This window comes from Dama dama, chromosome 26, assembly GCF_033118175.1.
Source record: "Dama dama isolate Ldn47 chromosome 26, ASM3311817v1, whole genome shotgun sequence".
NCBI classification, from domain to species: domain Eukaryota; kingdom Metazoa; phylum Chordata; class Mammalia; order Artiodactyla; family Cervidae; genus Dama; species Dama dama.
In genome coordinates, this window is record NC_083706.1 from 53,706,676 (window position 1) to 53,778,764 (window position 72,089).

General features: G+C 37.1%; 1 pseudogene; it reads left to right on the plus strand.

The window, feature by feature from the left end:
• Positions 1-4,330: 4,330 nt before the first annotated feature.
• Positions 4,331-57,113, plus strand: LOC133047191 (regulator of microtubule dynamics protein 2-like; annotated as a pseudogene).
• Positions 57,114-72,089: the final 14,976 nt, after the last annotated feature.

Consider the following 72,089-nt stretch of genomic DNA (forward strand, 5'->3'; position numbering starts at 1 on the left):
CCTGAATCTGGGAAAGATTGAAGGCAGGAAGAGAAGGAAACAATAGAAAATGAGATGGTTGGATGACATCACAAATTTGATGGACATGAGTTTGAGCAAGCTCCAGGAGTTGGTGATGGACAGGGAATTCTGTCTTGCTGCAGTCTATGGGGTCACAAAGAGTTGGACATGACATAGTGACTGAGCTGAACTGATCTCAAATTTGGATATGTTATTACAGACTCACTGGTGTCTGAACTGTCATAAACAATTAGAAAACTTGACAAAATATATGAAACAACTTTTCCATATATTGCACTGCAGAAGGGAAATGATTCAACCCTGGGAAAAGGGAGACCAATGAGGTGTGTCCCGCCATCACTCTGATTTCCTGCTAGATGTCCTTTAGTACACCATATCTGGGAGCCCTTCTGAAAGTAGAGTCTGGAGTTTTGCTGACTTGACAAGATAGAAAGTTGTGTCTGGGGGATTGTTGATGGCTGGAATTCGAATTGCAGAGTTCCAGAGAGAAGGATGCAGTGCAGAGGAAGAGCTTCAGAGACCTACACAGTGATCCTGTGAATCCTTGCCTGGATACTAAGACAGGCACTTGTAGAATGGAATGCATGAGACCAGCAAGGAGAAACTAGCCTGCAGCCGTAAGTGAGCCAGATCAGGCACACACATGGGGGTCTGAGATGTCTGAGTTCCCCTCAACCAGGGTGGGTGATGAAAGACCATTCAACTCTCTGTGGAGATCCCAGGAGGGTCACACTTCAGTGTCAGATTCAACTAGAGATAACATACGGCCAGTCCAGAGTTGCCTTATCAGAACATGAAAAGAAGCTGCAAACGTTTTAGGCTTCAGTGTTTACTTCCTAGGATAAAGAGTATCTGCACCTGGACTTGTCCCTCCCATTACTATAGCTTCACATGGGATGAAAAACTGAAATAAGCAGATCCTTTTAACCAACTCATTGGAAAAGAACCTGATGCTGGGAAAGAAGAATGGGGTGACAGAGGATGAGATGGAGAGATAGGATCATCAAGTCAATGGACATGAATTTGAGCAAACTCTGGGAGAGAGTGGAGGACCGAGGAGCCTGGTGTGCTGAAATACATGGGGTAACGAAGAGTCAGACACGACTTAACAACCGAACAACAACAACCTACAAGCAACTTAATCCCCTGCCAACTGAAACTGCAGCCCGATTTGAAGAAAGACAACAAAAATGCGAACATTCAAAATTGTAATATCACAATATCCAGAATCTATTCAAAAAAATCACTTGATATGCAAAGAAACAGAAAAAGGTGAACCATGAATGGAAAATGTCAGGTAATAGGGACTCAGAAATTCCAGAGATAATATAATAAGAGACAAACTCTTTAAAATAGCAATTATAGCTATATTCAAGTATTTAAAGGAGATAAATAAATGCTATAAAAAGAAATTTATAGGACTTTTAGGGAAGGAAAAATGTAAGACTTGAAATGAAATTTTCAGTTAATTGACTTAATAGAGTATTAGAATCTGCAGGGGAAATAGATAATGAGTCTGAAGACATAGAAATCAAAGTTAACCAAAATAAAGGACACTGGGAAACGAGGCTGAAATAAGCAGATCCTCAGAGACTTGCATACAATATCAAGGAATGTAGCATGCTCTTTAGAGGAGAGGAGAAAGGGAGGAGTAGAAACAGTATTTGAAGGAATAATGACTGAAATTTTTCCAAGAGATGAGAACTCTTCCCAATCAGATGAGAACTATAAAACTGTAGATGCAAGAAGACGGACAAATCCAAGCAGGAAAGATAAAAATAATAAATGGCATCATAGTCACATTGCCTCAAGGGTAGGGCATGGCATTTCTCCATCTTGTCTTCTTCCAGAACCTGTTCCAAGCTGTGGGGTGTGATGCAGACAACAGGGATGACGGGTAGCATCTGGTGATTGGTAGGCGTCCTTGTTTGTGAAAATAAGATGCATTGGTCTTACTCTAGGTTCTATTGACCTTTTTATGGGTTACAAATGTATTTCTGTACCAAATAAATAAATAAATAAACAGAGCCTCTTTGACAAAAGCTGGGCCTCAGGCTTCAGGATCTGAAACACAAGACTGGAGGTTCCTCTGCTTCAAGTGGAGGCAGTGAAACATCTCTTTTTGGTGCCCCTTCCCTTCTGATTTTTATTTAAACCAGATCTTTTGTGCTATAGGCCTTTCCTTCTCTGCCCCACCACAAAATACCCTACACACAGCCACATTTTACTATCGGAATAATGCCATCAATCCTATAATATTGGTAAAATCTGAAGAAATTAGAACATCCCAGCCTTCATTCTCAGCCCTCTTGGTCAAGACCATTCCTGCTGTTATTCATGCAAAATGCCTGTACTACTGGTTTTGTTGCTATTGATCAGTCACGTAGTCGTGTCTGACTCTTTGGGATCCCATGGACTGCAGCACACGAGACTTCCCTATCCTTCAATGTATCCCAGAGCTTGCTCGACTCATGTCCATGGAGACAGCGATGCCACCCAACCATCTCATCCTCTGTCGCCTCCTTCTCCTCCTGCCCTCAATCCTTCCCAACCTCAGCGTCTTCTCCAATGAGTCAGATCTTCCCATCAGGTGGCCAAACTGTTGGAGCTTCAGCTTCAGCATCAGTTCTTCCAATGAAATTCAGGGTTGATTTCCTTTAGGATTGACTGATTTTTGTTTTTTGTGTTTTTTTATCTCCTTGCAGTTCAAGGGACTCTCAAGACTCTTCTCCAGCACCACAGTTTGAAAGCATCAGTTCTTCAGCACTCAGCCTTCTTTATGGTTCAACTCTCACATCTGCATATGACTACTGGAAAAACCATAGCTTTGACCATATGAACCGTTGTCGGCAAGGTGATGTCTCTGCTTTTTAATATGTAATCTAGGTTTGTCATAGCTTTTCTTTCAAAGAACAAGAGGTTTTGTTTGTTTGTTTGCTTGTTTGTTTTTTAATTTCATGGCTGTAGTCATTGTCCCCAGTGAGTTCGGAAGCCAAGAAAATAAAGTCTGTAGCTGTTTCCATTTGTTCTTTTTTGTTGCTGTTGTTTTTTCCTGGCATGGCACAGTTTGAGTCCAGTTCTAGAGGAAACAGAAATAGTGGATGACCTTTACATGGTAACTGAAGATGAAATGTGCTCAGATTATTCAATACTGCTGTGTAACCTCAAGGGACCTGTGTCAGTGGCCACACAATTTTCCAGTTGGGGGCGGACTAATGTAACTCCATGTTTATTGCTAGAAATCAAACTGAAATCTCAAATTAGTGGCAGGAAAGAGAAATAAAATAGTGAGTTATTTGTGTTTTATTTTAATTAAAGTTAGGATCTTTTCTAACGAGTTGTGATGGCTTTCCCATCATATAAGCCCTTCATTGCTTTGTATCTCCATCTTTTCATGCTGCTGTTTCCTTACATAATACCAGCCATTAGATCTGGGGGTGTAAAAGTCCTCTCTTGAGCACTCAAAGTCACCTAGCACAGTTTTCTTCTTTTGATTCAACTACTTTCATCCATTTTGAGCTTACTAGTATAAAAGAACCACCTGTTCTTTACAATTTCATAATTACCTTTTCTTTTTCCTCCTTGAAATCATACTAATTTGTCTTACCCCTGGGTTAGATTTCGAATTTAAAAGCTACATAAAATAAAGTGCCGTATTAATGTGGCATTTACTGTTCTTGATTTCTGCGTGACTTATATAAACTAGTGTCGAAGTTTTATTGTCAGCACTCAGAAAAGCTACACATTTTATACTACGAAATGTATTGCTGTGTACCTATTCAAGTATGTAGAAGTTATTTTTGGTTGTTCTCTGGTTTACAAAATAAAACCAGCTCTGATAGAATTTGTCACGATCAAGAAAGACAAAAAGAATAAAAATAGATAAACAATGATAGCTTTTAGCTTGGGATTCTGTGTTTACAATAAAGCCTAGTGCCAGGCTACTGAAAATTATAATTTTATTTCTGAGTGGTTGAGAAGTAGATAGTAAATATGCACACATGCTCAGCCTTATGTAAAACTGCAGAGGATACTACAAACAGAGGAGATGTATTGGAAGACTCAACGTAGCTTACAGTGAATTAATAACCCTTTATAATAAGCATGCAGTTCTACTAGAGCAAGGAACATGCATTCTTTCTCATTTAATTTATGAAATAATGAATAAAATAATTTGTTACCTGACACTACTTCTGCCCAGATTATATGGCTGGTCTATAATCAAAGCATAGCAAAAAGAAAAAAAAAAAAGGAGCGCTCTAAGAATTTTTTTTTTTTGCATAAACAATCTTTACTGGCACTGTTAAGGATGCAGAATAGACACACGTCCAGAGGGACCGTGAGGGAGGCAGGCATGGCTTTCCTCCCCGGCTTAGGACCTGCCACCAGGCCAGTGGAGTGGAAGTACTTGACTGTGGATACTCTGAATCCACAGCCTTCACAAAAACAAAATCTCAGGTAGGAGGAATCTTCCATGATTAATGATTACAGAATACTTCACTGGAGAAACACGGTGAGAACCTAGCTTCAACCATTTAAGAATACACTTTATATTAACTAGAACTTGACTCAGGAAAAGTTTCTAATTTTAAATTTGCAATGATAAATGATGTGGCTACCTATGATCTTGATTTTCTACTTTTCCAAACAACAACAACAAAACCAAACAAACAAACAAAAAAACCTCTCTTGGTTCAACTTTCTAATAACATACAGAAGATTGTACTTATAAAGGACTACTAGTGGTAAAGAATCTGCCTGTCAATGCAGGAGATACAAGAAACGTGGGTTTGATCCCTGGGTCAGGAAGATCCCCTAGAATAGAAAATGGCAACCCACTCCACTATTCTTGCCTGGAAAATTCCATGGACAGAAGAGCCTGGCAGGCTACAGCTCATGAAGTTGCAGAGCTGGACGTGACTGAGTACACACACACAGCCCATCAGACAATTCCTTACTGGAGAAGGAGAGATCCAGTTGTATTGAAGATTGCTTAACTCCTTGCAGGAGAAAGGGACATGGAGATGTAAATGTTCAACATCTTGCTGTTAGTATGATGGGTGGAATAAAAAAAAGAAAAAAACTGAGCAAAATCAGATTAGGCAGCCAGCCACTGATGCTTATCACCTTAAATAAAGTTGCTATTAAATCACCCCTAAAAAATGACATATAGAGCTCAGGGTGAGTCAGGAAGACTCTCTATAGCCTGAGTGGAGGCAGAGCCCTAGGCAGATAAATGATGGGAAAACTTTCAAAGAAAAAACTGACCAAAATCCAGACTGACTGTCTGACAGCTTAACCAACATGTACTCCAACTCTGCCTTTCTCCACACTATTTATTAAAAGCTGAGCCACACTTTGAAAATAACCCTTGAATTATGATATAACCAAGCAAAGTCAAACAGCAGAAATGAGGAAAAATAATTGGGTGATTTTCATCAGTCTTCAAAGTATGAAATCAATACATAATTTTTAAAAGTATAAGGAAAATGATCTATAATATATTAATGTTAATATAAAACAAAAATTCAATCTTTGATATTCTAATATTTCATAAAATTAACACAACACAACAAAGTATTGACCATATTATAAAGATAAAATACAAACAATCTATAAGAAAATAATCAAAACATTTCAAATAAATAAATATATTTATTTCTGTAATAAAAATATTAGTAACAAAAATAATAAACAGTGCAAAGATGCCTATTAAAAGGACAATTTGATCACGTCAGAAAAAAATTTTATTCAAAACCCATATTCCAAAGTATTTTTTAAAATTAGTAATGTAAAACTTACAGAAAGTTTCATAACCATGAATTCTTATTTTTTATTTTTATTAGTTGGAGGCTAATTACTTTACAATATTGTAGTGGTTTTTGTCATACATTGACATGAATCAGCCATGGATTTACATGTATTCCCCATCCCGACCCCCTCTCCCACCTCCCTCTCCACCCGATGCCTCTGGGTCTTCCCAGTGCACCAGCCCCAAGCACTTGTCTCATGCATCCAACCTGGGCTGGTGATCTGTTTCACCCTAGATAATATACATGTTTTGATGCTGTTCTCTTGAAACATCCCACCTTCGCCTTCTCCCACAGAGTCCAAAAGTCTGTTCTATATTTCTGTGTCTCTTTTTCTGTTTTGCATATAGGGTTATCGTTACCATCTTTCTAAATTCCATATATATGTGTTAGTATACTGTATTGGTCTTTATCTTTCTGGCTTACTTCATTCTGTATAATGGACTCCAGTTTCATCCATCTCATTAGAACTGATTCAAATGAATTCTTTTTAATGGCTGAGTAATATTCCATGGTGTATATGTACCACAGCTTCCTTATCCATTCGTCTGCTGATGGGCATCTAGGTTGCTTCCATGTCCTGGCTATTATAAACAGTGCTGCGATGAACACTGGGGTGCACGTGTCTCTTTCAGATCTGGTTTCCTCAGTGTGTATGCCCAGAAGTGGGATTGCTGGGTCATATGGCTGTTCTATTTCCAGTTTTCTAAGAAATCTCCACACTGTTCTCCATAGCGGCTATACTAGTTTGCATTCCCACCAACAGTGTAAGAGGGTTCCCTTTTCTCCACACCCTCTCCAGCATTTATTGCTTATAGACTTTTGGATAGCAGCCATCCTGACTGGCGTATAATGGTACCTCATTGTGGTTTTGATTTGCATTTCTCTAATAATGAGTGATGTTGAGCATCTTTTCATGAGTTTGTTAGCCATCTGTACGTCTTCTTTGGAGAAATGTCTGTTTAGTTCTATGGCCCATTTTTTGATTGGGTCATTTATTTTTCTGAAATTGAGCTGCAGGAGTTGCTTGTATATTTTTTCACAGAACTAGAACAAATAATTTCACAATTTGTATGGAAATACAAAAAACCTCGAATAGCCAAAGCAATCTTGAGAAAGAAGAATGGAACTGGAGGAATCAACCTGCCTGACTTCAGACTCTACTACAAAGCCACAGTCATCAAGACAGTATGGTACTGGCACAAAGACAGAAATATAGATCAATGGAACAGAATAGAAAGCCCAGAGATAAATCCACGAACCTATGGACACCTTATCTTTGACAAAGGAGGCAAGGATATACAATGGAATAAAGACAACCTCTTTAACAAGTGGTGCTGGGAAAACTGGTCAACCACTTGTAAAAGAATGAAACTAGAACACTTTCTAACACCATACACAAGAATAAACTCAAAATGGATTAAAGATCTAAATGTAAGACCAGAAACTATAAAACTCCTAGAGGAGAACATAGGCAAACACTCTCTGACATAAACCACAGCAGGATCCTCTATGACCCACCTCCCAGAATTTTGGAAATAAAAGCAAAAATAAACAAACGGGACCTAATTAAACTTAAAAGCTTTTGCACAACAAAGGAAACTATAAGCAAGGTGAGAAGACAGCCCTCAGATTGGAAGAAAATAATAGCAAATGAAGCAACAAAGATTAATCTCAAAAATACACCACGAATTCTTAAATGATTAAAATATTAGAAATATTTCAAAAGAAGTTAGACATTCAATTTAAAGAGTTGGAAAAACTTAAAGAACTAAATGAAATGAGAAATAATAATAATAGCAAAGCAGAATTAAGTTATTAATAATTAGAAATTGGATGTAATAATTAAAAAATAAATTTCTGCTTCTAAAAATAAATTGCTTATAAAATCAATTTCTGCTTCTCTGTAGAAAAATAATACTGAGATAGAGAAGGCACTAGCTATCTTAATCAAAAATAATTTCATAAATTTATAACTGAGAATGAGCTAGTAATCACAGAATTGGAGGTAATTCAAACATAGACATTAAGGAGTTTGATCAATTTTCTCCACATTTTTTTGAAAACCTGGGAGAAATGGACAATTTCCTAGAAACATATAACCTAACAAAAGTAACTGTTGATTAAGTCTAAAGTGACCAATTACTATTTAAGACATTGATAAAGTGTGAAACAATACCCAGGTATATTCAGTTTCTCAAGTAGATGCTATTAAAACTTTATTCATCTAATTGGAATAATAGAAAGACTGGAGATAGAAAATGACTCAGGGAAGCAATTGAGATGATAACAAATTCAGAAAATTTCAGAACTGATGAAATACTTTAATTCCAAAAAATATATACAATGCAGCACACATCAAAACATCTCATGATGTTAAAAATTAAATAGTGTTTTAAAATATTTGAGAAAAGAGCACGTGATCCTATAGGGCATGACTGGGACAATAAGTCCCAACTCGGCACTTACCGGGCAGCACAATGACTTTGACAGTGTTAGACCTCGTAGAATGACCAGCACAGGAATAGCAGTAAAAAGTGTAGTTTGAGAATTAACAAATTAAAAACTTGGCAGTAACTAAAATTCTAAATTCAAAAGGAAAAAAGATGGTTTTAAAAAAAACATCTTATAGGAAAAAAACACAAAGACGACAGTAAAGACATACGTAATTAGACTAAATAATGCAGCTAAAAGACAAAATTTTGTCAAGAATTTGGTAAAGAAATTTCCATGAATAATGGAAAAAATCATCTATATGTTATTTACAAAAACATATCTAAATTATAATGTTATCAAAATGTTGAAAGAAAAAAGCTAGGAAAAAATCTACCAAGAAAATACTAAGCAAAAAGGAAGCTGTTATAACTTTCTTCCTGGACAAAAAATAGAGTTTAAGGGTAAAAATTGCTGCATATTTCATAATGGCAAATTTTAATATAGCTGAAAGATGTAATTGCAATTAAGATAATTATAATACATGAATATAATCAATGAATAATTATAATTATAGTGTGCATTTAATAACACATCTTAGAGATATACAAGAAAATCTGACAGATTGAGAACTCATTCAGTAACTAATAGATTAAGAAAACAAAAATCGGTAAAGGTATAAAATGTTCAGATTTTATGGCAAGGAACTTAATCATACTACATATATAACTGAACCCTAAAACTATGAACTCTAAAATTATGAACGTTTTTCAGTTCAGTTCCATTCTGTTGCTCAGTCGTGTCCGACTCTTTGCGACCCCACAGACTGCAGCATGCCAGGCTTCCCTGTCCATCACCAACTCCCGGAGCTTGCTCAAACTCATGTCCATCGAGTTGGTGATGCCATCCAACCATCTCATCCTCTGTTGTGCCCTTCTCCTCCCGCCTTCAATCTTGCCCAGCATCGGGGTCTTTTCAAATGAGTCAGTTCTTCGCATCAGGTGACCCAAGTATTGGAGTTTCAGCTTCAGCATCAGTCCTTCCAATGAATATTCAGGACTGATCTCCTTTAGGATGGACTGGTTGGATCTCCTTGCAGTCCAAGGGACTCTCAAGAGTCTTCTACAACACCACAGTTCAAAAGCATCAATTCTTTAGGGCTCAGCTTTCCTTATAGTCCAACTCTCACATCCATACATGACTACTGGAAATGAAAGTGCTTATCAACCATAAATGGTGTAGTACATACAATTTGCTCTATTTTGGATTATCTAGTAAATTCAGTACATATCAACTTATTTCAAAGAATTAGTATCATGTAGAAAGTGAAGAAGAACTAAAAAGCCTCTTGATGAAAGTAAAGAGGAGAGTGGAAAAGTTAGCTTAAAGCTCAACATTCAGAAAACTAAGATCATGGCCTCTGGTCCCATCACTTCATGGCAAATAGATGGGGAAACAGTGGAAACAGTGGCTGACTTTATTTTGGGGGGCTCCAAAATCACTGTAGATGGTGATTGCAGCCATGAAATTAAAAGACACTTACTCCTTGGAAGGAAAGTTATAACCAACCTAGATAGCATATTAAAAAGCAGAGACATTACTTGGCCAACAAAGGTCCGTCTAGTCAAGGCTATGGTTTTTCCAGTGGTCATGTATGAATGTGAGAGTTGGACTGTGAAGAAAGCTGAGCACCAAAGAATTGATGCTTTTGAACTGTGGTTTTGGAGAAGACTCTTGAGAGTCCCTTGGACTGCAAGGCGATCCAACAAGTCCATCCTCAGGGAGATCGGTCCTGAGTGTTCATTGGAAGGACTGATGTTGAAGCTGAAACTCCAATACTTTGGCCACCTCATGCGAAGAGCTGACTCATTGGAAAAGACCCTGATGCTGGGAGGGATTGAGGGCAGGAGGAGAAGGGGACGACAGAGGATGAGATGGCTGGATGGCATCACCAATTCGATGGACATGAGTTTGAGTAATCTCTGGGAGTTGGTGATGGACAGGGAAGCCTGGCGTGCTGCAATTCATGGGGTCACAAAGAGTCAGACACAACTGAGCGACTGAACTGAACTGAACTGAGATATCTTTTATCTCGCTTCCCATATCCAAGATTCATATACATTGTGAAACTAAGAAATTCTTCTAAATAACTGACAAATTAAAGGAGAAAAAATAATGAAAATCAGAAATATCAAAAACAGGGCATTAGCAAAAATACTGCAAAGAAAAACACAGATGATTTTTTTTTAATCTATTGGCAAAATTGCTTTCTTAAGCCTTAAATGAGAAAATAATAAGATGTAACAAATTAAGCAACAGACATGAAGAGATATTATGGAAATGCAAAGCCAATCCAAAGGAAAGAGGCGATTTGGCACTTTTATAGAAACTTTTCACATAATATCCAATAAAAACTTATAAAAGAACATTTTCTTAAAACTGAGAACAACACTCAGTGCTCACACCACCACTTCTGTTTCTCATCAGCCTCTATTTCTAGCTAGTTTGTAAGTAAAGTGGATGGGAAACTATAAAAGTAGAAAGGAAAGTGACATTACTCTTACCTTTTGTCTCTACAAAAAACCCTAAAGAATCTACAAATAAATTAGTAAAATTAAAAAGGGAAATTAGCACAATTCCTGGATATAGTACCAAGATTCAAAATACATGTATACATGTATTTCTATGTATCAAAAAATAGGAAAATATTTAAGTAAAATATTTTAGTAGCCTTTCTATTAATATCAACTGTGCTTAGTCACCCAGATGTGTCTGACTCTTCGTGACCCCACGGACTATAACCCACCAGGTTCTTTTGTCCATGGACTTCTCCAGACAAGAATACTGGAGTGGGTTGCCATGCCCTCCTCCAGGGGATCTTCCCAATCCAGGGATCGAACCCAGGTCTCCAGCACTGCAGGCAGACTCTTTATCGTCTGAGCCACTAGGGAAGCCATTTATCTGGAAATAAATCTTCAGCAGAAGAGGAGATGCAATGGTTAATCAACATTGGAAAGTATGTTCAAATCCAGTAATACTCAGAAGAGTACAAATCAACAAGATAATGGATTTCTAGTCCACAACATCCTGATTGGCAAAAAGTTTAAGCTGTTAAATATATCAAATGTTAGTGAAACTGTGGAACCCTAGAGCTCACAGACATTGCTAATTGGAGTGTCAATGGTACAAGCAAAGTGGAAAATATTTGGCATAACATGTAAACATGAACTTATGCTTATACTACTACTCAGAAGTAAACTAGAGAAAGATGATCTCACTTAGATACCAAGAGGGGATAGAATAATGTTCATAGCTGCACTGTCTATAAGAGCTAAATGTGGGACATCCTACATTTCCTATCTAATGAATACATGACTGCAAAGAATCCATTCAATAGAATTCTATCATCAATGAAAATAAAATTAGCTTGAAGAATTAGATTGACTCCCTATAAAATGACCTAATCTCAAACATGAAATGCTGAGTGAAAAGGCAAAAATCCATGAGCGCCGTTGCATTCCTATGTAGCTCAAAATCAAAACTAAACTACATATCTTTCAATCTCTCTCACGCACTCACACATACACACACACTTAGCTATTAGAACTGTGGAGAACAGTAAGGGGATAACTAACACAAGAATCAGAATTGCAGTTACTTCTGGGGAGAACTATCAGCTGGCATTTACAAGTGCCAAAGAGGAGGAGTGACTAACAATATTCCAATTTTATTATTTCATTACTCTTCAATCATTCAGACCATTCCTCAACATTTTGAATTCTGTTCTGTTTCTATCACAGACTTTGTAAAAAAAAAAAAATGGAAAGAATATTTAGGAAGAATGAAGTTTATTATAAAATAATTTATATAAAAATAAAACAACTGTGATAATTTAAGTGAGTAAGTGTGCAATTCTGTGAACCACATTTGAGTGGCAAAAAAAAAAATCTAGTTTTGAGCCAAGAAAAAGAATTCAAATGGAAAATATTAATATTTAAATACATAAATTGATATTAACATGCTTATACAATATGTATATCAATGATTATTAAATAATTTAAGAGTAATAACTACTCACAATAAAACATTTATCAAATGCTTTCCCTGTAAAGTGCAATGGAGCTTCATAATTTACATGCAACCTCTTAGTTAATGTAAAATCTCCATTAAAGTCAGTAGTATTTTGTTGTTAGTATTATAGGTTATACTATGCATATAGTCCTATTTTTAAGAGCTTTAATAAACCTTTAAGAATAAATAACACTTTTTTTAGTATTGCTTACTCTTTTTTCATTAATGTATGTTTTAGAGCTTTATTGAGAGAAAAATTACATAGCATATAATTCATCCATTTTCTATGTAGAATTCAATGATTTTAGTAAAATCATAAAGTGTGCAAACATTACCACAATAGTTTTAGAATATTTCAAAACTTCCTTGAATCTATTTTCAATTACCTGCTATCAGCTTAAGCTCAAGGCAACCATTGATCAGTTGTCTGTCTCTAGAAATTTGCATTTTCTATATACTTCATATAAAGTGATTCATATAATCCATTCCCATATATTTATTTTATTTTTGGTATATATCACTTTCATTTATCATAATAGTTGTGAGGTTAATCCATGTTGTAGTATTTATCAATAGTTCTATTTTTTGTGCGTGTGGCTGAATAGCATATCATTTTATGAACACACCATACACTGATTTGTGTTTAACTTTTTAAGAAACTGCCACACTGCTTCCAATGCAGCTGTAACATTCTTTATTTCTGCCTGGAATATGTTGAAGTTTTCAATTTTCCTCCTCCTCAGCAGCCAGAGGCATTTGTTTTTTTTTTTTGGTCTTTTATATTACGGTCCTTTTCATGGATAGACATGAAGTGGTATCTCATTTAATTTGCATTTCCCTGCAAACACATTTGAACACATTTGCATGCATTAATAGCTATCACTGTAACTTCTCTTGTGAAATATCCATTCAAATGTTTTCCCCATTTTAACTGAATTATTGTCTTTCTTTTCGTTGTTAAGTGCATTCATTATATAGTCTGGATGCAAGTTATTTATCAGAGAAACACCTTGTAAATGTTTTCTTTCTGTGTGTGACTTGTCTTTTCATTTTCTCCATAGGGTCTTTTGAAGTGCAAAGGTTTTAAATCTTCATGAAATCCAATTTGCCTTTTGTTTTTCTTTTATGGATCATACTTTTGGCATTATGTCTAGTTCTTGACGAATGCATAGTCTTGAAATTTTTCTTATAGAAATCTTTGCTCTTCTATTTACTTTCCTAGTGGATACTATTATTATCCTCATTTACCAGAGAGGCTTAAAGATAACAGTGTGACAGCCCCCAGTCACACAGTGATGGAGCCAGGATTTGAAACTTGCCTGCTGGCACGAGCTTCTAAACTTTTCAAAACTGCACAGTGCTGCTTAATGCTTATTTTAGATCAGCTCTATACATGCTTATGACATCTGTGAGGCTCAAAAACAGCAGTAATCATGAACATCATGAAGATGTGCAGTTTAGAGATCGGCAGCAAGAGCAACCGCAGTCTTCCTGAGTTTGGAAATAGAGCTAGTTTAAAATTTTAAAATTAAATAATCTTGAGCCTGCATTGAAGATCTACCGCTGCCTTTATGCAAAATGAACTCTCCTTCTCTGACTGTCAGTTCACTCTTTCGTATGCTGCCTCACCTGTGCGTCCGCAGACTCTTGCCTCTCTCCCTCAATAGCCTCTTTACCCATTTCAGAGCCGGAAATGCTGCTCACCATTGTGCATCTCTCTGTTCTTCTCCTGATCTCACCTGGACCATTTCATTCATTAATATTCTGTGATGTGAAGTGCAGTTTACAGACATAGTTGGGAGGACCAGGTTTAACGTCCAGTAGCTATATTCTGCTGGTGGAGGCAGATTTCTAAAACAAGGTCCCTGTCCCTCTAATGAGCTTTGTGTCATGAGTTGTCACTTTAATGCCTTCACAGGGTTACTACTCTCTGAATTTAATCTATGACCTATAATAGAGGCACAATATGTAGAATGGAGCAATCGATTATACCTGTGAAGATCCCAGAAACCTTTACAGAGGTGATATTTGAACTGTGACAAGTATTTGCAGCCTCTTTATTGCTTTTAAGGCCCATTTTCTTATAAAGACCTTGGAAAATGTTTAAAGTTTATTGTTAAGTAGATCCTGTGATGCTTCATCCTGGTCTGTCTTCCTGATTTACAGGTGTCTAATGAGATTAAGGCTTGATGGATCACTGTGCTTTAATGATAAATAATAATAAAGTCCAGGGATGTGACAAGCCCTGTGTTATACTTCACTCATGGAGACACCTTTGTTTTATTCCTCCTTTCTCTCCCACTCAACGTAAAGGCCACATCAGTAAAAGGTCAAGCTGACTGGTATGGATTATTATAATATTGTTCTCAACCTGTCCAGAGATCAATAGTGAATGTCATCATCCATTTTCCAGAAACATAGACACTAACTTCATTATCCTAATACATTAAAGAAAGCAGAGCCTGAAGCTATACCAAATTTATACTTCTATTTCCACAACTTTCAAACAAACAAAAAAATCTGAGTGTTAAATGTTTTACAGTAAAATGCTTTTCATCACAGCTGCTTTAGCATCGATCTGTATCAAGCCCTCCCAGTTTACTTTGATAAGTTTGTGAATTTCAGATGTATGTCTTTAAGAAAACTATACTCCAATAAAAATCTTTTTAAAAAATAAAAAGCCTAATGATTATGCTCTCACCATAAACTTCAGTGAATGAGGAACGTCCATTCCGTGTGCCTTCTCGAAGGGTCTTAGCTGTAAATACAGATGCTGACTACCATAGTCGCCATGGTCATGAGTACCAGGATCAGGCAGAACCTGAAAACAGTCCCTTCTCTGCTCACATATCCTACAGTCCCCTAGTAATTCTGGCAAGGTGAGCGATTTTAGTAAGAATGAAAATATTATCCGAAAAGCAGTCTTAACATAAAAGAATAAAATTGACTCCCACCTAAAAACAACCTTTCAGCATATGAATTATCATTATAGTCAAATTTAAGGGAGTGAGGTTGTACAAAGTGCAATCTATACCAGATTTCTTATTTCCACAATGCACCTTATGTGTCTTAATGGCTTGACCTCTAAAACATTTAACCCGTGTCTATCTGAAGTTAGATCTGAAAATTCACTAGTTATATGTCAGCAGCCATGATTCAAGCATCTAAAATTTGATTACTTTTTCTGTAATGTTGGGACTAACACTATCTGCTTTGTAAGCTTTTTGAGAAGAATAAATGTAAATCTGTTCACTTCTATCGGGCTTCCCTGGTAGCTCACAGTGAAGAATCCACCTGCCAGTACGGAAGAAGCAGATTCCATCCTTGAGTCGGGAAGATCCTCTGGAGAAGAAAGTGGCAACTCACTGCCTGGGAAACCCCATGGACAGAGGAGCCTGGCGGGCTACCGACCATGGGTTGCAAAGAGTCAGACATGATTTAGCGACTAAGCAACCACAACAAAAAACTCATCTCAATGCCTGGATACACAGATATTTTCTCAGCACAGTTTGATTTTGTTTGCTTGGATTGTAGAACATAAATCTCAAGAGTCTGTAAGGACCAGTACAAGCATCAGCATTGATAACACCTCATTAATGATGAAGTGAAAGTATTATACAAAGTATAAATTAATGTCATTTTATAAATTTTCTATATTTAGATTTCTACATATTTGGAGACTGTGATTATAAAAATGCCAATACACAATATACTACAATACACTTTAAAATGTTTTCAGCTTTACAACAAAATTTCTATCTTTAATAATTTACTACCAAAGCAAAAAGAGCTTAAAAATATATAGAGAGGGTTATATATAATGGTTCAAATATTAAATTGGATAATAGTCTAAACATAAAAGAATAAAATCGACTCCCACCTAAAAGCAATCTTTCAATATATGAATTATAGTCAACATTAAGGAGTAAGGTTACACAAGTTACAATCTATACCACATTTCTTATTTCCATAATGCACCTTATGTTTCTTAATGACTATGATCTCTTGGTACCAGGATCGATGACTGAGTCTTTTTTATATATCATATAAAACTAGCATATAGCCTTGTACATCTCTAATGAATTAATAAATCGACGAGTGAATAAACTTATAAAGGTGTGAATGAATCATAGCAATGTTACATACACCAAAGGAATGCAATATCTTATTCTGTAGAATAACATCTTTATCTCAGTTCTTTCTGATATTTCAATATAGGAATGCAGTCTAGGAGATAAACTATCAATTATCAGATCACTGAGATTTAAAACAAAACGCAAATATTTTTCTAGAAATTCTGGCATCGCCAATGACTGTTGTTAGAGAATACATTTGAAGATGAAGATAGGAAAATTGGAACATGTTTTAAATACCAACACCAGCATGATGAAGCAACACATTTTTCCTATAAGAAGCTGTTGAGATAAGTTTTGTTTGCAAAAAAAGATCATGTTGGGGGAATACGAAAGGCTGCCCCATACAAGGGAATTAACCTTTTGCATTGTCCTAAGAGGCAGGGCTGTTATCTGCAGGTTAGAATTTACATATAGGGAGATGCCTATTCACCCTTTGAGTGAATTTAAGAACTTCCTATAGACATAGCTACCTCGTGAGAAAATACCTTGTTCCAGTACTCCTGGGGTTAAATGTAGACAAGATACTCATGATGGATGAAATCCAAGCTTAACAAGTGTAGCTTTAGGATTATTTCCAACCCAATCCCTGGGCAGGGAAGATCTCCTGGAGAAGGAAATGGCTACCCACTCTGGTATTTTTGCCTGGGAAATCCCATGGCAGAAGAGCCTGGTGTACCACAGTCCATGGAGTCACAAAGAGTCAGACATGCCTGAGTGACTAATACTTTCACATGATTCATGATAAGGTTTTTTTTCTTTTCTTTTCTTTTTTTAATTCCAGCACTGACTCCAAGAAATTGAGCATTAATGAAGTACACTCATCAAGGAAAAAGTTGGTAAGGAAAGGAGATGAGAAGACCTCCGTCTGCAGCTAACCTCTAAGACCACATGCTTCTCCCAAGGTCCTGGTTAGGGAACTCTCCTGTGTGTGTGTGAGAGTGGGTATGTGTTGGGGGCTGCCTATGTGGGTATGAGTGTGATGTGAGTTTGATGTCCTCTTGTTTTGCACTTGAAAGGAGGGGTATAATGGGAGAAAAATTCTTGTGTTGTTTCTGAATTGTGTCAAGAGTGCAACTCTGAGACGTTCACTCAGAAAAACCTGATGAAATGAGGTAGCATGTATTATTTTAGCAGGTAGATTTTATGCTCCATATTCTAGGAGTGGTTACACTTCCTCCATCCCCCCAGTAAATGGTGGCCATTAGAAAGATATCAGAGGAAACAGTGTCAGTCACAGTGTCGCCCACGATCATCCTGATCATCTTTAGACAGCTGTGTCTAGAGGAGCCTGGCAGGCGACCACGGGGTTGCAAACGAGCTGGACACGATTTAGAGACTAAACAACAACAACATGGATTTGTCAGTTTCTGCTGTGTGAATACTGTAAGAAGCTAAGTAATTAAAGGCATTATTTGTGATTAAAAAAAAAACTCTATTCCAGCAGTACATCTTAGAGAGATATCAGATCAGCCTTGTCTAAGCATTGATAGTAACCAGCTAAGATGCTATCTGAGAGCCAAAGACCATTTAAAGTGGATTTTTAAAAATTTTTCTGAGGTTGTAAGTGACACACGTAAATAAAATAAGTAAAAACACAAGTCCAGGATTCAGTTAGCAATTATACTGTAGACAGAAAGCTAAGTCAGTGTACAATACTTCTGCTCCTGCAATAGGCAATATAGATGCTCATTTACTGTTGAACAAAATTAAGTGCCAATCCAATTTTCTCCAACGAGATATTCTATAAAATGTCCATTAGAGCATTTCAGTATTTTAATCAGTTGAGTGCAGGGCAGTTTACAAAGACACTATTTGAGAATGATTTTTTTTTCTTTTAACAATGTAAAGCATTGATTGGTTTTAATAGATTTTTGTGTTTAAAAAAAACTACTAATGTTGATGTTTGACAGGGAACAACAAAATTATGAAAGCAATTATCCTTCATTTAAAAAATAAATTAATCTAAAAAATGAAAAAAAATTACTAAAAAAACTCTGCCTAAATGACAAAGTCTGACCATGTCTCTCCAGCTGGTCAAGGTCATTAGTGTGGACACTCACCCCCTCCACATATGGCTTGGATTTTAAAACCTAAGTTTGTACATTATACTTGGGAAGATAATCTGAGGGAAAAAAAAAAAAAAAAAAACTGGATACTGGAAAAAGATAAATTCTGAGATAAGATTAAGAAAACAATAGAAATGAATAACGTAAATTCTACTGTGTGTTAAGTGTAAATGCCATCAAGTTATTAGGGAACTATTTTGGTGGTATTTTCACTTATATGGATTCCTCCTTCCATCCTTAAAAGAATAAAATATAAGGAGTATTTAAGAACATCTCATATATTTGTTAATTGTTATATTGGTATATATATTCTTATATATGCAAATATATAAGAGATGCTTTCAAATACTCCTTATTTATTTGTATGGCATAGAGACACAAACATAGAGGACAAATTTTGGACACAGTGGAAGAAGGAGAGGGTGCGACAAGTTGAGAGAGGAACACTGACATATATACAACGCCAGGCGTAAAACAGATAGCCAGTGGGAAGCTGCTCCGTAACACAGGGAGCTCAACTCGGTGCTCTGTGATGACCTAGACGGGTGGGATGAGGTGGTGGTTGGCGGGGGAGGTTCAAGTGGGAGGGGACATATGTATACTTATGGCTGATTCATGTTGCTGTATAGCAGAAGCCAAAACAGTATTTTGGATCAATTATACTCCAATTAAAAAAAATTAAAAGCTGTTATTCATGAAGCATTATAAAATACTTCAAAATATTTTGTGAAATAAAATATTTAGGATATGATGCATTCATAATTATCCTTCTAGGAAGAAAATATCTTTCCAACATTCTGCAAGCAATTAACTATACCTTTATTGGTATCTTTAAAAATTAGATAAAATTGGAATTATGGCATAAATTATGCTAAGCCATTCATGCAAAGGTATCATTTTGCAATCAACTAAACAAGGAAAATTTAAAGTGTAAAAGTTTTGCTCCACTAATGGATAAAGAGAAACACTTTCCTTACTAAGCGGTCGGTTTTCATTCCAATCCCAAAGAAGGGCAATGCCAAAGAATGTTCAAACTACAGCACAGCTGTGCTTATTTTGCATGCCCATAAAGTTATGCTCAAAATCTTTCAAACTAGGCTTCAACAGTACAAGAACCAAGAACATCTAGATGTACATGTTGGATTTAGAAAAGGCAGAAAAACCAGAGATCAAATTGCCAACTTTCCTTGAATCATAGCAAGGGAATTCCAGAAAAATGTCTACTTCTGCTTCATTGACTGTGTTAAAACCTTTGACTGTGTGGATCACAACAAACTATGGAAAATTCGTAAAGAGATGGTAATACCAGATCACCTTACCTGCCTCCTGAGAAATCTGTATGCAGGTCAAGAAGCAACAGTGAGAACCTTACATAGAACAATGGACTGGTTCAAAACTGAGAAAGGAGTAGAACAAGGCTGTATGTTGTCATCCTGCTTACTTAACTTATATGCAGAGCACATCATGCGAAATGCTGGGCTGGATGAATCACAACCTGGAATCAAGATTGCCGGGAAAAATATCAGCAACCTCAGACAGATGATACCACTCAAATGGCAGAGAGTGAAGATGAACTACATAGCATCCTGTTGAGGGTGAAAGGAGAGAAAGAAAAAGTTGGCTTAAAACTTAGCATTCAGAAAAATTAAGATCATGGCATCTGGTCCAATCATTTCATGGCAAATAGATGCAGAAACAATGGAAACAGTGAGAGACTTTATTTTTTTGGTCTCCAAAATCACTGCAGATGATGACTGCAGCCATGAAATTAAAAGACACTTACTCCTTGGAAGAAAAGCTATGACCAACCTAGACAGCATATTAAAAAGCAAAGGCATTACTTTGCCTATAAAGGTCCGTCTAGTAAAAGCTATGGTTTTTCCAGTAGTCGTGTACGGATGTGAGAGTTGGACTATAAAGAAAGCTGAGCACCAAAGAATTGATGCTTTTGAACTATGGTGTTGGAGAAGACTCTTGAGAGTTGCTTGGACTGCAAGGAGATCCAACCAGTCCATCCTAAAGAAAATCAGTCCTGGGTGTTCATTGGAAGGACTGATGCTGAAGCTGAAACTCCAATCCTTTCACCACCTGATGTGAAGAACTGACTCATTGGAAAAAGACCCTGAAGCTGGAAAATATTGAAGGTGGTAGGAGAAGGGGACGACAGAGGAAAAGATGGTTGCATGGCATCATGGACATGAGTTTGAGTAAGCTCCCAGATTTGGTGATGGACAGGGAAGCCTGGCATGCTGCAGTCCATGGGGTCACAAAAAGTCAGACACAACTAAGCAACTGAACTGAACTGATATCATTTTGCATCCCACACAATAAGAAATGAGCCCTCATTGTTCCACATCTCCAGGCGCGGGCATTGTCAGATTTCTAAACTATTATGTAAAATGCAATCTTAAATTTGCATTCTCTTAAACACTAAGGGTGTATGCTTCAGGTTCTACTTTGCCATTTGTTTCTCTTAATTCATGAAGTGATTGTTCAATTCTTTGATAATTTTAATATCTATCCCTCCTTCCCTTTAATATTTAGTCATGAAAGTTCTTTACACCTAATTGTTTCATCGGTATGCTCTTGTTGTTGTTGCTATTCGGTAGCGTCTGACACTTTTGAGACCCTGTGGACTCCATCTAGCCCACCAGGCTCCTCTGTCCACAGAATTTCCCAGGCAACCACACTGGAGAGGGCTGCCATTTCCTTCTCCAGGGAGTCTTCCCCACCCAGGGATCGTACCTGCATTTCCTGCATACGCAGGCAGATTCTTTACCCCAGAACTCCCTGGGGAGTCCCAGGTATGCTCTTACATACAGGTGTTTACTGTGTAAAGAAGTCTAGAATACAAAGCATGTCTGTCACGCTGCTGTTGTAACCTGAGCGAGGTGGAACTTCCTCCCATCCACACACCCGTGCACTTTCTATCTCTTACCCAATGTATTCATCTTTCTTCCTGCTTGGCTTGCTCGTTAAAAGCAATCAGTGGACACAAGCAAACACGCATAAACATCACAGAACATATTGCTTCCCTTCAAATTCACTTTGTGTGAGTTGGCATGATGTGCAGATGTTGCGGAATCATGGCAGCAACTTGTAAATGATGCATGAAAAGGAAACAAAATATCCCAGCTCAGCATGTGCAGGGCAGTCAGAGGTTTAGGGTGTGTGTGTGTGTGTGTGTGTGTGTGTGTGTACACACAAAACTGAGAGCAAGCACGGCCTCCCATAGTTTCCCCTCGAGTTAAGAAAATCCTCAGCTATAACTTGAAAAGACATGCTCCAGATCCTCACTTCCTCACTGGCAGTGCTTTAGAAGCCAAATGAAATCCTAAAACACGGACAGTAAACCGTGCAGCTGAAGTGAGTCATAAAATATGTGAAGTGTTTCTCCACATTTTAAAGGACACTTTCTAATCTGGAAGGAAGGATTGGTGAAAGTGTCTCACTTTTATGATCATCCGGCACTTAAAAATTTCCTTGCAAACTAGTCCTGACATATTTCATGATTAAGGTGGTGCTGTGTAACCCGTTACTCTGAGATGTAGGCTAAGGCTCATGTTTATAATAACAGGCTCACAGTCCACTTTAGGTTAAGGAGAGACATTCTCACGTTTCTTGAAAATATGGAAATTAACAAAAAAAAGAAAATATGGAAATTAAAAGAGTAGACTCCATACAGCAATATTACAGGGAAAGAGTCTCAAGATGACTGTCTGATTTTGCATTTTTAAGAAGAAGCCGTTGTTTTTTGTTATATGATAGAACTAGAAGCTTAAATTGACAAAACTGCTAACAGATATAACCTTTGAGATATATTATGTGTGAATTTTCTCAATGTCTGTAATAAAAATAAAAAGCAGTCTTTTATAAATGAAATTATTTAAAATTTTCCAAGCTGGTTAGTCTCTGTATCTTACAGAAGAAATAATTATGATTTCTTTCTTTTTAGCAAGCTCTCTGAAGAGAGGTGGACTATTTCCTTGGATTCTGCTTTTGCCCTGGAATAGAGGTATCCTCAGGTTAAACACATTTTCCTTCTTTACCAGGCTATTCAGAGTTTAATTGAACACCAGACTGTGTCATGCAGGCCACTTTACACATCACACCCAGCTTGCATTTTGCCTTATTTTTAATCTATTGGTTATCTACATAGTCAGTGCCTTAATCAGGAAACATTGTTGTGATTTTTTTACCTATGATATTGAGGAAGATCACTGAACAGATGACTTATCAACCAAGATTAATCAAGAATATGGTTTTATACTTCATATTTAAATGTACTGGTGAAATGGAAAAACAAAAATGTGATATTTTTACCATAGTGGAGAAGAGAAAGGCAGAAAACTCTATTTTCATTGTCTCTTTCTTAAAAAAGAAAAATCAGAGAATGAGATAGAATAGGCATTTAATTTGTTGAGGTATCTCTCTGTGTTATTATTGGGTTTTCAGAGCCCTGTAGCAGCAGATTATTAACAGACACTGGAGTCATAAAATCATGATGTGAAGGAACAGATGAGGATTGAATTAAATGGGAAGTCAAAACTCAGCTAGAGCTCTCCCGGAGGGTCAGTGGTAAATAATTCCCCTGCCAATGCAGGAGACACAGGAGATCCGGATTCGATTCCTGGGTCAAGAAGATCCCCAGGAGGAGGAAATGGCAACCCACTTCAAATTCTTGCCTGGAAAATCCCATGGACAGAGGAGCCTGGCAGGCCACAGTTCACGGGGCCACAAAGAGTCGGACACGACTTGGTGACTGAGCTCGCATGCATGCGAAACTCAGCTACACTGTGTTATCCTTCAAAAGTGCTAGAGGAATGTTTGGGATGTTTTTCTGTGTATTACTTTTCATTTATCATAGACAATCTTTTATAGCTTAAAAATCTTGAGAATTTTTTAAAAAAATCTTTGAATTCTATATCTTGAAATTATTTTAAGAAAAATCTGTTACGTTCAGAAAAGTAGTTTTCCAGTCACCCAAAAACTCATCAGACATCATGACTACTGATAGGAAGCCATTAGGGAAATTTAGCTTTCTTACAAATGAGCTTCTAATAATCATGTTTAGCTTCTGACAACTTCACATACTTTTACATTATTTGTAATATATTCATATCTTGAACCTGACTTGGTTTAGAACTCCAGCACACAGAAAGCCAGATTTCCCCTGGGACTCTGTGCTATCCTTAAAGAGATGTCATGCACACACCCTTCTCTGTCATTTCTATCTCAAAAACTCAACTAAAGAATATCTACTTAAATATATTGCTCATTAAATATACAGATTCTTAGTTTGGTATATAGGTTCTCCTGAGAAACTCGTTGCCTTTTAGTTATAGAATTTTTGATAGAAATTTACTTACCTGTGTCAGAAACACAGTCTCAGAACCTCATGTTACTTCCTTGGGGGATAAATTTTCCATGGCAATATTTTACATAATTAGAAAGCTTCTCTCCAGTGAGAGATTAAGTGTTTCTCTCTTGTTCCCATCTCCTCCTCCTGGATTTAACATATTTCCAGGTCAATTCCCATATAGATCCAATTATTTCTACTCCACTTACTTAGGAAATTTAGCCAATACAACTCTCTCAGCCTACACTCTCTGGAATACAGCTTAGATTTTATCCTCATGTAAATGGTATATTTCATGGTTAATATATCAGACATTTGTTGATCCACTAAAATGACCCTGATCATTCCCAAATATTATTCTTAGGACAATTTTCAGAAACCAAAAATAGCATTTGGTATAAATCTCAGTGTTTCAACTAGCTTCTTTTTAAAAAAATATTGTTTCAATTTTCTGAATTAAAAATATTGCTGTCCTTAGTGACAACTTTGACTAATGACTTAATGAAACTTTTATAAATCAGGAAAAGAACACAATGCAAAATTGGAAGATTTTTTTAAAAAATCAGTTTTGGAAAGATCATTTGGATTTCCTTAGAAATGTGAGCTTATAGTTCTGAGAGGATTTTTATCACTTTTAAAATTCTTACTTATCTATTTTCTTACCTGTGTTGTGTCTTGCTACAATATGTAGCTAATAACAGTATGTCAATATGTCTACTTAACAGTGGAATGAAAATGAATGAATAATGCTAAAAGGTGTTCTATTCTTAGAACAGATTTCATTATAATAGGAAATTTGGGGAGAAACAGCAAAGAATGTACTCAGAGAATGTAAAAACTAGTTTTGAGGATAAATTATGAGTAAGACAGTCTTCCTCCCTGTCTTATGCAAAATCTAAACTGTACATTTACCCTATTCTTAGGGATTTTAGGATCTACAGGACTTGGATAACATCAAAGGGAAACTTGACATGTGGTATGCAAAACCAGTGACTCTGGGAAAAATTTCTTCTACAGAAATAGGCAAAGCCCTGTGCAGAGTCTATATTGGTACTACCTGAATCTGACCAAACAACTTTACTCTTGGAAGACTAAGGAATTCCAGGTCAGCTGAGCTGGACATTGTAAGACCAATAGAAAAAAAGTGTGTTAGTTGCTCAGCCGTGTCTGGCTCTTTGCAACCCATGGACCATAGCCCACCAGGCCCCTCCATCCATGGGATTCTCCAGGCAGGAATGCTGGAGTGGGTTGCCATTTTCTTCTCCAGGGGATCTTCCCAACCAGGGATTGGACCCGGGCCGCCCACGTTGCAGGCAGGCTCTTTACCATCTGAGCCACCAGGAAGCCCAGCAGGAGAAAGGAAGAGGGGAATGAGTGGCACTTTTCAGCTGTGTTGTCATCCCGCCCGTTTCACTCTTTCAAGCTAGAGGAGTCTCCCTCTGCCTTTCCCCGCTTATGAGACTTCCAGTCTTGGATGAGTTGGTTATTCCTATAAACAAATGTGAGCCCCAGTGAGTCACCTGGGAAAAACATCATGTCCCAGAGGTTCTAATAGCAACAAGGGAGAAAAAGATTGGCACAAACCCAAGAACTGGCAAAACATGGCAGCTATAGGAAATCACATAAGTTAGGGTTCTCCAGAGAAGCAGAACCCATAGCTGGAGACCCAAGGAGAGCCTGTTTTGGTTCTAGTTTAAAGGCCATTAGCCTGACACAATCCCCTCTTTCTTGGGGGATATCCATCTTTTTGTGGAGCCAAGGCTTCAAGTTATTGTATGAGACCATGCATTATAAAGAACAGTCTGCCTTACTAGAATCCCACCAATTAAAATGTTAACCTCATCCAAAATATCATCACAGAAACATTCAGAATGTTTGACTGCATATCTGGGCACCATGGTTCAGCCAAGTGTTGACACATAAAATAAACAAAAGCAGAAACAATGCATTCAGCAGATAAAAAAAGAAAAAGGAGGTTCAAGAGAATCATTAAAAAGATATGATGGAGATAAAAAATAAATATGATTTATCAGATAGAAATTCAACTGAAGAAATAAAGATAGGGAATCATCATTATTCATACCTGTGTAACCTCAAGAATCACATGGAATTGGTATTTCATTGAACAAAGAGAAAGCATAAAGTGATGAAAATAATAAAATTCTTAGAAGATGTAAAAAATTGTGAGTAGTTGAAGTTCCAGTAAAAAAAGAACACACACGTGGAAGATTAAGAATTATACAAAGAACAGCGGAAAATGCCCATGAGTTGAGGAAATAGCTACACCTATTTCTTCAATAGCTATTTAAAGGATCCACCTGAATCTAAACTGAAATGATGAGACAATCGCAAATGCAGGCTCAACTTGGTTAAAAAATGTGCAATTTTCCAGATAAAAGTTCATGTTTTCTATAAAGGATGCAGTATCAGACTCTGCATGAGGAATCAATCTACTGAAGGATGAGGATCAGAAAAGCAAAGTGAATGAAGAATCATCGACATAAGGGCTTATGGATAGCATTAAATACAGAATTGCTTACAGAACTAAGATTAAATGGGAAGGAAATGGGAGATGATAGTATGTAAAAAACCATATGATCTGAAAATATAGGACAGAAATGTAAAAATAGAGAGAATGTGAAGAAACAGTATATAAACTACCCTACTTCAGCTTTCAAGATTAGTGAGATAGAATTGGTATAGCTATTCTGAGAGATTTATATGTGCAATGATGAGATATTCCAGTTCTGTCATCTCCTGTGACCCTGATAACTAGGATTCTCAGTCTAAGTGAAGAGACACAGATGTAATGTTGAAGATATAGAACAGAAACTGTGCTGTCCTGAGAATTAGAAAAGCAAGCATAAACTGACAAGGTATGGGGTAACTATTAGGTAAATACATCTTTGTATTTTACATATATATAATGTATTTTTTATATATCATAATATAATATATAATGTATTTTATTATATATATATGTATTTTACATATATAATATATAATGTATATATATATAATACATGTACATTATAATTTATGCTATATACATAATATATACATTATACATTATGTACATATGTGCTTATTATACATTATATGTTATATACATACTGTATATGTTATATACAACACTTTTATATATATATATATATAAATTAAAATATGTGATGATTAGACACTAGCATACTTCTGATGATCCCCACCTCCTGGAGATACTCTCCCACTTGAGTCTACAGATAAGAGTGCAGCCCATAGGCCCTTCAACTTTACCTTGTAAGATCCTAAATAAAAGACCCAGATTAGCTTTGCCCTGAAGCTCAGTCCAGTGAAGACCCTAGAATTCATGAGAGTCCAAAGACAAAAACTATGTCATGCCCATAGACTTTAGATCTGAATACTGAAATGCCATTTTCTATGTAAAGAGACTGGAACTTCTTGAAGAAACTGATGAACTTAAATCTTGAGAAGGAAATGTGCAAGAAGAACATGAGACAAGGAAATGATCAGAGTACTAGGTTTATGTCAAAAGGAGTAAGAAGCCAGCTTGAAAAAGCCCTCACTGTCAAAGATATGGAACTATCATAAATGTAATAACAATATGTGTAAAGGGTTTGGCTTTCCTTATGTGTAAAGGATTTTATCTCATTAAATATATTTAAACCATAAGTTACATTAAATAAGATGAACTAGCTGCCTCTGAAGATGCTAGAAAAGCAATTCATTTGCCTTAAAATTGGGCATTCATTTTGACTTTCCTATATGAACTGCATGAATGAGCAAACAAATAGATGAAGGAAAGAATCTTATTAGAAAATTACTCTGCCTAACAAGTATTAATAAAAATATTATGAGTATTATAAAAATTATTACTTTGCAATTCCCCAATAAACTGAGGATACAGAAATTAAGGACTTCCCTGGTGGCTCAGGTGGTAAAGAAACTGCCTCAAATGCAGGAGACTTGGGTTTGATCCCTGGATCAGGAAGGTCTCCTGGAGAAGGAAATGGCAACCCACTCCAGTATTCTTGCCTGGAGAATTCCATGAACAGAGGAGCCTGGTGGGCTACAGTCCATGGGGTTGTAAAGAGTCCAAAACGACTGAGCGACTTCACACACACACACACACACAGAAATTAAGGAGGAACACTACTAAGGTCAAAAAAGCATGAAAACCAGAAATCCTGCATTGATATACTGGATGTCATAATAGTATTTTCTTTGTAAGGCTGTTATGTGCTTTAGTTAATGCATAGAATTTCTGGCACAGAGAAACCACTGTACACATCTCTAGACTCAGGGAGACACACATTTACAAAGAAATATTTTTACACACCTGTGCTCAATGTGTCTAACCCTGTGTGACCCCTTGGACTGTAACCTGCCAGGCTACTCTGTTCATGGGATTCTGCAGGCAAGAATATTGGAGTGGGTTGCCATCTCCTTCTCCAGGGAATCTTCCCAACCCAGGGATTGAACCCGTGTCTCTTGCATTGGCAGACAGATTCTTTACCACTGAGCCACCTGGGAAGCCCTTACAAAGAATTATAATCACCTTTTTATCAATATAAAATGTATTATTTAAAATACATGCATATATGTCCTTATGTTTTCCTCCACTCTTGAAAAATAAAAAAACTTTACTTGTTATTCAATTTGTAGTAGTTGGATATCTACCAAGAATTTAGTGTATATGTAAATGTCCACGTCTATTTGGAAGAGTGTGCCTTTGTGTTCACACATAAACATTTGAAAAGGGAAGATTTTACTTTAACCTTCAGAAAAGCTGCTGTAATCAAGCTTTTACAAACCATATGGAATTCCTCAAAGGGCTCTCCTTTAGTGGGGCATTGGTGCTTTGAATACAAGGTAATGTACTGTTTATGTTGGCTTCTGCCAGGAATATCAGAAGCAAGTCTTAACTTTTAATGATTTTTTTTTTTTTCCCAACTGTAGCTTTTGTTTAAGGTTAAGACAAGGCAAAGAAAAATAATGAATATATCAGGACATCTTTACAAGTGCTGTTAAACCTGAAAGTCTGGCTCCAACTTCCCCCGCTGAATCCTCAGGACCCCCTTTCTCAGCAGGATCCACTCACACCAGTGTTCTTTAATGTTCTGGATGTGGCTTTTGCCTGTCTCTTGACTTTTCACTTGCTGTTTCTGGTACCTGAAATGCTCAGCCCTCAACATTTTACTATCACTGTAATATTAAAATGCAGAAATGGATAACTTGTTAAATAAACTGATTATGACCAGAGAGATGGGCTTCCCTGGTGGTTCAGCAGTAAAGCATCTGTCTCAATGCAGGAGACACAGGTTTGATTCCTGGTTTGGGAAGAGTCCCTGGAGAAGGAAATGGCAACCCACTCCGGTACTGTTGCCTGTAGAATCCTACGGACAGAGGAGTCCGGCAGACTATTTTAAGACTTTAATCTAAAGATTCAATCCACCACATACTACATGGACAGGTGTAGTGTATATAAATTTTAGGACTATAAATGGAGATTGTAATACCTGCCACCTAGTCATGCGTTGGGGGCTTCCCAGGTGGCCAGGTGGTAAAGATTCCGCCTGCCAAAACAGGAGATGCAGGACAGGCAATTTTAATCTCTGGGTTCAGGAAGATTCCCTGGAGAAGGAAATGGCAACCCACTTCAGTACTGTTGCCAGGAATATCCTATGGACAGAGGAGGCTGGAGGCGTACAATCCATGGGGTCACAAAGAGTTGGACATGACTGAGTGGCTGAGCGCGCATGCACCAGAGATATAAAAAACATCCAAATAAATATATAGAAACAGTAATTCTTCAATTTGTATTTTTTTTTTAATTTAAAGTTTACAGATAGTGCAATGCACATGTCTTAAGTGTACAATTCAACTTTGACAAATACACATTTTAGCATCACCCAAACAAGATAGAGAATATGTCCATCTCCTCAGATTTCCTTGTATTTCTCTTCTTTAATTTTATACTCACTGTTCAGATTTTTATTACTATAAACTAATCTTGTTCATTCTACAACTTCATATAAATATTTAACTTTTTTATTTAACCTTTTTTTAGATTCCTCCAAGTTATTGCTTATGCCAGTGGTTCATTTAAAAAAGAATTACTGAGTAAGTCTTCTATTGTATGTTTGGTGCTTTAAAAATAATGTTCTTGTTGATGAAAACTTGTCTTTTTCTCATTTTGGGGATTGTTACAAATAGAAATGTTATGAATAATTTTACATGAGTCCTTAGGTAAGCATTTTTCATTTCTCTTAAACAGATTCCTAAAAGTAAAATGGTTGACTCATAACCTCAGTGTGGGCTTTCCCGGTGGCTCAGAATCCGCCTGCCAATACAGGAGACACAGAGATGTGGGTTCTATCTCTGAATTGGGAAGATCCCCTGCAGGAGGCATGGCAACCCACTCTAGTATATTTGCCTGGGAAATCCCATGAACAGGGGAGCCTGGCAGACTACAGTCCACGGGGTCACTAAGAGTTGGAAAGGGATGAGCAATTGAGCACAACCTCTGTATACTTAGCTTGGTAAGAATTTTGCAGATTACTGCCCCATTTGCACTCCCATTTATTCTATATTTCAGGAAACATTTATCTGAACTTAAATATTTCCAAGCTTTTAGTATGCTTGTCTAATCTATAGTTCTTATAGTTTTTTAAACATTAATTAGATTAGCATGGCTAAAATAAATATTGGATTGTTACCTAAAGTAATGCAGGCTGTTTATTATTAGTACATTGTCATTTTAATTATGTCTTTAAATAACTGGAGTGATATTTCTCAATATTGCATGCAAGTAAAAATGGGAATGTATACAGGTTGTAATTGCTCCACATTCTTCCTAACATTTGATTTAGTCATTAACTTGAATTTTGACATTGTTTTTCATGTAAAATGGCATCTCAAAATAATTTTATTTTCTCTTTCTCAGATGACCAATGATCCTGAGTACCTGTTAATATGATTATTGGTCATTTCTGCATTATCTTTGTAAACTTTCTCTGTGTTCCCATTTTTAATCAAGTTTTTATCTCTGTTATTGAGCACTGGGGTTATCTGCGTTGGTCACTCAGTCACGTCCAACTCTGCAATCTCATGGACTGTGGCCTGCCAGGCTCCTCTGTCCATGGAATTCTCCAGACAAGAATAATGGAGTGAGTGGCCATTTCCTTCTCCAGGGGATTGTTTATGGATTCTAAATGTAAGTTCTCTGAAAGATATATGTATTTCTCTCCCCAATCTCTGGAGTCAGCTTTGCTTTTAAAAATTCTCTGATAAGTTAAAAATGGAGAATAAAGGCTCATTTAATTTAGTAATATTTCATTAAATTCATTGCAATGAATATTTTAGCTAATTTAAAACATCACCAAATTAAAATTTATTCTATATTTCAGGAAACATTTATCTGAAGTTAAAAATTTCCAGACTTTGGTATGCTTATCAAACCTATGGTTTGTACAGTTTCTTAAAAACAATAATTAGGTTGAAAGTGAAAGTGAAGTCGCTCAGTCGTACCCGACTCTCTGTGATGCAATGGACAGTAGCCTGCACAAAGCTCCTCCGTCCATGGGATTTTTCTAGGCAAGAGTACTGGAGTGGGTTGGTTAGTATAGTTAAAATAAATATTGGATTATTACTTAAAGTAGTGCATGCTGTTTATTAGTACATTGTTATTCTTATTATGTCTTTAAATAACTAAAGCAATATTTCTCAATATAGCATGCAAGTAAAAATGGGAATGTATTGCTTTCTTCTACTAGAACTATTTTTCTTTATCACATTAATAGTTCTAGAAAGTAAGTAAGGTTTCTATAAGTTCTTAAATAATCAGGATAAGCATCTTCTGTGCTACTGAATATTTTATGACATTCAGCTAAGAGGATATGTCTCTTAATTCTAACCTAATCCTAAAAACTTATACAAATTTTATTCTATGAAGAATCATATTAGTCATTGTAAGTTTAGCTATGAATAGTATATTAAAATAAATAACCTATAAGGCAAAATAATTTGAGAAAGAATATATATAATTGAATTGCCAGGCAGTGCACCTAAACCTAACATTATATTGTACATCAACTATATTTTTAAAATATCATATTAATATTAATATATCAGTTAAGTCCATAGTAAAAAATTAATAAGTTTGATATTTAATTTCTTAATTTCAGGCATTTCGCTTTATAACAAATTTCTCAAGATCTTTGTAAAATATTATTTTGGGGGGAAACCTTAGTTACTCCTGGTATAGCAAGGTCCATTTCAGAAGATTAAAATGACTGCTGAGTAAATAAGAGGATGTGGTTTTCTCATGTTACGTGCTTTGCTGGTAGATGTCAGGGTTGCTCAGCAGTGCTTTCTGTTCCTCTCCTTTCGAGCCCAGGGTTGTGGATGCTCTGCACCATCTCAATATCAGGTATGGCCCTGTGAACGGACCTCATTGGATTGCTAGTTCTGGACTCCCTGGCCTTCTCTTATCTTTGCCTTTTGGGAGCAGGCATCTATCCCTAGGTACCATAACATTAAAGCTGTCTGCAATGCTGAGCTAACAAAGAGACGGAGAGCGCTGACTTGCATAGACAGTGGAGGCAAGAAGTGCATTTTCCCATCTTTGATACCCCTTGACATTACATGGGTGTTGTTACTGTAGCTTAACCTGGTCTACCCTTACGATTAGGAATCCCATTATTTTAATAACAACCCATAATGATAAAATAATTATAAGTGTTTAAAAAGTCATGCCACAATTATCTGTGTCAAAATATAGGTTTTGATCAGCATGAGGGTCTCACAAGAAGTGTTCTTGTGATAGGTTGAGAGGTCCACAATGTCCATAAATGCATCTCTCTCTTTTTTTTTTAACTGAAAGAAAATTCTATGGATTTTATTTCCTCCCTTCAAATAGAAAATTTGAAAAGGAAATGTTCCTTTGTTCAGTCGCTAAGTTGTGTCCAACTTTTTGTGACCCTGTGAACTGCAGCATGCCAGGCTCCTCTGTCCTCTACTATATCCCAGAGTTTGTTCAAATTCATGTCCCTTGAGTTGGTGACACTGTCTAACCATCTCATTCTCTGCCGCCTCCTTCTCCTCCTGCCCTCAATCTTTCCCAGCATCACAGTCTTTTCCAGTGAATCAGCTGGCTCCTTACATCAGGTACCAAAGTATTGGAGCTTCAGCTTCAGCACCAGTCCTTCCAGTAAATATTCAGGGTTGATTTCCTTTAGGACTGACTGGTTTGATCTTGTAGTCCAATGACCTGTCAAGAGTCTTCTCCAGCACCACAATTCAAAAACATCAATTTTTCCATGCATAGCCTTCATTGTGGTCCAACTCTCACATCCATACATGACTAGTGGGAAAACCATAGCTTTGACTATATGGACCTTTGTCGGCAAAATGATGTCTCTGCTTTTTAATATGCCGTCTAGGTGTGTCATAGCTTTTCTTCCAAGGACCAAGTGTCTTTTAATTTCATGTCTGCAGTCACCATCTGCAGTGATTTCAGAACCCAAGAAAATAAATCCTGTCACTGTTTCCATGGTTTCCGCATCTATCTGCCATGAGTTGAGGGACCGGATGCTGTCATCTTAGTTCTTTAATGTTGTGTCAAGTCAGCTTTTCACTCTCCCCTGTCACCCTCATCAAGAGGCTCTTTCATTCCTCAATTTCTGCCATTAGAGTGGTATCATCTATCTGAGGTTGTTGATATTTCTCCCGGCACTCCTGGTTCCAGCTTGTGCTTGATCCAGCCAGACATTTTGCCTGATATACTCTGCATGTGATTTAAATATGAAGGGGACAATATACAGCCTTGCCACAAATGTAAAAAAAAAAAGCCATATTAATCCTATAGATGTGTACTTATTTTGATATCATTTCTTACAGAGTTTGCTTTTCATTTTCTACATATAGCTTAAAATTGTTATTATCTACTACGTTGGAAGTAATTGCATATTTCTAAAGTGCATTTCATTGTTCCCCAATTGATTAAACAGTAAATATTATTTTATCTGTTCATTTGATATTTTTAGGAGCATCACTGTGAACAACAATTATTGTGCTGTGATATTCAGGACCCCAGCAGAGCTGGAGGGAGCTATTGTCTCACACTTAAGTTGCTGCTGTGTCATTGGAAGCACTTTTGATCTCAGCTCCTTCTTTTACTGTCAGGATCATACAGCTATTAGCATTTATCCTCATTTAGGCTCATCTAGGCTTTAGTTTTGCATTTTCAAATATTCCTACTTCATAAACTACAGGAGAGACTTAGATGACAGTAATATAAGTGCTGAGTAGGTACAGTAGGTGCACAGTAATTAGCATCTCTTATTACAAGTTTTGCTATGGGCATTATCTACATTTAAATTGTAACTTCAGTTGTACTGTGAGCTTTCAAAAAGATGCAAATCCAGTAGAATTGCATGAAAAAAAAAAAAAAAAACTGAAGAAAAATACAAGCAAATTCCCCAGGGAATGAACACTGTGAAATTTATTTTGTGGCTCAGTGGTCATGGTTCAGATGAATACTGTGTTTTGAATACGCAAGACTAATGATTGTTTCCTTTTAATAAATGCAGGAGCTGTTGTGAAACATAAAATTTACCAAAATTTAAACTTTTGGGTAAGTTATCTTTCAGGAAATCCATGACCGAATTCCACTTTTCCTTTCTTCCCCTGAATTATATATTGCTTTATATCAAAACATAATATGCAATTATTAAACATAACAATTAAACAGAATACTAGCATTTATATTGTATTAGCATAATAGTATTTGATGATTGGAAGAATGGAGTGAAAGATTCAAAGCTAAAAGATCCCCAAAGACATCATTTATCTCAAAGGGACTTTATCTGAAGGATGAGGCTATCAAGTCTGAATGGCTGGGCCAGAAACTCAGAGCACACTTCCTACTTCTGCTGGTACTGAAGAGCCAGAGGCACGCGAGATGACTCCTATACTGTAGACAGTTCCCCCTTCTAACACAACCCCAAGATTTTGAACTTGTGTGGTGCAGGAAGCAAAAGCAAACTTCAAGAACTCTGAAGGAAAGAGCTTTCAGTATCTAACAGGCAGTGTTAAGTTGCTGTGGTCGTGTCCGACTCTTTGTGACCCTGTGGACTATAACCCACCAGGCTCCTCTGTCCATGGGATTCTCCAGGCAAGAATACTGGAGTGGATCGCTGTGCCTTCCTCCAGCGGATCTTCCCAACCCAGAACTCCAACCCTTGTCTCTCGGGTCTTCTGCATTGGCAGGTGGGTTCTTTACCACTAATGCCATGTGGGAAGCCTAGAGTCCCTGGCATTCCCTAGCAGTCCAGTGGTTAGAAAGCAGAACAGAGAAGCAAAGTTAATCTCTCATCATCTCTGGGTGCTTAGAAGATGAAAACTCTGCAATGTGATGTACAGTGGTTTGCCATAAACTTACAGTTCTTCCCCACAGACCATTTGGAATTAGAACTAGATGAAATTTAAATGAACCTTCACCCCAATTGTGGACAAGATGTATTACTAACTGACTGACTGGTTCAGCTCCTCATCTTACCTGTGTAACAGGTAAAACAATATACACTGTCTGGGGAAGAACAATAACAATTTTGACTACTAGATATTATGATACAAAGGAAGAATTTTCTTCAAGGCCAAGAAAACAGCAAGAAAATAAAAATTGTGATCAAGAGGAAAAATATAAATAAAAGTGGATGCATAGACAGTCTATCTGCTGAAGTTAATAGGTACAATCTTTACTTCAAATACATATTTTTTAATAGGAAAAAAGACAAGGAAATCAGGATCTTAAAAAGGAGAGAATGTTAACAGATAATTGCAATCTCTTAAGCAAAAAGCAGGCATTCTATAATTAATACAATGTCAGAAAGTTAATGATCATGAAATACACTTAATTAATGCCAAGAAGATAGGATTAGTAAATTTGAAGACAAGTAAATGGAAATTATCAAAATCGAATCCTATAGGTAACATTCAAAAAACCTAATCAGGGTACAGAAGTATATAAAAATATCAGATTATTGATCATATATATAATTAAAGGACAAGTAAAAGAGGAGAGAATGATTGGGATAGAATTAGAAATATAAATGGAAATATATTTCCTAATGTTCATTGTTAGTATACTAAAATACATTAGATTTTTATATAGTGAACTTGGAACATCTGATTCTGCTAGATAAACATTTTTAGTTCTGCTAGCTGTTTGATGGACTTGTTAAGATATTCTGCACATATGTATGTATCACCAGTGAATAAAGAAACTTTGATTTCTTTCTTTCTATGTGGTATGTTTTAGATATTTTTCTTCTCCTGTTGCTCTAAGAACTCCAGTACAAAGTTAAATAAAAGTAGTGAAGAGAGACATCTTGTCTTGTCTTAATATAGAAGAAAACATTCACTCATAAATACAATGTAGCTTGTAGGTTTTGTAGAGAGCTTGTATCAGGTTAAGCACATTTCTTCATATTATTACTTCATTGAGAAATTGTGTGATTAATTCATTTTAAATTTTGTCAGATGTGTTTTTTTTAATCTATTAATTCATTGTATTTTTCTCCTAAATGCCCTTAATTTGGTGAATTGCATTTATTGAGTTTTTTTTAATGTTGAACAAATGTTGCATTTCTATGATAAACTTCTTTAAGTATAACGTATAATTCATTTTATGTATCACTGATTTTAATTTCTTAGCATTTTGTTAAAGGTTTTTGGTTTTATATTATGAGTGATGCTGACCTGAATTATTTTTGCAATACTTTTTTCTGGTTTTAGAAGCAAGACTATACTTGTTTCACAAAATATGTCTAGAAGTGTCCCTTCCGCATCCATTTTCTGAATATAAAAAAGAAAAAAATTGCATAGACTGACACTTTTTTCTTCCCTAAGTGTTTGATATATTTCATGAGCACTCACACCTTAGTGAGATTTATTTTGTATGAAAAAAAATTTACTTATGCAATTTTAATAGGATTGAAATAAGGCTACTTCTTTATTAATAGATAACAAGCTTTAATAGGCTATTGAAGAGCTTATGTTTATGAAGCTAATTGTCTATTTTTATCTAAGCTGATGAGTGTACTGTAATAAATTCTTTCATGCTCTTCTCTATTTCTTTAAAAAATATTTTTATTGTCTATGCTGGTGTCCAACCCTTAATATTGGTCATTTTTATCCTTGTTCTTACTCTCCCAATCAGTCTAGATAGAAATTTCTTGATTTTATTGGGAAATCTTGACATCCAACACTTCATTTTTTTTTTAATTTTTTACTTTTATATTTTTACTTCACTGTTTCTGTTCTCTTAATTTAATTATCTCTTCATTTTTCTATTCATAAGATGGAAAGTTAAATTTTGCTTCTGAAATCTTTATAGATTTACATAGCTATGATCAATATTGTTTGTTTTATTTTGTGTGATAAAAGCCAAATATTCTTTTTCATCTTTTTATATCAATATATAGTTTTCCAAGAACTATATGTTTAGAGACTATTGCTCATTAAATTATTTTGGCTCTTGAGGAAAAAAAAAAAAAGACCATATTTGTTTGGTCAATTACACTTCCAATGACATCCAATCTCTTCTAAAATTTTGTGTTTTCATCTAGGATCATTCTTCAGTCTGAAAATTGTCTTTGATTATTTCTGGTAGTGTAATTCCCCCATTGACTGATTTTCTCAGTTTCTGCCTGAGAAGTCCTAATTTCACTGGCTTTAGAATTTTAGGTTGACTATTACATTTTCTCTTAATTGAGCACAACACTAATTAATTCTCTTTATTAAGCACAAACTGTTTCTGGCCCTTTTAGTCTAATGTAATTGTAGAGTTTTCTTTTATATATCCTTCTTAAATCCCTTCTGGGCTTCCTATGCATATACTAGGAACTTACACAGTGCTCCAAAAGGGCCATGCATAAATCTTTTTGAGGCACATTCTCTTATATGTGGTCTTTGTGTGAGACAGTTGTAGTGCAAGGCACTGATGATGCTTAGAAGGCCTTTTGTCGATTTTAGCTTAATTCTACTATCCACTGCCTTACATCTCTCTGAATCCTTGAAAGTAGATTTGATAGCCTCATCCTGATGTCATCTCTCCTCTGATGCCTTTCATTGCATACAGATTCTTCTAAGAATAAAACTCCCATTAAAAACAAAACAAAAAAACTCCTTCAACCATATACCTTGTCCTCTACATTACCACTAAATCGTGCTTACAGACGGAACACAACTGAAGAAAGGAATTTTCAAACAAACAGATGAGAATTTCAGAGAGGTTTTGAAAATGGAAGTGTGAATCCCCCAGGAAAAGGTAAACAGAAACTTGATTGTACAACCACCCTGCTTTTGCCATCCCATTGTTGCCTTCACTGTAACTCTTTAAACAACAGAGATAGCACTTAAATTCTTAAATAGAGGGAACTTTGGGATTCCAAGGTGGCTCAGACAGTAAAGAATCTTCCTGCAATGCAGGAGACACCAATTCGATCTCTGGGTTGGGAAGATCCCTTGAAGAAGCTAATGGCAACCCACTCCAACATTCTTGCCTGGAGAGTTCCTTGGACAGACGAGCCTGTAGGGCTACAGTCCATGGGGTCACAAAGAGTCAGACACAACTGAGTGACCGACACTTTCACTTTTCAGAGGACATAGTTCTTCTCTGTGAAAAATCTGCTTCTATAAAGGAGAATGACCTAGAACAGTTCAAACAGAGAAGATGAAGAGAACAAAAACATTTTGAAATAAGCACATTCTAGACTGTATCCTGAAAGTTCTATGAACTGCTTTGGGACATTTGGGTTTCTTAATTCTATCTCCATTTTTTGACATCACTAACACTTCATTTCTCCTTTGTCCTGTAATTTCTCATCCATCAAAAATGCAGGAATAAGGGATTATTTCACCAAAGCAAGGAGTTCCTGGCTAAATGGAAAATAGCATAAGGCTGGAGTTTCTTAGTGAAAGAGTGCTGACAACATTTTATATCTTCTACATGCATGGTTTAGAATTTACATCAAACTAGAGCAACTCTTCAGCATCTCTATTCTTCAAATTAGTAAATTCTAAAGAATATGACACAAATACCCATTATTAAGCTATACCAAGTCAAATCACATAATTAAGACAGAGAAAAAAGTAAAGACTAGTTATTAACCTGGTTCTGATATGAGTAAAATATGTGGTGAAGGAAAATGACATGATCATAAAGGTACTTGAAAGAAGGAGGGATAAGCAAGTAAAGAAGCATTTTAATTTTACTTTTTCTCTGTCCCTCTCTTTTGCTCTTCCTTTCCTTCTTTCTAGGGAGAGGTCACTATGATGAGATAGATGAGCAGAAATCAATGGCGCTGGCTCCTTGGTGGCCTGAGTTAATCCATCTGACAGACGGGGAGGGGCGGGGGCAGTCACTCAGCCTCCACACTCAGCTCCCCTCGTGCTGGCCCAGGTCCCATTTGGAATTCATTTGCATAGCTGGGTAGCGCTCCCTGCGGAGTCGCATTGAACAATTTTGCAGCTGTGACAGCTCGAAATAGAAAAGCTAATGCAACCAACCATTGACTTCCTCTTTTCCTAAGCCCTAACTGGGAATTCTTTACATAGAAAGGGTGAGGATCCCTTAAAATTCTGAATAAAGCTCTCAGGTAAAATATCGTCAGGTATTTTGCATTTGTAATTTAACATTCCTTAGCTCTGGTTTCCGCATTCACCTCTGATTATACTTGCCTACTTTGCTTTATTGGTTGAAAGGAGAATAGTACTGTTGGGTTCCTTAATAGATATCTTCCCTTTGCCTTTTGGGAAACAAAGACTTGAGTAGTTTTCCTAAAGTCGGAAAATTCAGGAAAGCTTTTTTTCACTTCTCTTTTTTATGTTTCCTTCGATTTTTATTGGCTTCCTTATCTTTCACTCTATCTCTAGCCATATCTCTCTATGCAAACACAAACATGGACATACACATGCATATGGCACAATACATTTTAAAACAGGAGACTTTGATTGATTCTCCTGAATTAATTGAATTTTAATGTTTTAAGAATGTTATGTGGAAAAAGTAAAATATTTTGTGCACACAGACCTCTGTACATTTGTCTATTATATTTAACATTACATTGCAATTTAAGCAATTATTCTTCTAAAATGTGAAAAATAGTATACTCAATTATCTTTCATTGAAATTTCTCTTCACATAAACCAAATAACAGATTACATGTTAACCATATTTATTTTAAAATAAGTGAGCCATGGCAATATAGCCTCATTATTTTAGAATGCATTATCATGAGATAGGTACTTGGTGGGAGGAGTCAGTTTTTCTAACTAAAAGGAATCAAGATAAAAAGTATATTGGTTGGAGAAAGCTCGGTTGGTGAATTTTAAAATTTTTGTTAAAGTTTATTCCTTTACTATTTGTATCCAGAAAGGTCTTCATAAAAATGTATTGGCTTATCTAAATAGGTTTATATCAGATGTATTGACTTTTCCAAAATCTAATATAATGCTTTAAATTAACATTGCAAAACCCAGTAATTACTTTATTTCATGCCAAATGTCAGTTAAAACATCCATATCTGAGTGGTTGCCATGAATCAGATTTTGCTAGACTTTCTAGACCTTTCCAGAGGATATATTGCTTATTGATACATATGTACATTTGTGATGCTGTTGGGAGCGTGGGGTGAGTACAGCACAGAAGTGGTGGTTGAATGAAGCTGCTGTAAAAATGATCAGAGTTTCACATGGTTCTACACACACATATATAGGGAACCACGACTGGACGTGAGAGGCATTCAGGACTCACTTAAGGAGAATATTTCACTCTGCTGATGACTCCTGTTAAATTTCAAAATCCCACCATGACTCCTGTTTTATCAGGATCCAGGCAGCTTTCAAATTACACACACATAGAGTTTCTTCTCCAATTACATCCCCAGGCCAACTTTTCTGAACAAAGCCATCTGCTTATGCTGGCCAGGGGAAATCAGAACATCTGAGGACTGGCATCAACCATAAAGCTCCCTGACACATATTATTGGGGATTATGTGATAAGTCTTTGGTGAGTTTTCCAGATTGGGTGTGTATATTATCAGGTTTGGCTAAAACTAAGGCAAGAATTAATTTCTAGGTCAACTAATGGAAACATTTTTGCAGGAAAGGGTAAATATCAAGATGATCCTACCAGAAACTCCCATGTAGTTTACAAATTCCACTTATGCTTTCCCAAGTGGAAACTTTCTTCTCCAGTTCAGTGCCTCTTCTATTGACTATTGTGTGCTGCTTGCTATGTCACTTCAACCTTGTCTGACTCTTTGCAACCCCATGAACTATAGCCAGCCAGGCTCCTCTGTCTGCGGAATTATCCAGTCAAGGATACTGCGATAGGTTGCCACGCCCTATCATATATACCACTTACAGATCTCTTGCTTCATTATCACATATTATATGATGTATGTGTTATGTCAGTCCTGAGAATCAAGCACAAATATTAGTCTTATTACAAAAATGAGTACTCTGGGAGAAATTAAGGTAACAATGAAGAGAGGAAAAGAGAAAGATAATTCATTATGTATCAGGCAATATATTGATATAATATTTTTTCTTTGATCTTTGATTTTCTTTAACTCTCATAATTCAATGAGATGAATGGCATCTCCATTCTACACTGAGGATAACAAAGCGTTATACAGGTAATTGGTGGAAGTAGTCATGTCCTTGGACACAAACAGAAACCTGTAGTTCAGAAGCCTCCACGATGACCCTTCCCTGACCCTGTTTCTGTCCTGGCAGGGAGTCTTGAGCAGCAAAGGGACATGCCCATAGAGTGTCTATGCACATCTGTAAGCCAGGTTCAGGTTCAAGAATCCTGGATTCTTGAAACCTTGGCCAAATCCTAAGCTCAGTTCCATCATCAGTATGGATCTTTTCTCCTCCCAAGGGTAATCCATACCACTCAGGGCTTTTAACACTGAGCCCAAGGGGACTCAGCTTGGGTGTGCAGGTGGGCGTCCATGTCCATGCACATCACACTCCTTGTGATGTTGCGTGAAGTCAGAAGCAAGAGCAAGGGGTCTTAGGCCAGAAACTTGGGAGAAATCTAAGGAGTCTCAATGCGGTCCCAGCCTTTCAGAGTGTTATAAAAGTGTATTTGTCAAGCTGAGAAGATAGAACCTTTTTTATTTAACATCCTACTAGCTTGGTTTGCAATCTTCCAACCCTGAATATACATTGGAAGGACTGATAACTGACGCTGAAGCTCCAATACTGGGGCCACCTGAAGCGAAGAGCTGACTCGCTGGAAAATACCCTGATGCTGGGAAAGATGGAGTGCAAGAGAAGGGACAGAAGATGAGATGGTTGGATGGCATCACCGACTCGATGTACATGAGTTTGAGCAAACTCCTAGAGATAGTGAAGGACAGGGGAGCCTGGCAGGCTGGAGTCAGTGGAGTCACAAAGATCAGACCTGACAGAGCGATAGAACAACAACGACACTTGGATATATAGCACACGAACTTTTGGGGCCTCAGAACTAGTATGATTGACAGCTGGTGCAGGAACCAGGCTTTAAACCAAAATCTCTTACTCTGAGTTCTAAGTCCTTTGCAGGTAAACCAGACCTGTCTCTCACCCTTTGTGGGAGAAGTAATGTAAAAGCCCTATCAACCTCGTTCTTCTTTTCATCTTTTTATGTACTTTAAGGACAGGAATTCTTTCAAACCTGCTGCAGACTGAATATTTCTCACCCCCATGTGGCAATTTTTGGAGGCGGGGCCTTTGGGAGATGTTTAAGTCATGAATTCAGAGCCCTCATGACTGGGATCAGCGGGCTTATACAAGAGCCCTCAGAGAGATCACCCAGCCTTCTGCTTCGTGAGGACACAGCAAGAAGATAGCTGCCTAAGCCAGGAAGCCGGCTCTCACCAGACACTGATTCTACCAGCGTATTGATCTCCGACTGCCCAGGCTGTAAAACTGAGAAATCCTGGCTGGCTAAAAGCTTGCTTCAGATTTTCTGTAAGATGTTCCAGACTTTTGGACAGTCCAATATATTTCTGCTGTTTATAACTTGAGAAACACATTTCTGTTGTTTATAATGTCCTAGATGGGCTCTGATATCATCTCTTCTTGTTTCTGGATAGAAGGAAAGCTTTCAAGAATTTACCATTAAGCATAATGTGAGTTTTGTTTTATTTTTACATATTCTATCATTAAGTTCAGAAAGATTCCTTCTATTCCTAGGGGGATTATTCAGTTTTTTTTTTTTTTTCATAGAAAAGTGATGGATTTTATCAAATAGATTTTTCTGTGTCTATTACAATGTGTGTTTGCTTCCCTTTTATTAATATGGTATATTATATTGATTGATTTTTGTATGTTAAGCCATACTTAGAATTGTGTGGCAAATTCCATTTGGTCATGCTGTATAATCATTTTGATATGTTAGATTCACTTTTCTAGAAATTTGTTGATGTATTTTATGTCAATATTTTTGTAATATTTTGCTATCAGATGAGACTGATCTCAATAAAATTGAATCAGAAAGTGTTTTCTTTTTTTTTTCTTTTAGATTAATGTTAATTCTTTAAATCATCATTATAGTTTACCAGCAAAGCAACATAGGTTTGGACTTTTCTTTGTGAGAAAATGGTTTCAAATACTCAGTCTGTATACTTGTTATCTATCTATTCAGGTTTATGTCTTCTGAGGCATTTTTTAAAATTAATTAATTTATTTATTTATTGGCCATGCAGTGTGGTATGTGAGATCTTAATGCCCCAACCAGGGATTGAACCCAAGTCCCCTGCTTTGGAAGCAGAGTCTTAGCCATTGGCCAGCCAGGGAAGTCCCCCGAGTCAGTTTTGGGAGTTTGCATCTTTTTAGGAATTTGATCATGTCATCTGCATTATATAATCTGTTGCCATACAATTGCTCAGAGTATTTCCTTACAATCTTTATATTGTAAATCCAGCTCTGATTTTCCCTTTATCGTCCCTGATTTTAATAATTTAAATCTCTTATCTTGGTCAGTCTTGCTAAAGTCTCAATTTTATTGGTATTTTAAATGTTTAGTTTTCTTCATTTTCTCTATTACTTTTTCTGCTTTGTGTGTGTGGTTTATATCTACAATCACTTGGTCTTCAGGAAAAGAGATCATCCTTAATAATGTGGGTGGGTTTCATCCAATCAGTTAGAGGCCCTGAGAGCAACAAATGAAGTTTAAAGTGAAAAACAATTCTGTCTCAAGACTGAAGTGCCAGCTTCTGCCTATTTCCAGCCTATGGTTTGCCTTGCAGATTACAGACCTGCCAGCTCTCATAATCATGTGAGTGAAGCTTTTAAAAATTATATTTATATAGATATATGTATGTATACATATCATACACACACACACATATGTATACATACATATGTATGTATGGTGTGTATGATACACATACATGGTGTGTATGCACACACCATTATTCTGGTTGGGATTCAGTGAATTTCCTAAATATGTAAATTGTATATAACAGATTTGGAAAGTTGTGAATCACATCTTCCAATTTGCCCTTCTTTTCTGTCCTCTATTATTTCTAACTGAAGTCTTGATATGGTGCTAGAACGTCTTACACAATCTTATGCATCTTTTTAAGTCTCTGTAAGATATACCCCCTCTCTTCTACAGAGCATTTCCTGTAAAATTTCTTCAAACCATCTGTTTAAGTTTTTCAAATCTCTCTCTAATTCTCTCTTAAGTGATGTTTATTTTGGTGCATAGCCACTTAATTTCTATTTTAATTTTCATGCTACAATTTGTTTATTTCAGGTTTAAATTTGCTGTCACATATTATATCCTCCTTTCCTTCATCATATTTTGTCAACTTTATTTCTTAAGTATATCAAACATTTATTTTATATATTGTATATGATAGTTCTGATATCAATTGTCACTGTGTATCTGTATCTGTGATTTTTTTCTGATAAATCAAATTAGTTGGGCCTTCTTTCATTTTGTATTTAGAAGACTTGGTTTCAGAGCTTTGTGTTTTATCCTTGTCAGTATAAAGGATCCGCTGGTTGAACTCTGAGCCTCAGACGTAGAATGCATGTCCTCTGAAAGTGTCTCTCTCTCCTTGTAACATACATGCACACAGTTTCTTTCACCTTTTCCTTTCTTCTTCAGGGAAGTAGGAGGCACTACCAATTCCAAATTGATGTAAACTAAATGTTTAGCTCTCATGTAAATTCTAGATTTTTCCTATTTTATCTACTGAACATGCTACTGATCAGATGTCCTCACGTTAGCAAGGTCTTCCTCAATAAATTTGTGTTTTAAACCACCAGAAACTGACATGCACAGTAAGAGAAATATTGACTCCAGAGATTTTTGCTGAGTAGATTCATGACTTATTTTTGTTTCTGACCAGAACCTTATGTAAGAATCTTTAAATTTTGCTTTAAATTTTAATTCATTAGAAATAAATTTAATCTACCATACACTGACAGCTAATATGTTTTTAATATTTATGGAATAAAAATCAGTTTTATCTCTTATAAGAGTATATTTAATATATTTAACAAAATGCATTTAAATATTTCATGTATTTAATATTCGTATATATGTGCACACGTGACTATTGCAAGAGAAAGTTATATTAACATTACTAGTTAGCATATATTTCATATTGACTTTAAATGTTTTAAAAGTTGAAATGTGGAATGTGTATTTAAAATTATGTTACTGTACCCCTGGGCGTAGTGACATAGAGTGTAACTCATAAACTGTATAATATGAATATTTATATACACACAGAATGATACATATTTAAATATGGTGCTTCCTCTGATTATTCTAACTCTGAGTGAATAAGAATACCTTACCATAATAAGGAACTTGGCTTTTTATGGAAACTATAGTGAGAATTCATTATATTACTTGTGAAACACTCATGAGAAAACTTTTTTGTCAAGAATTTCACATCCATTCTAGTTACGCGTTCACCATGTTCAACCCAGAAACATTATTTCTTTGGAACAACATTCAAGAAGATGCCCCTGGGATATACGAAAGGCAAGTGGTAAATTTTAAAGAATTGCTTTAAAAAGCTGCTCAAGTGAAGGCTTCTCTCAGTTTCCTGATGTTTGTGGAGGCTCCACGCCTTTCCTGTCAGAGGCACAGGTTAAATTTGGTTACCTTCTGAGCAAAGTCTGGGGATAACTTGAGTGTAGAAGAAGGGAGCGAATACAATATCCACAGTCCAAATGCAGGATTGGTTCTAAGGTCTCTCCGTGGGTCTTTAGAACATGTCTGGGTTGAGGGCCTGACTCGGCCGCTCCCCAGCCACTGGCAGCCTGCCAGTCACTGCACCCCTGTCTCAGCCATCACCCCCAAGCCACATCCCACCTGAGCCCAAGAGCAGGGGAGGAAGAGAACTGTAAACACTTGGGACAAGGATGGAGGGGGGAGGGAAGCACTTTGGTTTTTAGGAAGGTGAGGGGTAGTCTACTGCTGCAAAGATCTTTAAAAGTGTTATATCTGATATATGATTAAAGCTAAGATAGTATATTTAAAAAAAGAAAAACTTCTACTGTAGCATAGTTGCCTTACAAGGTAGTGTGAGTTTCTGCTAATGCGAGTCAGCCATATGTATATGTATATCCCCTCTGTTAGGGATTTCCTCCCCACTGAGGTCACCTCAGAGCACTGCATATGGCTCCCTCCACTATAGAGCGTCTGCTCAGTTGCAACCATCTCTTTTCAACCCTACACCAGACTCCTCTGTCCATGGGATTCTCCAGGCTAGAATACTGAAGCGGATTGCCATTTCCTACTGCAGGGGATCTTCCTGGCCCAGGGATAGAACCTGTGTCTCTTGCATTGGAGGCAGATTCTTTACCTACTGTGCCACCAGGAAGCCCATGCTTTAGTGGGTTAGTATATTTTTAACTGTAATTGGCCTTTCTTTGAAATGCCATGAATTCAACATATGAACACATTCTGAGCCTTAGAGGACTTCTGCATTTGCTTTTGCTGTTCCACTTGGGATTTTCCCTTCTGTGGTTGGGGAATTACATTGCAGGAAACAAAACTTCATCTCCCCCCAATAAAAACCACAAATGCCAGGTTTCGTTTCCCTGCCTCTCTTGCAGGCAAGCAGGGAATGTGACATAGCAACCCAAACTGGACATGCTGACCCTACACTTTGAGTCACAAGCAATGTGAACTAAGGAGGACCCATTCTTGCTATGGGTGGAAAACGCCAACAGCAGTTACCTCCAAGTCCCTGGTGGCTCAGACAGTAAAGAATCCACCTGCAATGTGGGAGACCTGGGTTCGATCCCTGGGTTGGGAAGATCCCCCGGAGGAGGGAAACGCAACCCACTCCAGTGGAGAATCCCCATAGACAGAAGAGCCTGGCAGGCTACAGCCCATGGGTTGCAAAGAGTCGGACATGACCAAACGACTACGTACACACACTAGAGGTTAGATGTATATTGTGTTGTCCACTGTTGGTGAGATGCATTTAGTAGAAAAAGTTACGTCTCCAGCCAGTATTTCACTGACTTAATTTTTTCTTTCAGTATGTTTTGTTCATGCCCCATCCATGCGGGGTCTCCGTCCCTTGACCAGGGATCTAACCCCTGACCCTTGCATTGGATGCTCGGAGTCTTAACCACTGGCCAACCAGGGAAGTCTTTTACTGACTTGATTTAGATTATTATTTCTCTCTATGTAGCCTCCAAATTCTGTTCATTAGATTTCCTAGGGTTTGTGAATCACTTAATATCCTTTTAATACATTCCTCTTCAGGTTAAATTATTCATACTTTATTTGTTGCTTTCAATTAAGTATCTCCTATAAAATGTGATAGGTAATATAGTTTATTTTGTTCCTTAGAATTTCATTTCAGAAAATCATGTTGAAACAATGTCAACATTCATTAGCTATTAGATTATGATCTTGCAGGATGATTGTGATTTTGGCTAACTTTTTCTGAAGGCAAGCTATGTTAGACACTGTGTTAAGAGTTTCATATGCAATGTTGCCTATAACATTCAACATGGCATACAAGGTAGGTACGATTATTACTTTTCTCACACAAGTTTAAAAGTCTAGTCAGAGATACGCAGTACTGTGCAAACACTATGGTAAAGTCATAGCAAACACGGCCTTTTATGCAGCTTCATGTTCTGGTGTGTGCCGTTTATATATCAGTTAATGTGCTCAGAGCTCAAAATACAAAAATTAACTATGAATATTCCTATCCTTGATCCATCTTCTAGGTAAAATAATAAAGTAAATCTATAACTATTATTCATTATGAAAATTTTATAACAGCATGATGGAAACTCAAATAAGGGCACAATCATTTTTCAACACTGGTGTCCCCAAAAGCTGCAGACAGGGAGGTTAGGGATTCCCCCTGGTGCGTACGTGGCATGTGCTGTTGGACAGCTTTATCAGTGTTATTTATGGGCTGAAAGCATAGGACTTGCTGTTCAATCACTAAGCTGTGTCTGACTCTTTGTGACCCCAGGTACTATAGCACTCCAGGCTTCCCTGTCCTTCACCATCTACCAGAGATGAGAGATGAGTTTTGCTCATGAGTTTTGCTCACACTCATGTCCATTGAGTCAGCGGTGCCATCCAACCATCAGGGGCGACAGAGGATGAGTTGGAAAGGGTAAGATATGGTGACTCAACAAAAACTAAATCCCAAAGATCACCCTTGATGATATCAGGTATCACCCTTGATATATCAGAGAGGAGTGTCAAATATCACTCCTGCCAGTTCCCTCCTAAGACTGCATTATCAGGAATCTCTCAGGATTTTGTTTTACAAATGATGAATAACTTTGGGGGATAAGAAAAGGAAACAAATATCAGATATGTTTGCAATATTTAAACAATATATTAGCAACAGGGAAACATCTGACTTTATAGGGGTCACTTTTGACCTGACTACAAAATATTTTAATTGTGTCGATACTTAAATGTTGTCTTTATATGTAAGAGATGGAGAAGGAAATGGCAAGCTAGTTCAGTATTCTTGTCTGGAAAATGTCATGGACAGAGGAGCCTGATCGGCTTTAATCGTTGGGGTCGCAAAGAGTTGGACATGGCTGAGTGACTGAGCACACATGTGTATGTAAGAGAAAGCAATTTTCTCAGTAAGAATCAAGTCTGCACTTTTAATGAAATAGTTTTATGAATAAAGAAGTCAATAAGAAATATAATCTCCCACCATCAGAAACACACTTCAGATGTGAAACGTTTAAGGGAAATAGACCAGATAGAAGCTTCAGCAGCTTCCTCTTGTCTCTGAAACAAATCATGCAAAAGTAGTGGCTTAAAAGAATACAAATTTATTATCATCATTTGGAGGATGGCAGAAATCCCATGTGGTGCTAGTGGTAAAGAAACTGCTTGCCCAAGCAGGCGATGTAGGAGATGTGGCTTGGATCCCTGGTCGGGGAAATCCCCTGGAGAAGGGAAAGGCAACCTACTCCAGTGTTCTTTCCTGGAGAATTCCATGAGTAGAGGAGCCTGGCGGGCTCCATGGGGTTGCAAAGAGTCAGACACAAGTGAAGAGATTTGACACACACAGCAGAAATTCAAAATATGTTTCAGGAGGCTCAGATCAAGGTGTCAGCACTTCTGTGCTTCCTGAGCTCCCGGGGAGACGCTGCTTCTGTGCCTCTTCCCCCTCCTGGAGACACCTCGGTCCTTGACTGCCTTTCATCTTGAAAGCCATGGAGAATATCACTCAGCTTCTGCTTCTGTCATCATATCTCCTCTTCTGATTCTGTCTCTCCTGTCTCCCTCTTTCACATTTAAGGACCTTTATGATTCCATTGTATCTACCCAGGTGATCTCTCCATCTGAAGATCTTTCCCTAACTGCAAGCTCCCTTTGTCCTGTAAGTAACAGATTCACAGATTCCAGAGATGAGGGTGTGGATCTTTCTCTGGGGGGCATTATTCTCTCAACTACAGAATCTTTTTCATTCTACTTTGGCTCCCAATTTCTCTCCTACTGAATGAACTTCTTTTTCCCTCCTGATTTCTTTTCCTTAAATATGCAGGCCTATTTTAGAATGCCTCATTAAAGCAAATAAACTTCTCTTTGGACTTTATATCTCTCTCCAATTACCATCTCACCAGGTTTTATTCTTTAACAGCAGTCTTTTGAAAGTTTCTTTCACTCACTCTTTCCATTCCTTCTCTCTGAATCAATCTCCAGTTCATTTTATTCCCCAGGGAGATTTTATAGCTAGTAACCCCAGAGATCTCTCTGGACTAAAGTCCAGAGAACACTCCCTCCCATAGTATTCTGAACCCTCTCAATAGCAATTAAAATACCTTCCTTCTTGAAGTGACCATTGAGCTTGGATTTCATGTTACCACATTTCCATAGTTTTCCTCTGATCCTTGCAGGTTAATCTTTTCCTAGTTCATTTGTTTTTTTTTGCTTGTTTGTTTGTTTTTGTTTTTTTTTTTTGAATTTTCTATCTAGCTTAGTCTTGAACTTTTCTCCATTTCTACAAAACTGTTTCTCCCTAGGTAATCTCATTCACTTGCTTTAAGTATGGTCTATATGTCTTTTCTTTCTTTCTGGAAAAAAAGAAAACTATATATATAATTTATTTAGAGAAAATGGATGATAATTGTTCATGCCTATGTTTCAATGAGGTTATATGTGGAAATTTTCTGTGTCAGTGAGTGCACATCTATCTCATTTCTATGGCAATGCAAATTATGGACATACCATAATTAATATAACTAGCTTGTTGAGAAACTCCAATTTTCTATTTTTTCTATTATAACAGCATTTTGATAAATGTGTAATATGTAGTGACAAACATTTTATCAGTGAGGAATACCAGAGGAGGATATTGAATTCATTTCAGAAGAAAAATCATAGATATTATACTGTTAACAGTGTTTTGAGCTGAAGTCCTTTCCGTCAGCAGAGTCCAGCAGTTCGCTAACTTACTTCCCTATGCATTAAAGGACCTGAAGTCATAAGAAAGGGAGTAAGTAGTTATGCAATCACACTGGAAAGTAGTCAGTTTCCAACTATGTTCTCTTTTTTTTGGAGAGGAGATACTTCCTCTTTCCTTGGAGCTTTTCCATAAGAATGCCCCTTCAAGAAAAGAAGAAATATTCCAATAATATACATGTTTACAGTGATAAATTCTTTCTATATGCTTTGTTAAACTTGTATAGAAGTGATGACAATTTTTTTGAGCAACAACTTAGGCTGAAACTCAGGATTTATACGGTCACATCTCTGATGATATCTGCTTTTCTCATGAAAAGCAGCTGATATCCAGCATAGCAGTGGTTTTGCTAAAGGTACATCTTCTGCCCTGTGACTTAGGTGAGCCTTAGGAAGCCACTCTGTTTACCTCTGAGAAGGTTAGAAATAGTCCCTCCAAATTCCCATCTGAACTGTTTGTCCCCATTGATCAATGGGAACAAAAGGTTTTGAATCCAATTTTCCTTAAGATGCCCTTGAACTTGAACTTTGGCTGACTCAGCTCCAGCTGGCACAGTGTACCTCCTTAGGTGTCTTCCAGAAAAGCAGTCTGACCTCAAGTGAAACATCCACCTTCCAAGAACATACAAGTTGAGGGAATTTCTGAACCTTTTTTCTTTTCCAGGATCACAAGGCTCAGATAATAGTAAACATTGTGAAGAATAGAAATAGTTGAGCATGAATACACACACATGATTTTTAAACAAAGTGGCAGAAGCAATTTAATGAAGAAATGTATTAAATAAATCATATTGGAAAAAATGGACATCTGTAAGCAAGCAAACAAACAGCAATCTTCATTAAAACTACATTGTATTTAAAACATTGACATACAGGTCCAAGTGTAAAAAGCATAATTATGATTTCGGAAAACACTGGAGGAGACAATGTGACCTAAGATTAGGCAGAGTTTGTAGATATGACTCCAAAGAGCACAATTCATTAAAAACATAATCAAGACAGTGTGCTTCAGCTAGATTAAAATTGCTTGATTTCTGAAAGACCTTGTTAAGAGGATAAAAAGGCAAACCACAGACTGGGAGCAAATATCAGCAAATCACATAACTGACCAAGGACTTGTTTCCATAATCATAAAATATTTTCTAAATGATACCATAAGAATACAATTCAGCTAGAACATGAGCAAAAGACGTGAAAGACGTCAGGGAAGAGAATATGAAATACCAAGTCTTCACAGGAAAGTTGTTGACATCGTTGTCCATCATGGAAATGCAAACTGAAGCCATGATAAGATACCACTTATTCCTGAAGAATTACATGTGCTTGCATGCCAAGTTGCTTCAGTTGCGCTTGACTCTTTGTGATGCCATGGACTGTAGCCCGCCAGGCTCATCTGTCCATGAGTTTCTCCAGGCAAGAACACTGGAGTGGGTTGCCATGCCCTCGTCCAGAGGATCTTCCCAACCCAGGGATCAAACTCTTTTTATTTTATTTTATTTTATTTTTTATTAGTTGGAGGCTAATTACTTCACAATATTTCAGTGGGTTTTGTCATACATCGATATGAATCAGCCATAGATTTACACGTATTCCCCATCCCGATCCCCCCTCCCACCTCCCTCTCCACCCGATTCCTCTGGGTCTTCCCAGTGCACCAGGCCCGAGCACTTGTCTCATGCATCCCACCTGGGCTGGTGATCTGTTTCACCATAGATAGTATACATGCTGTTCTTTTGAAATATCCCACCCTCACATTCTCCCATAGAGTCCAAAAGTCTGTTCTGTACATCTGTGTCTCTTTTTCTGTCTTGCATATAGGGTTATCATTACCATCTTTCTAAATTCCATATATATGTGTTAGTATGCTGTAATGTTCTTTATCTTTCTGGTTTACTTCACTCTGTATAAGGGGCTCCAGTTTCATCCATCTCATTAGGACTGGTTCAAATGAATTCTTTTTAATGGCTGAGTAATATTCCATGGTGTATATGTACCACAGCTTCCTTATCCATTCATCTGCTAATGGGCATCTAGGTTGCTTCCATGTCCTGGCTATTATAAACAGTGCTGCGATGAACATTGGGGTGCATGTGTCTCTTTCAGATCTGGTTTCCTCAGTGTGTATGCCCAGAAGTGGGATTGCTGGGTCATATGGCAGTTCTATTTCCAATTTTTTAAGAAATCTCCACACTGTTTTCCATAGCGGCTGTACTAGTTTGCATTCCCACCAACAGTGTAAGAGGGTTCCCTTTTCTCCACACCCTCTCCAGCATTTATTGCTTGTAGACTTTTGGATAGCAGCCATCCTGACTGGCATGTAATGGTACCTCATTGTGGTTTTGATTTGCATTTCTCTAATAATGAGTGATGTTGAGCATCTTTTCATGAGTTTGTTAGCCATCTGTATGTCTTCTTTGGAGAAATGTCTGTTTAGTTCTTTGGCCCATTTTTTGATTGGGTCATTTATTTTTCTGGAATTGAGCTGCAGGAGTTGCTTGTATATTTTTGAGATTAATCCTTTGTCTGTTTCTTCATTTGCTATTACTTTCTCCCAATCTGAGGGCTGTCTTTTCACCTTACTTATAGTTTCCTTTGTAGTGCAAAAGCTTTTAAGTTTCATTAAGTCCCATTTGTTTAGTTTTGCTTTTATTTCCAATATTCTGGGAGGTGGGTCATAGAGGATCTTGCTGTGATTTATGTCGGAGAGTGTTTTGCCTATGTTCTCCTCTAGGAGTTTTATAGTTTCTGGTCTTACACTTAGATCTTTAATCCATTTTGAGTTTATTTTTGTGTATGGTGTTAGAAAGTGTTCTAGTTTCATTCTTTTACAAGTGATTGACCAGTTTTCCCAGCACCACTTGTTAAAGAGGTTGTCTTTTTCCCATTGTATATTCTTGCCTCCTTTGTCAAAGATTAGGTGTCCATAGGTTCATGGATTTATCTCTGGGCTTTCTATTCTGTTCCATTGATCTATATTTCTGTCTTTGTGCCAGTACCATACTGTCTTGATGACTGTGGCTTTGTAGTAGAGTCTGAAGTCAGGCAGGTTGATTCCTCTAGTTCCATTCTTCTTTCTCAAGATTACTTTGGCTATTCAAGGTTTTTTGTATTTCCATACAAATTGTGAAATTCTCTGGTCTAGTTCTGTGAAAAATACCGTTGGTAGCTTGATAGGGATTGCATTGAATCTATAGATTGCTTTGGGTAGAATAGCCATTTTGACAATATTGATTCTTCCAATCCATGAACACGGTATGTTTCTCCATCTGTTTGTGTCCTCTTTGATTTCTTTCATCAGTGTTTTATAGTTTTCTATGTATAGGTCTTTTGTTTCTTTAGGTATATATACTCCTAAGTATTTTATTCTTTTTGTTGCAATGGTGAATGGTATTGTTTCCTTAATTTCTCTTTCTGTTTTTTCATTGTTAGTATATAGCAATGAAAGGGATTTCTGTGTGTTAATTTTATATCCTGCAACTTTACTATATTCATTGATTAGCTCTAGTAATTTTCTGGTAGAGTCTTCAGGGTTTTCTATGTAGAGGATCATGTCATCTGCAAACAGTGAGAGTTTCACTTCTTCTTTTCCTATCTGGATTCCTTTTACTTCTTTTTCTGCTCTGATTGCTGTGGCCAAAACTTCCAACACTATGTTGAATAGTAGTGGTGAGAGTGGGCACCCTTGTCTTGTTCCTGATTTCAGGGGAAATGCTTTCAATTTTTCACCATTGAGGGTGATGCTTGCTGTGGGTTTGTCATATATAGCTTTTATTATGTTGAGGTATGTTCCTTCTATTCCTGCTTTCTGGAGAGTTTTAATCATAAATGAGTGTTGAATTTTGTCAAAGGCTTTCTCTGCATCTATTGAGATAATCATATGGTTTTTATCTTTCAATTTGTTAATGTGGTGTATTACATTGATTGATTTGCAGATATTGAAGAATCCTTGCATTCCTGGGATAAAGCCCACTTGGTCATGGTGTATGATTTTTTTAATATGTTGTTGGATTCTGTTTGCTAGAATTTTGTTAAGGATTTTTGCATCTATGTTCATCAGTGATATTGGCCTGTAGTTTTCTTTTTTTGTGGCATCTTTGTCTGGTTTTGGAATTAGGGTGATGGTGGCCTCATAGAATGAGTTTGGAAGCTTACCTTCATCTGCAATTTTCTGGAAGAGTTTGAGTAAGATAGGTGTTAGCTCTTCTCTAAATTTTTGGTAGAATTCAGCTGTGAAGCCATCTGGTCCTGGGCTTTTGTTTGCTGGAAGATTTTTGATTACAGTTTTGATTTCCTTGCCTGTGATGGGTCTGTTAAGATCTTCTGTTTCTTCCTGGTTCAGTTTTGGAAAGTTATACTTTTCTAAGAATTTGTCCATTTCATCCAAGTTGTCCATTTTATTGGCATAGAGCTGCTGGTAGTAGTCTCTTATGATCCTTTGTATTTCAGTGTTGTCTGTTGTGATCTCTCCATTTTCATTTCTAATTTTGTTAATTTGGTTCTTCTCTCTTTGTTTCTTAATGAGTCTTGCTAATGGTTTGTCAATTTTGTTTATTTTTTCAAAAAGCCAGCTTTTAGCTTTGTTGATTTTTGCTATGGTCTCTTTAGTTTCTTTTGCATTTATTTCAGCCCTGATTTTTAAGATTTCTTTCCTTCTGCTAACCCTGGGGTTCTTCATTTCTTCCTTCTCTAATTGCTTTAGGTGTAGAGTTAGGTTATGTAGATATCGAGAAGTGTAAGCTGGAACGAGGAGCTATCTGAAACTGAGCCGAACCCACACTGACCGCAACAGCTCCAGAGAAACTCCTAGATATAATTTTACTTTTTTCTCTTTTTTTTTCTTTTTTTATTTTTTCTTTTTTATTTTTTCTCTTTTATTTTCCTTTTAAAATCCCCTATTACTCCCCCATTACTCCTTAACTTTCATTTCCATAGATTTTTATGATTTTTTTAATTAGGGAAAAAAAAATTTTTTTTTCTTTCTTTTTTTTTTCTTTTTCTTTTTTTTCTTTTTTCTTCTTTTTTTTTCTTTCCTTTTTCTCTTCTATTTTCTATTTTTCTTTTTCTCTTATTTCTTTTAAAGGGATCAAACTCTTAAGTCTCCTACATTGGCAGGTAGTTTCTTTCCCACTAGTGAGTGTGTGTGTGTGTATATGATAAATATATATGATTCACACACACACACACACACACTAAGTTCTGATGAGAATATGGAACAACGAGATCCTGATGTATTGCTTGGGAGATATGAGATCATTACAGCTACTCTGGAGACTGCTTGGCGATTTTTTTTTTCTGTTTTTGCACTCACTAGAGTTCATTTCATTGAATTGATCTGAATATTTTATTTAAAGAAATATCTGAAGATTATAGCTTATTATTAATGGGGAAAATATAAACACACATATTTAAAGATCATTTTGTAGTGACATATGGGAAATAGATTTCTCCAATAACATGATTAGTTTTGTCGTGCTACTAGTGGGATACCTCCTGCAGAAGCATGTTTTTGCCTTCAAATCTGAGCACGTTACCCTCACATAAAAAAAAAAAAAAAAAAAAAGGATAATTGAAAAACAAGAAAACTTTGATTAGTTTAAATTTGTGGTAGACCACTTCTGATTTGTTGAAGAGCAAGTTCTTTTCCAGTCCCCAAGACATCTAACACCCATGCAGAGGAATTAAATTTAGATGCCCTTCTTCAGACAGCTGATAATTTACATGTGAATGAGTCCAGCAAGATTGAGAGTTTGAACTACTTTTGTGACCAGGAAGAGAAGTTTAGAGATGAAATGGTGTTTATTTGGCAATTTGCTCCTGCTTCTGGAGATACGTATGAGCTATCTACAAATGCACAAGAAAAGAAGCATTATGCAAATATTGTAAAGACATGGTAAAAAAAAGCTATTAAGAGAACACTCAAGAATGGACACTGTCGTCTATGGTATGTGGTTTTGTGTGGCTGTGTATCTGAATTTGAGGGCTTACAAAACAAAATCAAATACCGACAACACTTCAAGGAACATCTAGATAAAACAAGGGAAGATACTGGTACACTCTCTCAAAACTGAACTGGGTTGAGCAAAAAAATGCCTGCTACTCTGTTTGGAAAAATAACATCCTCAGCTATATAGGAAGATTTGCAAAACTTCCTTAAGGCCGAAGAATTACAGCCTGGGTTTTCTAAGTTCAGTTACATGTTGTTGGCAATTTCTTATTGAGCTGAATATGTGCTATATGTTCCAGCAATTATATTCCTGGGTATTTATAATAGAAAAATGAAAATATCTCTACTTAACACTCATAGCATGAAGTTGAGCAAGATGTGATTTGCCTATATAATATGCAGTTACCAGATGACTCGGGCTTCCCTGATAGCTCAGCTGGTAAAGAATCCGCCAGCAATGCAGGAGACCTAGGTTCAATCCCTGGGTTGGGAAGATTCCTTGGAGAAGGAAAAGGCTACCCACTCCAGTATGTTGACCTAGAGAATTCCATGGACTGTAGTCCATGAGGTCATAAAGAGTCAGACATGAATGAGCTGTTTTCACTTTTCACTACCAGATGACTCAACAAGTAGATAACAGACAGTTCAGTTCATTTCAGTTAGGTACAGTCGCTCAGCCGCGTCCGACTCTGCGGCCCCATGGACTGCAGCAGACACACGAGGTGAAGACAATCGTTCATAGGAGTGTCAGTCCTAACAGCCCCAAACTAAACAACTTAAATTTCCACTGAATGATAAATAAATAAAAGATGGTATAAACATAACAGAGTATTATTCAGAAATAAAAATGGAATGGAAGTCTATAGCATGCTAAAATGTGAAGTTTGGTGCCATTATTTTTCAATTGAAAGAAACGAGAAGGTCATCTATTGTATGGCTCCACTTATATTAAACACACAGAATAGAAAAATCCAGGGAGACAAAAAGTAGAAAGTAATTTTTGATTTCCTAACATTGTATGAGCTTTTTGAGTAGGGAAATGGGGGGAGGCCATGATGGGCATGGGGTTTCTTTTTGGGGTGAAAATGGTTTAAAATTAGTTTATGGTGATGGGTTACACAATTCTGTGAGTATCTTGAAATTCACTGAATGCTGTATTCCAAATGGGTGACTTGAGGATATGCCACACCTATCTCTGAAAAATTGTTTAAAACAGCTTATATGCTTTTTCATTTAATTTTTATAATATTCTTTAAATGACAAAATCGTAATGCTGGAGAAAATTCCATAGTTGCCAGGGTGTAGGATTGGGAGGAAAGACTATATAAAAGTGGTGTATCATGTCATATTGCTGCTCTTGATACATGTACAATAGTTTTGTACAATGTTATCATTTAAGGAAGCTTGGTCAAAGGCATGTGGGGATGCTGCTTTTTCCCACTTCTCTTGAATTTAAACAATTTCAAATGTAAAAGTTTCTAAAAAGCTAACTCTTTAAGAGACTGAATCTTATTTTTGAGAAAGAAACTTTCTGACATGTTATGTGTCAAAATTGTTTGAAGTCAAAATCCAGCTGAACAATTGTATTACTGATATTTCAGTCTGTTAGTTCTACTTTTGCACAGCTTAAGTCTTGAGGTTGGTCCTGCTCTGTCCACACATTGATCTGTTAGAAGTTTAAAGTTTTCAGCTTCAGAGAACATCACTTTCAATGCTTAGGGAAAATACTGTCAAAAATCCTGGAGATTTAAGGAAAGAATACAACATATTTAGCCACACACTTTCTAGTTTAAAATAAATAAATAAAAAGGAAAATATGTAACTCACATTCCCAACCTCACGAAAAAGCAGAAATTAAGTGGTGTGAAGCATCACCATGCTAGAAATAGATCATTTCTTGTGTTTTGTCCCCTTGATGGTAGTTTAGTCATTAAGTCATGTCTGATTCTTGCAACTCCATGGACTGAAGCCTGCCAGGCTCCTCTGTTCATGGGATTCTCCAGGCAAGAATACTGGAATGGGTTGCCATTTCCTTTTCCAGGGGATCTTCCAGACCCAGGAATCGAACCCAGGGCTCCTGCACTGTAGGCAGATTATTTCCCAACTGAGCTACTAGGGAAGCCCTTTGCCCCCTTAGGGTATTTTAAAACAATAAAATGAGTTAGCTCATATATGTATCCTCTTCGTTAGACATACATGTCGATTTATTGATTAGTCCTTCGCAGCATCTGTGTGATCATGTGAGCTTGAAGAAAAAATAAAAAGGAGACTAAAAAGTGATACCTGCTGAGCCTGCCAATTCAAAAGCATCTTTGACAGTTACAAGAGAAAACAGCCACGCTGTCAGAAAGGCTTTGACGGCATTAAGTGAACCACATTGACAGGATATCATGCAGCATCTGGCGGGCTGTTTCAGATGAACGCTCTCATTTCCCTGTCAATGTGCTTACGTGCAATGCATTCTGTGGACTGTCTTGGTTTCCCACAGCTCCTTGAAAGCAGGATACCGGTACCTTGAGCAGAATCACTGCTCAGCTTTTTATCAACTGCCTTCCAAAGGAAACGTGACTATCCAAGAGGTGACAGTGGAAAATTCTGAGTTTTAGCCCAAATTTCTGGTCAAAAGAAATTTCCATTGCCCCAATGATGGGTTAACAGAATAGGCAAAAGGAATTTTTTTCCCTATACTTCTGTACTTTTTGGAATACTGTCTCTTTTTTTTAGGAACATTGTTATGGAAATTCACTTATCTCTGCTCCAAGAAAAGGAGAACAGGGTGAAAAACTACTTTCCAAGTGTGATTTTTTTTTTTTTTTTACTGCTTACCTTACTCCCTATCTTATGATAGACTCTCTGGTCCTTCCACACACAGAGAAGTAATAGTTACTGAACTACTGGACTCTAGGGTGTGATCACAGGATCAGAATATTTAGTATCGTAATTTGGGAATATGTTAAATATTCTATGGCATTCTCCACTGACCAGTTATTTATTACAGCCTATTACATAGTTATTAAAACACTTTTATAGTAGAAACAATAGAAAAATGGAACTATTCAATAGGAGAGCTGCTATACTAATTACAGGGAATCCAGAATACTGCATTGCCATGAAAATGAGGTAAATATTCACATGCTAATATGGAAAATTTCCATGCTGTGATTTTAGTAAAAAGCAGAAGTAAATAATTATCAAATCTTTTCCCTAAGTAAGCAAGAAAATATGTTTGCTTCTTTCTTTCCAGGAAGAGTTATAAGAGAATTAAAACAGTGATCATCTTTAGGGGAATAAACTGGGAACTGGGCTAGGGTTATTTCTTTCACTTTTCATCTCACTCCTTTCTAAATGGTTTAAATATTTTAGCTATGCATGCGTAGCACTTTTTTATATTAACTAGCATTGTCCAGGAAGAAAGAATACAGACAACTGTTCATTTCATTCATTGTGTTCTCTTTCTTAAAACAAATAGAAAAGAACCACAAGCCTGTTTGCTGCATAAATTTGAGAAATTCTATTTATTCACAGTTGTGTCCCTCACACTTGGCACACATTAGGAACTTAATAAATGTTCATTTCATAAATAAACAATAAAAATGAATAAATATATTTAAAATGGCATTGAAGTTAAAGGGTCTCTTTAAGTGCAAAATAAACAGATTCAATTATACTTATTTTTAGCATGTACTTTCCCGGAGTGTTTACCCTGCCTGATAAGAAGTGAAGACATTCCCGTTAATGAAACACTTTTAATGCTGAACTCATTATGAAGTGCGTCATTGGCTCAGTCAGTAAATATGTCAATACTAATGCCTAGTATGAGCTAGATGGATGAACTAAAGAGATAAGCATGCACAAATGTGTATATGAGCTTTAAATTATCATATGAATACAATCCTAAATTTATTTTGGGATAAAGAGTTGTAAGAGAGTGAGAATTCACTTACACTGACCTTCCAAAGAAAGTCTTCCTGATTAAACTCCACAGAGACTTAAATCTAGAGTCTACCTTTACATGTGGGGAAGGCCTTTCAAAGCCATGACAGTTTGGGTTGAGAAGAACTTCCCAGGTGACGCTAGCGGTAAGGAACTCGCCTGACAATGCAGGAGACAGAAGAAACGCGAGTTTGACCCCGGGGTCTGGAAGATGCCCTGGAGGAGGAAATGGCAACCCATTCTAGCATTCTTGCTGGGAAAATCCCATGGACAGAGCAGCATGGAGGGCTACAGTCCATGGGGTCACAAAGAGACACAACTGAAGGGAGTGAGCACACACACACACACACACACACACACACACACAGTGTCCCCAGAGACTGTGATCCCCAGAGACTGTGAGCAGGGCCTGTAACTGAACTGTGACGTGTAGCGCCAGAGAGATCACAGAGTTGCGGGACACTTGGAAAACTCCTTCTTCAGTCTAAGAGCAATCGGAAGCCATGGAAGAGTTTTAAGAATGGGCATAATTTGCCAAATGTCTTCTCTGTATTAATGGATTCAACCATGTGGGGTTTTATTCCTTAGACTGGTGATATAATGGACTATATAATTGATTTTTGAATATTGAAAAGTTAGCATTTTGGAGAGAAACCTGACTTGTTAGCGGCATGTTATTCTTCCAGTTCAGTTCCTCAGTCGTATCCAACTCTTTGCAACCCCATGAACTCCATGTCAGGCTTGCCTATCCGTCACCAACTCCTGGAGCTTGCTTAAACTCATGTCTATCAAGTCAGTGATGTCATCCAACCATCTCATCCTCAGCCTCAGCCCTTACAATGAATATTCAGAACTGATCTCCTTTAGGATAGACTAGTTGGATCTCCTTGCAGTCCAAGGGACTCTCAAGAGTCTTCTCCAACACCACAGTTCTAAAGCATCAATTCTTCAGTGTTCAGCTTTCTTTGTGATCCAACTCTCATATCCATACATGACCACTGGAAAAATCAAAACTTTGACTAGATGGACCTTTGTTGGCAAAGTAATGTCTCTGTTTTTTAATATGCTGTGTAGGGTGGTTATAACTTTTCTTACAAGGAGCAGGTGCCTTTTAATTTCATGGCTGCCATCACCATCTGCAGTGATTTTGGAGCACAAGAAAATAAAGTGTCACTATTTTCATTGTTTCCCCAGGCTTGCCTATCCATCACCAACTACTGGAGCTTGCTTAAACTCATGTCTATCGAGTCAGTGATGCCATCCAACCATCTCATCCTCTGTCATCCCCTTCTCCTCCCGCCTTCGATCTTTCCCAGCATCAAGGTCTTTTCAAATGAGTCAGTTCTTCGCATCAGGTAGCCATAGTACTGGAGTTTCAGCTTCAGCCCCAGTCCTTACAATGAATAAACAATCACTTCATTCTTGCCATGAAGTGATAGGACCAGATGCCATGATCTTAGTTTTCTGAATGTTGAGTTTTAAGCCAACTTTTTCACTCTCCTCTTTCTCTTTCATCAAGAGACTCTTCAGTTCCTCTTCACTTTCTGCTATAATGGTGGTGTCATCTGCATATCTGAGGTTATTTATATTTCTCCCAGAAATCTTAATTCCAGCTTGCACTTCATCCAGCCAGCCTGGCATTTCTCATGATGTACTCTGCATATGAGTTAAATAAACAAGGTGAAAATATACAGCCTTGATGTACTGCTTTCCTGATCTGGAACCAGTTCATTGTTCCATGTCTGGTTCTAACTGTTGCTTCTGGAATGGGTAGGCCAGAATACTGGAGTGAGTAGCCTTTCCCTTCTCCAGGGTATCTTCCCAACCCAGGGTTTGAACCCAGGTCTCCCACATTGCAGGTGAATTCTTTACCAGCTGAGCCACAAAGGAAACATGCTATTCTTTAGGTTTCTGTTTGTCTATGTATTTATGTATGTATGTGTGTATCCATCCAGCCATCTAAATTTATACCAATAGACATTTATATCAATCTATCTATACACATAAAACTGGATTTGATTTGCTATCATTTATGCTAAGAATTTTTGTGTCTAAGCTTTTACAAGATAATATTCTATAGCTTTTTTTTTTTTTTTTTTGGTAGATTTTTTGTCTAGTTTTAAGATCAGGGCAAAGCTGGTGTCATGAGATGACTTGAAAAATGTTCATTCCTGTTCTATCTCCGGTGCAGACTGTGCTGAGTTACTATTTCTTCTCTTACGTTTGGTAGGGTTGAATCTTCCTGAGGGACTTTGGGTGTGTGTAGCTGTCAAGGCTCCCTTTTATCTCAGCTGCTAAATTCACGTGCTGATAGGCGTTTGCAGTGTTCGTGGTGATTCTTGTAAAGTCTCTGGGATCTCTTCTCATTATCCTCTACAGGACTCCTGATATCAGCCATTTGTATCTCCTCTTTTTTTTTTCTTTTTTGTCAGTTTTGATAAAAGGTCATCATTTCATTGTTATTTTTAAAATGGTAGGTTTCCGTTTGATTTTTTTAAGTTATTTTTGCTTTTGACTTCTTTGATTTCTGTTCTACTTCATTTTCTTCCTTCTGTTCATTGTGGGTTTATTTTGTTATCCACTTTCTAGTTTCTTGATGTGGAAGCTGATATTACTAATTTGAAGCACCTCCATTATCTTTTAAATGAACTTCAGATAAGAAGATATGTCTTATTACTGACATTTACAGATCCTAGTGCTTTAAATCCTTTGTATAGATCCACATTTCCATCTGGTCTAACTTTCTTTTGATTGAATGACTTTCTAAATATTTCATTGCTTACTGGTGATGAGTTTGTTACTCGTCTGTACATCAAACATTTAATATCACCTTTATTTTAAAAAACTGACTGGGTATAGAATCCTGCTTTTCTTCTTATTTTACTATAAATGTGGTCATCCTCAGTTTTCTAACTAGGATTTTTGATGAGAAGTCACCTGCAGTACTTTTCCTTTTTCATATGTATGTAGGTCTTTTTGGATGATATTTTTAAAATAATTTTCTATAGACTTAAACAATTTTATTTTGAGCAATTTTGTATTTTCTTTCATATCTCAGCTGCTTATGGTTCATTGAGCTTTTTGCATCTGTGTATTTACAGCTTTTATTTTATTTTTTAGTCCATGCCATGCAGCATGCAGGATCTCAGACCCCTGTCCAGGGATTGAGCTTGTACACCCTACAGGGGAAGCTCACAGTCTTAACCACTGGACTACCAGAGAAGTCCCAAGGAGAAGAACTAAAGAGCCTCTTGATGAAAGTGAAAGAGGAGAGTGAAAAAGTTGGCTTAAAACTCAACATTCAGAAAACTAAGATCATGGCATCTGGTCCCATCACTTCATGGCAAGTAGATGGGGAAACAGTGGAAACACTGACAGACTTTATTTTGGGGGGGGCTCCAAAATCACTGCAGATGGTGACTGCATCCATGAAATTTAAAGACGCTTGCTCCATGGAAGAAAAGTTATGATATTAAAAAGCAGAGATATTACTTTGCCAACAAAGGTCCATCTAGTCAAAGCTATGATTTTTGCAGTGGTCATGTATGGATGTGAGAGTTGGACTATAAAGAAAGGTGAGCACTGAAGAATTGATGCTTTTGAACTGTGGTGTTGGAGAAGATTCTTGAGAGTCCCTTGGACTGTAAGGAGATCCAACCAATCCATCCTAAAGGAGATCAGTCCTGGGTGTTCATTGGAAGGACTGATGCTGAAGCTGAAACTCCAATACTTTGGCCACTTAATGTGAAGAGCTGACTCCTTTGAAAAGATCCTGATGCTGGGAATGATTGAAGGAAGGAGGAGAAGGGGACAACAGAGGATGAGATGGGTGGAGGGCATCACTGACTCAATGGACATGGGTTTGGGTGGGCTCCGGGAGCTGGTGATGGACAGGGAGGCCTGCTGCGGTTCAGTTTTGTTCAGTCCCTCAGTAGTGACCAGACATGACTGACGGACTGAACTGAACCGAATTTACAGCTTTTATTAATTTGGATAATAATTGGCCATATTTCTTCATACATTTTTCTGTATCCCCCTTTTTCTAGAGTTCCAATATATTCAGTATATATTCAATATATTCAGTTTCAGTATATATTTGGCCTCCTGATGCTTCCTATCTTACTGAGTCTCTGTACATTTTTTCTCACTTTAGGTTTTTTTCTGATAGAATTTTTCCTACATCCTGAGTTCATACGTCTTTTGGTTTAGAATGTCTAACACACTTTTAATCCCGCTCAATATATATTTTACATGATACATTTAGTCTTAGAATTTTGATTTGAGTATTCTGGGCATGCATATCTGTTCTTGACATGCAGCCTATATTCAAAATAGCTTCTTTAAGGTCTTTACCCACTAATTGCATTTTCTGTTCCTTTCTACGATCTGTTTCTATTGATTGACTGGTCTCGTTGTGGGTCATCTTTCCTGCTCCATTGCATGCCTGACTTTTTATATATGTAAATCTATTTCTTTATGGCTGTGCTGGGTCGTTGCTGTTGCATGGGCTTTCCTCTAGTTACAGTGAGTGCGGCCTACAGTCTAGTTGTGGTAGCAGGCTTCTCACTGTGGGGCCTTCCCTCGTGGAGGAGCGCGGGCTCTATGGCCTGTGGGCTTCAGTAACTGCAGTGCGTAGGCTCAGTAGCTGTGGCTCCCGGGGTCTAGAGCCCCAGTCAGTGGCTGTGGTTCCCGGGGTCTAGAGCCCCCATCAGTAGATGTGGCTCCCGGGGTCTAGAGCCCCGGTCAGTGGCTGTAGGGTATAAGCTCAGTTACCCTGCAGCCTGTACGCTCTTCCTGGATCAGGGATCGAACCCATACGTCCTGCATTGGCAGGTGGATTATTTACCACTGAGCCACCTGGGAAGCCCCTTTAGTCATCTTAACTTGGTCATATTTTCTCAATCTGGTAGACTCAGAGCCTTATTTTCCATTAATCTATATTTTGTTTAAAAAATGTCTCTTTTGCCTACACGCCTTTTTTTGAAGATTCAGAATCAGCTTGTCAAGAATTCATTCCTGATCACATATGCCTTTTAACAGCAAAAACACACACTCTCCATAGAATACTAATAATAGTGAAGTTGGAAATTTAGTTGGAAGACTCTGCCTGCAATGCAGGAGACCCCGGTTTGATTCCTGGGTCAGGTCGAGCTGCTAGAGAAAGGAAAGGCTACCCACTCCAGTATTCTGGCCTGGAGAATTCCATGGACTGTATACTCCATGGGGTTGCAGAGTCGGACACGACTGAGCAACTTTCACTTCACTTCACTACCGTGGTTTCAGGTACGTCTTAATAAACATAAAAAGACTGCTACTCAGTCCGTTCTTGAGGCTTTATGGATGCCTTCTTCTCCCATATTTCCGTCATGCTATGCAAGCTGTTACCGTAAGAAACAACCTCAAATTCCTGGGCTTCCAAATTAACTGTATACTCTTTATCACCTTATAAAGGGAAAGCACATGCATTCTATTTTGCACCAACTTTAAAAGGGAAGGATGAAGCAGAAATCCAAAACAAACTGGAGTTAACAACTGTCATAAATAAAAACTGGGAGGAGGTGGGGATAGTCCTGAAGCAGTTTTCACAGCATTTAATAAGGAAAAGCTTCCCAGTTGACTCATATATTTATGACACAGATGGGTAAGGTGATTACTCCAAATTCCTGGCAGTAAAAACTAGACTGCACCCCCACAGGATCCTGCCATTTATTTTCTCTCTCTGAGTGCATTAATAACACTCCTTTTTTGTAGAAAGTGTCCAACTTTAGTCACCTTTCCAAAGTTGTGCCCCTAACAGTTATACAACCACGTTCAGTGGCTGCGATGGAGTAGTTGCAGGTGGGTCAAAATGACCTGGGAGAGGAAGAGAATAGTAGATGGCACAGAAGGATTTTCTCTCTTTATTGGACCAGATAGCCTGAGTGGCACTCAGAAAAGCAACCAGGGATGTAGGAACACAGCTCCGATTGGCTGCGATGAGATCCATCTCTGTCAGTCCCTTCACACTGGGCAGTAATCTTCTCATGTACTTTTACACACAACAAAGTGTTTGATCAATAAAGTGAAAATCCTGCCTCCACCACCTTATTGTCTTCTTAAAATGGCATTTTAAGTTATCTTTATGATCTGATTTTAAGTGTTCAAAATGTCCTGGGAAAAACTGTCAAAACCAACAGCAATTCTTTAAAACTTTTATCTGCATACACCACAAACATACTTGGAAACGTGCATTTTTTAAATAAATTGGAATATATAATTGTAGCAGGAAAGTAAAGAGGGTTCCCAGGTGGCAGAGCTGTAAAAAGTCCACCTGGCATTGCAGGAGACCCCAGAGTCATGGGCTTGATTCCCGGGTCGGGAAGATCCCTTGGAGAAGGAAATGGGAACCCACTCCAGTATTCTTGCCTAGAAAATACCATGGATAGAGGATCCTAGCAGGCTATAGTCCATGGCGTTGCAAAGAGTCAGACACGACTGAGCACACAGGAAAGTAAAACTTAAAAAAAAAAAAAATAGATTTCATCTTAGTATTTTTAACAAAAAGAAAGAAAAAAATTAATTTTTTATGCATGGATAAAAATGTCACTAGACTTCAGCAAATGATAAAAACAAATTCTGTGGAAAGATGCTATCAAGACAATGAGAGAGATCACCCCTAACTTCAGTCCTCTCAATATAATAAAGGCCATATATTATAAGCCCACAGTTGACATCACATTCAATGATAAAAGTTTGAAAACCTTTCCTCTTGTATTACTTACAAGACAAGTGCTCATTGTCATTACTTCTATTTCACAAAGCACTGTAGGTAATATCGAGAGCAATCAGGCAAGAGAAAGAAATAAAAGGCATCCAGAAGAAAGCAGATGGCCAGCAGATATTTCTGACTAAATGGATGGAAGAAGAAGTTAAGAGCTTAATCTATTTCCCTTGTTAATGAAGGCAAAATGTATTGCTGGCAAGGGCAGTGTTCTAAAATCATGAATCATTATAGCAAAAGTGCAATTGCTGGAAAGATGGAAGATTAACCTTAGGATACACCAGGTCTCAGTCACCCAGATAAATAAAAAACAGATAATAAATGCACCTTGGTTTAAAAAAAAGGGCCAAATATCGTTACAAAAGACTGGGAAAATAATAGCTTCAAATTAGTCTAAAGGAACTTCTGAGCCTCTTGGCTTGTGCATTTACGGGTGCTTTGCACATGGCATATACTGGGCTTTAACATGATTCAAGTTATTAATTGCTTTAGTTCAACTATTAATCTGCTTTATCTTTTAATATTCCAAACACAAAAGAAAATATTGACTTCATGTTTAGTTTACCACACAGAAAAATGCACTTAAGTGCAAGTATATGTAGCTTCAATTGAATACATAGGCTTCCCTGTGAATGAAGCAAAAATTTAGTCAAGGGAATATTTACCTTGACATTTTTTTCCTAATAGTAATGATAAATTGCTATCATGATAAGTAATAAATTCAGAAAACTAAGATCATGGCTTCTGGTCCCATCACTTCATGGGAAATAGATGGGGAGACAGTGGAAACAGTGTCAGACTTTATTTTTGGGGGGCTCCAAAATCACTGCAGATGATGATTGCAGCCATGAAATGAAAAGACACTTACTCTTTGGAAGGAAAGTTATGAGCAACCTAGACAGGATATTAAAAAGCAGAGACATTACTTTGCCAACAAAGGTCCATCTAGTCAAGGTTATGGTTTTTCCAGTGGTCATGTATGGATGTGAGAGTTGGACTATAAAGAAAGCTGAGGGCCAAAGAATTTATGCTTTTGAAGTGTGGTGTTGGAGAAGACTCTTGAGAGTCCCTTGGACTGCAAGGCGATCCAACCAGTCCATCCTAAAGGAGATCGGTCCTGGGTGTTCATTGGAAGGACTGATGCTGAAGCTGAAACTCCAATACTTTGGCCACCTGATGCAAAGAACTGACTCATTTGAAAAGACCCTGAGGCTGGGAGGGATTGGGGGCAGGAGGAGAAGGGGACGACAGAGGATTCGATGGCTGGATGGCATCACCGACTCGATGGACATGAGTTTGAGTAAACTCCGGGAGTTGGTGATAGACAGAGAGGCCTGGCGTGCTGTGATTCATGGGGTCGCAAAGAGTCGGAGACGACTGAGTGACTGAACTGAACTGAATGATAAATTGCACGGTGTCATCTGCATTCCTGTGACATATCACTTTTATAACCCTTAATGTGCAGCTACAAGACGTCAAAGTGAGAAGCACAGGTGGTAGCTATGTACAGAGACTTTTTTCTGAGAACCTAACAGGAATTAAAATCACAGCCCTGGCCTCATAATCACCTTTCTAACCTCCAGAGCTAAGTGACCCAGACTATAGAGACTACTGAAGATACTTGCTGAGCTATTAGGTTGATGAATGGGAAGCATTTCAGAATATGGCATCTTGTGAAAAATAATACAATAATACAAGTAGTTGTCCATCCCAGTGGTACCAATTTATAGACAAGGCTAACTCAATAGTCTTTTTTTGCCCAGAGGCCAAGTACTGCTGAACTACTTCATTGCCAGAGAGACAGAAAATAAACACACCTAATATATAACAGTGTTGTAATCAGGCTAAGACAAAGGCAGATTCCAGGCAGAATTTCAAAGCTCCGCTTTTACCACTACTATCAAAAATGAAAGAGAAAGAAAAATTTGCATTAGAATGCTATCCTAAACTATCATTTTTATAAATTACTTATTTAATCGATATAAACGTATCTATAAGGATATGACAGGGTATGTCATCATAAGAAGAACATTTAATTTATTTTCTAACATATATTAATAATGAAATGTAACATTTTTAAACTGTGTAGCAGCTATCAGCTTACATAAAGTATATCCAGAGTGTTCTGCCTTGAGTTGTTAAAAATAAAAATTTTGACTCCTGAGTAACACACATATTGACAATTACATTTGAGCCACAATGAAGACCTTCAGTATGGGATTGTTGTTAAGTAGCGTGTAAACTTATTTGAGAGAAAATTTAGTAAAGAATGTCTTTTGTTAGCATTGCTTGAATTTGGTTTTGTTCTGCTGATCTTACAGGACTTTGATCAGTTCTTGAGAGAGAGAAGCTGCAATTTAGGTGATTACCACTTAGTTAGCTGAAATCCCTGATGACATGACTAGCCAGCTATATTTTCCAGAAAAATCTGTAACTGAAAAAGAAAAAATTTAAACACACGTATTTTTAATAATTCTGTCACTAACACTACCTAAATTACATATGTTAAATACATATATAAAGTGTGCTTTATATATTTTGCATATATTTGCCTCAAATATATACATATGCATATGTATGTATATACACATAAATATACATATATGTATATATTTGTTGTTGCTCAGCTGTTCAGTCACATCCATCTCTTTGCAACCCCATGGACTGCAGTACGCCAGGCTTCCCTGTCCTTCACTATCTCTTGGAGTTTGTTCAAACTCATGTCCATTAAGTCGAGAGAGAAAATATATAATAAAATGCCGATAAACATAGTTACATAGTCACAGACTACAGATGTTCTTCAGTGAAAAGGGAATCTTTTCCCCCTTTCATATATTAATAGAAAGCTAGGCAAAATGAAAAGAAAGGAATGTATCATTTGAACAATATTATTAAACACGTGACCTAATTGCTAGAATACCAATACAGAACAACTGTAGAATATGTATTATTTCCAAATGCATGTGGTATTTGCACCAAGACAGATCATATCCTTGGCCATAAAGTATTACTTAATAAATTTAATAGATTTCTATCTTACAGAGTACATTTTCTCACTACAATGTAATTTATATATATATATAAATAATTTTACAGAAAAATTCCTGAAGAATCAATAAAATAGTAATAAAGTCAGTAAGTAAATTTAACTAAATTACAAAACATAAGGTTGAAACTCAAAAATGAATTGCACTCTGTATACTAAGAGGCAGAGAATTAGATGGTTAGATAGCATAACCAACTCAATGGACATGACTCTGAGCAAATTCCAGGAGACGGCAGAGGACAGGGGGACCTGGCGTGCTGCAGTCCACGGGGTCACAGAGAGTCAGACAGGACTTGATGTCTGAACAACAAAATACCAACAGTGCAAAACTAAAAGTGATAGTTTCAAAATATTTTATTACAATAACATTGAAATTATTCAATAGTTATGAATAAAATTTTTAAAGACTTTCAAGTCTTGAAAATTATAAAATATAAACTAAGAAAAATTAATTAGCAAAAAATCATGTTCATTTATTGGAAATCTCAATATTTTTAAGATATCATACTTTAGATTGACCTGTAGATTCAACATAAACTCAATAATAATCCCACCAGGCTTTTTCTTTACATTTACAGGCTGACTCTAAAACTTTTATTGAAATCCCAAGGGCTTAGAACATCTTTTAAAAAAAAAATGTTAAAAAAGAATAAACTCAGAAGACTTGCATACCTGTTCTTAAGACTTCCTGTAAAACTAACCAAGACAATCTGGCGCTGGTCAATGGAATAGGACAGGGAGTCCAGAAATAGATCCTCATGTAAACAGTCCTTTGATATAGACAAGCCATCAAATCAGTCTTAAGTAGAAAGAATGGTTTTTCAAGAAATGGTTCAGAAACAACTGGATATCTACATGAAAAAAAATTAAAAGTCAGTGTTTACTTTCACCATTCACAAAAATCCATTACTTTGGTCTCTTAATTCAAACAGCCGATTCACTGAAAAAGACTGGGAAGGATTGAAGGCAGAAGGAGAAGAGGGTGGCAGAGGATGAGATGATTGGATGGTATCACCGACAGAGTGGACGTGAGTTTGAGTAAACTCTGAGAGATGGTGAAGGACAGGGAGGCCTGGCATGCTGCAGTCCTCAGGGTCACAAAGAGTTGGACATGACTTAGCAGCTGAACAACAATTTTCATTTGACCTCTGAGCTACTTAGAATTGAATTGCACAGCTTCCAAGTATTTAGAGATTGTCTAGATGCCTTTTTTTTTCATTTGTTTTTATTAGTTGGAGGCTAATTACTTTACAATATTGTAGTGGATTTATTGTAGTCTAGATGCCTTTTTATTACTGATTTTTCATGTAATTTTGTTTTGGACAGCAAACTTACTTTATATGATCTTGAAATATTAATTCGGTTGGTAATATTCCTGCAGGCAATTAGCTCACTAGGAAGGTGTTTGGGTTTTGTTCTGGAGGAAGAGGTAAGGAATAATGTGACCCTGTCTCCTCAGTGCGTCCTTTTAGCCACTGTAGGTCGGGTCTTCCTGTGCGTCAGTAAGCTAG